Source organism: Paroedura picta, chromosome 5 (genome assembly GCF_049243985.1).
Source record: "Paroedura picta isolate Pp20150507F chromosome 5, Ppicta_v3.0, whole genome shotgun sequence".
Lineage (NCBI taxonomy): Eukaryota > Metazoa > Chordata > Lepidosauria > Squamata > Gekkonidae > Paroedura > Paroedura picta.
In genome coordinates this window covers 74,058,808-74,130,896 of record NC_135373.1, presented here as the reverse complement: position 1 = coordinate 74,130,896, position 72,089 = coordinate 74,058,808, and the positions used below count along the sequence as shown (strand labels likewise).

The window sequence follows — 72,089 nt, the reverse complement described above, 5'->3', positions numbered from 1 at the left end:
CCGCCTTCGTCTTCTCGCTCCTCGTCCTCGCCTTCTTGCTCTCGCTGCGCTCTCGCTCGAGCCTCTGCCTCCGCCTCGATTTCCAGCTGCGCCCTGGCCCTGGCCAACGCCTCAGCATCCGCTGCCGCTTGCGTGTCCGCCATGCCGTGTTCCCGCAGTGCAAGCCCACCACTCACTCTTCGCAGGCTGGTATCGTGCGCACCACCACCGAGCACCTCCTTCAGCAGGCGTTGCGTTCGGCGCTTCTCCTCCGGATCCAACCGACCCGAAAGATCCTGCAGCCAGTTAGTCACCCTGTCCAGCTTGTACTGCAAGTCCTGTGTCTCACCCACAGGCTCCAGCGCGTAGCTAGGCAGTCCCAGGTGCTCCGGCCACTTCTCATCCCCCGTAGGGCGGTCGTATCTAGACAATCGCCTGCGTTGGGTGACGTGTCGTTCCAAAAATTCCTCGGGCCCCGGGGTTGTCCCCGAGATTGCCCGCATCATGCCCGAGCTGTGCGGGCCGGCACTCGCGCCGTCGCCCTGGGAGAGGTCCCAATCCAGGCCCTCTCCCTGCTCAGAAAAAGTATGTCCCTCGCCCTGCATTTTGCAGGTGAAAGGAGTGGTCAGATTTGACTTGATGTCAGACGCACAGGAAACTCACAACAAAACTTATTCAAAAGAAAATAGTTTTATTGATTAGCACTATACGCATTGGACTGAAAGTCAAATCTGACTCGAAGCCAGATTTGCCTCAGCTTATCAATACATTTCTCCCGCCCAAAACTTGACAGTTCCCAAGGAGGGGGGTTAGTGAAGAAAGACATATGTGAAACAAAAACAGGATTCCAAACTCCCATCCTTGAGAGAGGTACAAACAACCCTGTGAGCCCACAACAAGATAAGGTTAGAATAACATCACTATTCTATTTTATTGCTTACAAACTACAAGGCCGGGGCTAGCAGGCGCCAGGTCCCATTAAACAATATAACTGACATGGAGGAACTCAGGCTAATTTATGACAGAGATTCTACAATCCTGACAGGTATAGCTCTGAGTTGCACCAAAGTGAGTCAGTCAGCTTCCTGTGCCGATTGCTTCTCCCCTTTCTTAGGACTGTACTATTAGATCCATAAGACACTTAAAACTAAGAGATCGTTCCCATCCCTCTTTATGATAAAGTTAGCTATTACTCTTCATGGTAAACAGTTCTGCCATTCTAACTCACTACTCTTTGTCCTGGCATCCACCAGTTGTATGTCTTAAACCTTGAGCTATGGATCAGCAACAAAACTTTGCATCCCTATTGAAACGGCATGGTTACAGAATAGATGTATATTCTGTTACCCTCCTTGTTATGAGGCACAGCTGGCAAACATATTAATAAGAACTCCTGCAGATCCAACCAACCAAAACAGTGTGTTGAATTTTCTACAGCTGAGACAGCTATTGTTATCATAGTTTCATTCAGTTGTGTTGTCATTCTGCAGGATAGTCTGAGCACACCTGATGCTGCTACATCGTGAAAATGAGCTGGCCTTTGTCTAGTCAGCCTCATGTAAATTGCCCTTGTTCTAACTTTCCACCAAGGCATTTCTCCAAATCACTTTTTGTCATTTAGGACCAATTCACATTAAAACTCTTAATATATGTTAAAGTAACATAAAGTATCACATTCAGTGATTCATAGGGGAGTTGGACAGTGCAATGTGGTAGCTAGGAAGCTGAGAATCGAAAACCTATAATTACAATTTCACCTCTGCCCTAAACTTAAAAGATTGCTTTAGGTAATCACATATGCAATCATGCTCAGTTTCCCATCTGATATTTGGTGACTAACTAGAACCTTCATGTTCTGTGGCAGTAAACCTGAATTACTATAGTAGAATCATAGAATTGAAAGGGACATCCAGAGTCATCTAGTCCAACTTCCTGCACAATGCAGGAACTCACAGCTACCTGCCTACATACAGTGACCCTAATTTCATGCCCAAGTGCATGCCCCAATTTCATGCCCACCGAAAATCTCCAGAATTTATCCTGGCCTGGAGAGAGTTCACCTACCATCTCACAGTGCTGATCAACAATTCCCTGGGTATGCAAGGAAGGGCCACAAGAGACAAACACTGGAACATCCCTTCCTGCCCACCGACTAACAATCTGCCTAAGTTCATAAAATCTATAGTAGTACTATAGTAGATATCTGCTTCTTATGATTTTTATCTGAAGTTCAGCCTTCTTCCAATGGATCTGTGGCAGATATCCTGAAAGTTTCAAGCAACAGAAAAGAAGAGGGAACTGGAGATGTTACAAGGAGGGTTGTTCTCTCTTTTTAAAACTCTTGTTCCTGGTTGATCTATCCTTGTGACATTCCCCTTTCCCCTCTCCTTGTCTGATGAATGCATAACTATAGCTATGGATCCATACTTGATGTATCCAGTGAAGTCCATTTTAATTCAGGGCAGCTTAAACTGAAACAAGCATTTCTTTATGGTGCTATTCAACTCCTATCACAATTACAGACTGCAGATACGACATGCCCATGAATGAGTTAAAAATCTCACATGGCTGGGTGGTAGCAGATGGTGCTTTCTTTGCATTAGCTTCTTCCTCTTTGGTCATGCCCTTATTCCCAGATAGATCATAGAATCATAGAGTTGGAAGGGGACATCCAGGCCATCTGTTCCAACCCCATGCTCAATGCAGGATCAGCCTAAAGCTTCCAGGATAACTAGCGGCTGCTTGAAGACTGACAGTGATCCTTTGTTGGATGAGTGTTCAATTCAGCAACTCAGCTAGCAGTGCCATCCAATGCCAGAAAGCAGCAGCTGAGCAGGAAGTTGCAACCAGTTGCTTCAGGCTATGGCCAAGGTCAGTAGCTTTTGTTGAATAAGGACAATGCAAAGGTTGGCTTGAGAGGTTTGGGTTGTGTATCCACATAAGAGGAGTTTGCAGAGTCTCCACTTTTTTTTTTCATCAGCTGCCTTGTACAGCCAGGCCTTCCCTTTCTGTCCCCTCAAAGACCCAAGTAGCCAGCTTGGAGAGAGAGGAGCTTATAAATTAAACTGACTTGGTAACAAAAGAATCAGAGTCCAGTAGCTCCTTTAAAACCAACAAAGATTTCGAATGCAAGCATTCTTCCTCAGACTATAAACTGACCATCATGACCTTGGGCTCCACCGCCAACTGCCCCACTTTAACAACCAATGATGCGGGCCCTGTACCCACCTCCAAGTGCTTCATGTATGAGGGAATCTGTGTGGCTCCTCAATATAAACACTATCAGTATAAACACTAATCAGAGTTGACACTGCTCAGTGAGGTCATTGAGTCAATCTTATGATTGCATTGAGCGATACGCCTGTGAGGCACATTTGTTGACTTACTGGCATCCGCTCCCCTTCTCTTTCCCACTCAACTGCATCCACCTTGCCCTGGATGAAATGCCAAAAGTACCAGTGAGTAAAGCTCCAGAATGCTCTGAATTTCCTTGAATGCTTCTGCATATCGGATTGGTTATTCTTCTGAGGTTCACAAACAGAGCATATCTGATATAAATGCCCTTCTGTATAGGCTTCTTAATTCTTAGTGTGATATTTACATGTTTATCAATATTTTATCAGCTTCAACCACCATCAATATTCCAGAACAAATAATAATAATCCCATTAGACAAAGTGATTGAATTTTTGTAGCTGATTGGGTGACTACAATCATTTTGATACTACAACACCAGGTCTCTTGTGATACATTTATTGCCTAATATGCATTTTTACAATATTCAAAGGAGTCATTATTATGTCTAAAAGTTTTCTGAGAAGCTATGCATACAGAATTCTTTCTTGTTTAGCCTCTATTGAAAAATATGCATCAAAATGAACATATTGCCTTATGACAGAGATCATGTCATTTTATGACAGTATTGTGTCATTTTATTGCTAACACATATAAAGAACATCGAAAGCAGGGTGCATAAATTAGGAGTTTTGCTTCACTTTTAATAGCATCATTTGTTTTCATTATGTTAGCAAGCTAATCTGTTTTCTCTGTTAAAATTTGCTTTGTTTCAATGCTAGTGCTGATATTGCCTTATTCTAAGAAACTACATGAAACTTCCTTGCATTGAGGAAGTTTGCCCATTGGTCCATCAAGGTCGGTATTGTCTGTACTGACTGGCATCAGATCCAGGGCTTCAGGCAAAGGTCTTTCACATCACCTACCATGCTTTAGTGTTATTAGGAGGAGGGGATTTTCTTTGTCTGAAATTCACTTTTAAAAATCATATTCTCTGATACTTCTTACTCGCTCTCTTTTACAAGAGGTATTCTCCTTGATGAGACATCAATGCAACCTTCTGTAACCTCAGCCCTTTGCACTCTTATGTTGCACACCTCTGAATGGTGTTCTAGCAGGATGGTCTAGGAAGACATGGCTTGTCTCTGTGCATCAACACAGTGAAAGTCTTTCATTTTCAAGAACCTCTATTCTTGCCTCTCCTCTCTTTGCATTTTTCTTTTATCAAAATGGATTTGATTAGAAACTGAGTCCAATTGTTTAAAAAGGTCAATTTCAGGGACAAAATGGGTAAAGATGAATTAACATACTTTCTCTTAACAACCCTTGACTGCTTCTGGCTTAGCACTTAGGCCAACATCGAATTGATGTACACCTGCCATGTTGTGATAACAGCTACAGCACCTCTTTCTGACAGTGGCATTTGTTAGTCTTCCTTTGTTTTCATTTTATGAATCAGTGTTATGAATGGGCCCTTTTAAACTCAGATGCCCATTCAAATTTTTGAACTCGTTTGCAACCCTGTTTCTATATATGCTTCAAGTATGGTTCACTGACAGCAGAAGCTGAATAAGTCTTTGATACTGATGATATCTTTTAATCGATTGTAAGATGTGACTTTTTTGGATATCTTTTAATCTGAACTCCAATGGGTAAGGGCTGGTTCTGGTTATTTCTACTGCTCCTAGGCAATAATTGCCTTGACTCCTTCAGAATGAAAAAGAACTCCTAATGATCTTTAACATGTTTTATGGATGACCTTTGAAAGCCATTCCAGGGCTGAGTTTTCTGGTAGTGCAAACATCACTCCAAAGTTTGAAAACACCACTGAATTAATGTGAATATTTGAGATAACATCAGCAACTATCTTTTTTTGGGTCCCATGTTTTAAACCCCGGTCAGAATTTAATAACCTTTAATGTTGTGTTTGGAACCAAATAAATTGGCTTTCAGATGTGTCACTTGTTTATTAAGCACCCAATCAAAATTCCTGCTTCTTTGATCAGGTTGATAAAATCATTTTATCTCAAATCACAGTTTATGGAAGCCCAGGCCAAAGATGGCTTTCCCTTGTAATTCAATTCTGCCGCTTTATTCTTTCCAGACATACTGTGGCAAGAACCTAAAAGTTCCCATTTGGAGATTAAAAGTTTTTCCTTCTTAAGAAGTTATTGTTGATTTGTCATTTTAGTCACAAATCTTCCTTATGTCTTTTATCAGTGACAACAATTCCATAATCCTCCATGATATGACAAGTAGTATTTATGACTGAGATTTCAGATCCAAATTATTCAGTTTCATATCCTTTCAAAAGTAACATTGTATTAATCTATAAAGTCTCAAAAACATATTAAGGAATGCAATTTAGCCTATGAGCTAATCTGACTTATAGCACACATTAGAGATACATTTATGATGGTTCTCCCTGTGATGTCCATACATCAAAATGTTTGACCCATGACTAAATATCATGGCCTGTCGAGCACTTACAAAGCATGCACAACCGTTCTTCCAAATGAAATGAGAGTCCTGTGGGATCTTGAATGGTTCCACAGGGCTTGTAAAACAGAGCTGTACCACCAAGCCTATGGTTGAGGCCTAAAACATCTGAATTATGCTGGCCTCCCTGTCAGAGCCCCTAATAACACAACAAGTGGGGCTAGTATTCCCACCTCCTTTCTCCTCCTTCTTTGGTAGTAGAAGAGCTAGGCAATAGAGAACCTGATTTTTTTCTTTTAAATTTTAACTATTTATTTAGGAATTTAACATTTTATCTGTATTTTATCTTAGTGTTTTCTGAACTAGGGTAGGGTATATACCTTGCTTAGAATTATACTTATAGTTCCTTAGGTAGAGGGGACAGGATCCATGTCTCCTGACAACTACCACTGAGAGTAGCTTTGATAATCAGGACAAGGTTTAGCTGCAGAGTGTGGGAAACATCATAGAGATGAAATATTAGGATAACCATGTGACCTGATCAATTCTTGCATGGCCTGATTGTAGGATGGGTTGGGGCCCACTCTCAGGTACAGAAATTGTTGCACAGTTGGTAGGTGGGACCAATCATAATTGGGGATGCATGCTCTAAACTTAATAGTTGCAAGCTGTATACTATTGATGCCACACCTATGTTTGCTATTAAGTTTCTGTGTTAGTAATTAGAGAAAATATTACCTTTTTCCTTCTTTCCCCCACACTGCTGGCTTAACTGCCCACAGCACTGCTTTTTCTGCCCATGGGCTTAGGGTGGTTAAATCCCCAGTTAAGATTCTTCTTTACATTTTTAGACTGGAGTTGCCCCATGTTTGCAGACCTGTTTTCTGTCAGTGTGGCCTCAAACTGTAGATTTAATTATGTGCAGATGGTTGCACTATTAGATAGCAAAGAGAGACAAGACAATTATACATCTTTGTTATAGCATTTTCCAACTATAACCTCATAAATCTAATCCATATTCCTCTTTGAGCTCCAATATATTCAAACATTTATTCGACATAATGTTTAGCCTACATTTAGAGCATCTTGATGGCTGTTCTAAAAAGATTTACTGTCTTTAAAGACTTTTAATTTTTCTTTGAAAACAACTCATTAGCTTTTTACTTGCTATTTGTATGTAGAATCTGAAAGACATTGTGAGAAAATCAAGGAAGAGATTTAGTTTGATCGCCTTTGTCAAATGACAAAAGATATCTTGAACTAGAGAGTAGTTTGATTTTGAAGAAAATGTATCATCTATTGAAGGCAATGTGAGTGGTGAAATTTAGCCTCTATGAGTTTCAAACTCAGCTTTCATTGTACTTCATGCCCTTGAGATCACAGTCAGCTAGCTACAAGGTTAAACATCAGGAAAAGAAGTCTTCTACAACAGTTTCTTTAGTACCAGAGAACCTCCTACCATACTGTCCAGCTCACCAATTATGGTTCTTGTCCCAAGCACTATTTCTGGTGCCCCAACTCATAGAAGTGGGGTAAATGGTGACTAGTAGAAATGGGCACCATTAAGGAGTCCTGACATGAGTCCCATGGGTCCCCAGTGAACAAGAAATAATTTTATTTCTAGGCAACACAAAACTCTAACTCCCACAGCAAGAAAATAAAAAAATCTAACATACTAAAAACTTACAATCTAAGAGCCATAGGGCCCTGCTCAAGCATTTTCCACACTGCTGTCAATTGCAGTCCCAGCATATCATATTGTAGAATTTCATTCCATCCCAATCCAAGCTAGTTTTCTTCTCAGTTTTCTGACCCACAGGCATTGGGTGATGGTAACAATCTAATCAGGATGTCTTCTTGCTAGAACCCTCTAGAAATTTACCTTATCATGCTTCTCCCCCCCCCCCCCCATCATGTGGTTCACAGGTTCTCATGATGAACCAGTTATCTCATTCCTTACTTAGCCTTGAAGATGGTCAGGGAGGTCCAATTAGTAAAAGCTGCAAGATGTAATGAGCTTGTTCTTATACCCCTGGGAGGAAACAGAGATGCTTTGCTTCATACACATACACACTCCTAAATAAGCTGAGATCTATGGCCTAACCATGATTGAAGCTAAAATCCATATGCAAGCAACCACAATTCTAACAAGTAAAGTAGATTAATATATTCATAGCAGTGTAAAGTAAAATGACAGAGCAAAATACATTCACATTCTAAAGCAGAATTCCCTAGCAAGGCTTCATTCACTCCTTGACAGTAAAGATCATAAGCCCCAATGTTCTGGCTGCCTTTAATGTGACTGACTTCAAAACTGAAATCCTGCAGGCTCAAGGCCCAGCTCAGAATCCAGGATTATTTTCCTTCATTCTATGAATGAACGAAAGAGGGTTGTGGTCTTTGTCCATGGCAGATTTGACACTACACAGATAAGGCCTCAGTTTGTTAAGAGTCTGTGTGTTCCTGGCCAGGCTGGCTGCCTATCAGGCTGCGATTGAACCTGACTTTTTGGTGCCAGTCCAGCTGGGAGCATTTGGTTCTGCTGGAGCTCTCAGTCATGAGCTCTTGCCTGGCATAGGCACTGCCAGACTCCTCTGCTCAGGTGTCCTTGGGTGAATGGTGTGTGCACCAGTTGGTGGAGAAATGCCTCAGCCATTCCTTTGCCTTCTCTCCTGCTGAGCTCCAGTGAGCAGGTACCCTTGCGTCTTCAGCAGTCTCTTTTACAACCACGTAGAGACATAAGCATACCCCCGAGGTGGCACAACAGGAGGCAGGTCTAGGCTGCACTTCTGTTGTCCAGGCTGGTTGAGCAGAGAGAGGCAGCATAGTGGTGGCAGGCAGACTACTGTGGATGGGTAAGGCAAGGGTACATGATTGGCTGGTCCAGGAGCATGGCTGAATTCCTCCCCCATGGTGCTCTGATGAGGTCTGGTACAGTAATGATGGCAAGGAGAGAGCAGCTGCCTGAGAGAGTAAGCCACTGGTGGCATCCCCCTGATCCAGGAGGAGGAATATCAGAGGTACTTCTCAGCCCCATGGTGTATGCACCTCTCCCTTGAGGACATGTTTTTCTTTGTTTGTAAATCAACCCAAATGGAGGCCCCTTAACATGATCCATTGGAGAATTTCCAGGTCTTCAGCACTCAGCTGGAGATTGACAACCTCAGATGGGTCTTGGCCCCCTTACTGCCCCTTCTAAAAAGAAATCTGGCTATGGGCTTCCTAAGCCTTGCAGATCTTCAAGGTGATTTCCTTCTGCCACTGCCTCTGAAAGAACAAAGAAGCCACTGGCATTGGTCAGGGATCTAATCTCCTGCAGGCTGCTGTGGACCTCTCTCGTTCTCCTGGCCACAGTCCCACAGCAGTGCCCCAGGCTGGCACATACCTGCCAGTGCTTCTGCCTGATGTTCTCTGGAGACTGAAGAGTTTCAGCCATCCTCAAAGGCCAAAACATCTTCCAAACACTCCTCTCGTTCTTCATCCTCCAAGCTGCTGGAGGTGTTAAGAGGTCACTCTGCCTCACATTCTTTCACCATGACTCTCAGGTGCAGTTATTTTTCCTTTCAGACTAGAGTCTTTCCCTTTCAGGCACTTAAATACTTTCTGATGCCTGCCTGTATATCTGATTCTTGATCCAGAGTAACCTCTATTTTGAAAGCACTTCTTGAGGCACCAGTAGCTCTGTTGCTGCCCTCTGGCCTGACTTATCCATCCAGACTCACCAAACTAACAAACACTCCAGTAGCTGGAGTTCTAATTAATTTTGCCTTTTTGCTTTGACCTCCTTGTTAATGGAAAACAATAATAAGGGATAAGCTGTCACTTACTAGTCTATTTCACAGTAAGGAAATAATTTTCTGCTGCTGTAATTGCTCACCAAAAGGCGATTCCCCACCGTGGCTATCAATTTTCAACAAGATTTTCTGTGTACATTTTAAAGTAATTTATGCAAAGTATGGGTATTTTTATTTCAAGATTTTTGGTATTCTATTGCAATTTACCAGTAATTTCTAAAGACCCAAAGCACTGTTTATATTTGTATTACAAATAACTTCAGTAATGTCACTTAAATTAGTAAAAAAAAAAAAAAAAAGATGTCTATCTGCCACTCTTATGAAAGTACTAATGTGCTAGATTATTCCTTTATGTACACCTGGGAATTCTGTGAGTATTTAAAGTGTGACCATGAAAACCATTGCTGTAATATTGCAACAAAAATGAGAACCTATTTTGCCTAAAGTCCTGTTGGGTTGATTAAACCCAACAGGAAAAGAGACAAGGAGAGACATAGAGAGAAAGAAGGAAAGGGAGGTCACGGTAGTTTTTCACCAAAAAATGAACACGATAAGCTGAGCTTTGACTAAGAAAAATAATTATGTGACCCCCCCCCCACCAGCACACCTTGAATAAACCTTTGTGGGTCTTAAAGGTGCCATTGGACTCCACTTTTGTTGTACTACTTCAGACCAACATGGCTATCCACTTGAAAATATCTTTATTTGTTTTTAGACTTATATACCGCCATTCCCCCGGAGGTCTCATGGCGGTTCACAGTTAAAACGATAAAATCACAATAAAACCCCATAATACCCATTTTACAAATATTCATTTTTATTTATTTAATTAATTTAGATTTTTATACCGCCCTTCCCTATGGCTCTGGGCGGTTTTCATAAAACGTTTTAGAACATTTACATTGACATTTTCAGTCGGAGGCCACCCGTCAATTCCATGAGAGAGGGAGCTGGACTAATGGAACTCAAATCTTGGGGGTCCAAGATGAAGATGAAACCTGGGACTCTGCCCTGGCCTCAACCATATGCCTGGCGGAAGAGCTCTGTCTTGCAGGCCCTGCGGAAAGCTGGTGTCTAAACTTGTTCTGAGATAACAAAAACTGTGAGTATTAATTCAAGTGGGTATCCGTGTTGGTCTGAAGCAGCACAACAAAATGAGTCCAGTGGCACCTTTAAGACCAACAAAGATTTATTCAAGCTTTCAAAAGCTCACTCCTTAAATAAATCTTTGTTGGTCTTAAAGGTGCCACTGGACTCTGATTTTGTTTTGTTGTATGTATTAATTGTTATCTGTCCTTTAAGAACAAAAGTACCGCTTTGTATATCACTTTTGTTTTTTATCTGTTGTTTCTCATATTTTTCTGTGTTTGCTTAATTTCCCAAGGTGGAAGCAGAGGAAGCAGTCATGGAGAGTCAGAGAAGTAGAAGCAGTAATTTGCAGAGCAACAGTAAAAAGCTACTGAGATGCTTCAGCAGTGTGTAGATTGCTTCTGCCAGGTTTGAAGGTTAATTAATATTCACAAATAATTGTGAATATATGCTAAATATTGTCCTTTCCTGGCCTTTATTAGAAACTATCACACATTGCAGAAAACAGCTAGTAGCGCCTGAGACCAACAACATTTGTGGCAGGGGGTAAACTGCTTCAGAAGGATTCAGGGGCTTTCCGCACTCCTTCAAAATCGCACAATGGTTGCTAATTGAAAACGCTACAGTTTTGCCATTATGCACAACGTCGTTGACAATCTGCCACACACCTGAAACCGATCCGCAAAAAGCGCTTCCTTGTAGCGCTTTCAGGGAAATCACCAAAAGTGGATTCACCCTCCAGAAAGCGCTGCACTCCTGCAACCAATCTGCAACACTAGCGGGAAAGTTCTGTGTGTTACCATTGTTGTGGTTTCTACAAAGTCCCTCCCCCTAGCTCTCTCCTCTGATCTTCCGGCGAAGCGATCGCCATTTTTTTTTCTCCGAGCGAGCAGAGATCAACGCACTGGCGAGCCTCCGTTTAGAGGCTTCCCCGGCTTCAGTCCCTCCCCAGAGCTGTTTAGTCACTAAGCACAAACAACAGAGAAGCCCGTTTGCTGATGTATTTTCCCTTTATTTTTCACACTGTTTTCGGCCGAAAGCCACGCCCGTGAGGAGGGGGGGGATTTTTTTTTTCACTCAGGGGGAGCGTGGCAACGATGAAATGGCAGCTCAAACACACCTGCCAGCTGGATGGGTCTCTCCGTTGCAACGAATCAACGCATATTCGTTGCAACGGGTGTGTGTTTTTTTTAAAACCTTTCTTAAAGGGAAAGGGGCTGTTTGGGAGCATGCTAATGGCCGCCCATTGGCTGCTTTATGGCCAGGGGCGGGACGAGCTCGGCAATAGCGCTTCCTTTCTAGCGATTTTTGCTGAGACCGGAAGCTTGTGGGAAATGATGGAAACGCAACTGGATTCCACTACAAAGTCAGGTATGCATAACGACGAATTCCACTATTTTAAATGGCGATTTTTCATTCAGCAAACAATTTGCTACAAGGATCCCGGTGCGGAAAGCCCCTCAGTATTCTCCAGGTTCCACCAACTCCTTGGTCATTTACACAGCAATGGAGCACTTGGTGGAACCTGAAGAAGGCTCAGTGACAAGGCAGAGAAATGCAAAATAAAGATGTTTACATTAAGTTTATAATTCCAATTTATGTTATTAGTTGTGGATCCACATCAGTAAACTCCTGGGGTAAATTCAATACATCAAGTAACAATAATACAACAATTCCCCTCAGCCTAATAACTTGCCTAAAATCTATGCTTCTCTAAAACCTCTGTTGACCAAAAGTGCCTCCTCAAAGTTTCCAAATAGCTCACTTCCTTGGGGAGTTTCCCCCCCCCCATTAAATAGGAGCAACTACTGAGAAAACATGGACCCTTGTCAATTCCAGTCAGGCCACCTTTAGTGCAAGATCATCAGAAGGTGGCATGATATATATTTCCCTTTCCTGAAGTAAATACTGAGGGTTTTTTTTTTTTAAAAGACTTACTATGGTAGGAAAGATTAACATTTACAAGGAAGCTGGAATAATTTATCTTCTGTACTGGTGCTTGTTTGTAAACTTAAAAGACATAATCTTGTATTAACCCACTACACACAAAAAATGAGGTAGCTGGGACACTAGCCAAACAAAACACAAGAGATGTAGTAAACAGTGTTTTGATACTTAGTTAGAAAACATGCAATCTCCTTCTATGCTATGTAGCCTAAATTAAGGTAGCTTTTATTAAACCATGTAATACACAAACAATAAAAGGAAAAAAAGGAGAGAAGGAGCAAGGATAGAAAATGGAAAGAAACCCAGGCTTAAAAAAAATCAATCCTATTATTATTATTCCATTATGGTTTTCGTATTATAGTATCATCGATTTTTTTCTCGCTTTTTTGAATTAAAGGTATTAAAAACTGATGTATAATCATAATTATTATGTATCAACATGCACTTGTGTCAGCATTTGAAAATCTTATAAACATCACAGAGTAATTTGAAAACATCAGCGGTATTTTGCTAAGGTTTCCCATTGTAAAATTCATGAACCATTTTTGCTTTGCTTATTTTTAATTTGTTGGTGTCAGAAATACAGATTTCCTTTCTAATATTCAGGGTCATATGAGCCTTATCCAAGCCAATTTTTAAAAAGTTATTCTATTCCTAAATCATTTCCAGTAGCAAATAAATTAGAACAAAATTTGAATATAATTTGAATATTCAGAATTTAATGGTAATCATTTTTAAAAGAGTTAATCATGATCATTCTACTCCCTCTCCACATTGTAGTGCTACTTGGCTACTTAGCAACCTTTATTAAATTCAGGGGTCCTATAATAAGGCAAACACACAGCTTCCCTTTGCCTTCACTTTTTCATAATTTTGATTAATACACTTCAAACACAGACTTAAGTGAAAAGATTCAACTGTAGATCAAGAAAAATGAATGTCCTTTTCCTAAATAGTATCAAGCTCTTCTACAATATTATTTGTACTTCTATATTTTTCTCCTGAGGTCTATGCTGGGTATTTTGGGGTTTGCCAGCCTACAGGTGGACCTGGAGTTTGTCCAGAGTTACAACTGACCTCCGGACTACGGAGATCAGTTCAGCTTCAGAGGTAGGACTGAATGGCATCATATCTCCTGAGCTTCCTACTTTCTAAAAATGTGCACTCTCATTTCTAGTCTCCACTCCTAATCTCCAGGAATTTCCCAATTGAGAGTTAGCAACCCTAATATATATACATTTATTTCCAGTTATTTATATTCACAGTTTCTCTTTTTAATCCTTTTGATTGACCAGAATCCTGTTATGTGTTTCTGTCCCATCTAATCTGTCAACTCAGATTTTATCAAGACTCTCAAGGATTACTTCAACTGAACATATGAGGAATTGACACATGTCTGTTTCAAGGAACAAAACCCAACACTGTGGAAGTTAACTTCAAGGAGTATCTGGGGGATTTTAGTTCATGAGCCTGTGATGGACTGCCAAGGGTTAATGCTAACAGAGCCTGAGACCTTTTAGTGACAGGCTGTTCAAATGGAAATCCATGTACAGTGTCAGTAAAGAAATGACTGTTGGGAACTGACAGTTGAAGAAGACAGTTTAGCACTGATGGAGAACTGGGAAGGAGGCAAAACAGAAGGTCACCATTTAAGCCGAAAAAGGACAGTTTCCAGTGAAAAGAAGTAATCCCTGCTCAGTAAAAAGGTAGCTCTCAAAAGAGGAGGATTTGGAGGAACTGATTGTATGTTCCTGCCTTCTAAGCATGAACTGTGAAACTCAGAAACCTATGCTTGCAAGTTTAAGCAGAAACTGAAAAGAAAGCTTCTCTCCTCAAAGTTTCTAAGTCCTTTTGGAAAAGCAAAAACACTTGTTGGTAACCTGCTATCTCAATTTAATGTGATTACAAAGTTACCTCCATTTTTATTATTGGTTCACCTGATACATCCTGCTGCTGGTAAAACCTGAACTTTCCCTCTCCAAATAAAATAAAATCTTTTATTTCTTTTTGAACTTTCAAAAGCATCTCACATGCCATTACAGGAGTAGAATATTACTAGGTGATTTTGTTTCTTCCCTCAAGCCTTTGGCTGGGCCAACATCAATCAAAGCTTACAATAATGTCACTAATAAGAGGAAAATGTAGGGACTTCCTAGCAAGCATGCAAGAAGAAACAAAGGGGAAATCCTGTATGCAAGGGAGAGAAGAGGGCAAGATTGCCATAGGGGTACATCCTATAAAATGCATATGTCTTCTGTGCCAGCAAACAGCATTCCCCACTTTACTCAAAGATGACCTATATAGGTCTTCCCTCTTCATACACTGTAGTCAACCCTGTGGTGCTGAAAGATTGTTCCTGGTCCAAAATCACTAAACACTACATGACACTGGCACATGGATTGCTAAACATTATCCCCTACCTCTCCATACATTCAAGGTGGCTAAGAACTCATCGAGTGAAATATACATTTTAAATATCCTAAACCATTTTGCAGTGGTTTCTGTTTTGAGGTCAATGTTTTGCAGTGGTTTCAGTCCTACTTAGAAGGTAAGGTTTCAGAAAATGGTGCTGTGGGGATTGCTGCTCAGCCTATGGGTTGCCATAAAGTTCCATTTTGTCCCTCATGCTTTTTGAATAAACATGAAAAGCATTCCATACGATGACCTCTCTGGGTAAGGTCATCCAGAGATTTGGGCTTGGTTGTCACCTATATATAGTTGACAATCTACTTTACATCACATTCCCTAAAAACTCCAGGGATTGCTATAGAAAGCTTGAACAGATTCCCAGAGACAGTTTGAGGATAGATGAGGCCAGTAAACCTAAATGTTATACCCAGAAGATTGAAGTGCAACCAATGGTTAGAAAGAACTATTTGGTATTTAAGAAGTCTTCTATTCTGTTTGGGTTATAATATTCCCAAAGGAGTATGTTTACTGTCTGGAGGTACTGCTAGGCCTGGGCCACCTGTTGGGAAGCAATCTGTAGCTTCCTTGAGCAAAAATAAAACATTGCTACTATGATAGACATAAACACAGAAAGCCAGAGCTGGAAGGAACCTCAGGGATCATTTAGTCCAACCCCTGCACAATGCAGGAGATTCACAACCAATTGCTCCCCACACACACTCCTCCTGACACCTGTTCCATTCCCAGATGAAGGCAAAAAACTTCCAAGCCAATTTGGCCTTGCAGAAAATTCCATTCTGCCACCATAGTAGTAATTGGATTTACCCTGCTTCATTCCTTCTTGCCCCTCTCTCATGATCTATATAAATTAACAGAATCAGCATTGCTGTCAGATAAACATCTATCTTCCGCATAAAAATTACCAATGAATTAGATCCCATTACCTCCAGAGAAAGTCTATTCCACTAAGGAACTACTCTGTCAGGAATTACTTCTTAATGTTTAGCTGAAAGCTTTCTAAATTTAATTTCAATCCATTGCTTTTGGACTGACCTTCTCTAAATGATAGCCCTTCAACTGCTTGAAGATGGCTATCATAGCATCTCTCAGTTGTCTCCTCTCCAGGCTAAATTTATCCAGCTCTTTCAACCTTTACTTATAGAACTTAGACACATTCTAGCTTGTCAACATCCTTCTTAAGATGCAGTGCTCAAAACTGAACACAGTGAGGTCTAACCGGAGCAAAGTGATACCATCATTGTGATGGTAGGGTTGTGTGCTTCAGCTCAGTTTGGATGCCTCAGCGATCACTGAAGCCCGAAGCACCATGTAGGAGGCTAGCACTGTGGTGTGGAGAGGAGGGGTGGTGACACCCTCTGCATTATGGAAAATCTGATGAAAATTCACTAAATTTGCTTTAGGATGCTTAGGGCTGATCCTGCATTGAGCAGGGGGTTGGACTAGATGGCCTGTATGGCCCCTTCCAACTCTATGATTCTATGATTCTAAATACATCATGGTTTTTCTGATCTCTGCACAGGAGAGTGAATTTATTCTGCAAAACTGATTTTGATCCGCATGGTGAACTGCCTCTTCTGTGCTTTAAGTGTCTTTTAAGCGTTGTTTCTGAATGAAGCTTTTCACTGATTCATTTCCCTCCTGCCTGCATCAGATGCACTATTAGTCATGCAGAGAAACTTCTTGGTTATGCAGATTAGTGACTGCATTAGATAATAAAGCATGTCACTGGTAAAACTACAGGGGGCAGGGCTATGAATTGTTCCATGCAGAAAGCACTGTAGCATATTTTTTTCAACAGACTATTCAATGCAGAAAAACGATTGTGGTATAATACAGCAGTCTAAACTGGTTGTTTTTTAAACTGTGTTATTTGGCTCCATGCAAAATACCTCCTGCATGCGGCCACTGGCTGGCACACCACTGCCCCTCCTGTTCGTGCAACAGCACTGGCTGCCTCAGGCATTGATGATTGCTGAGGTAGCTGAATCGAACTGAAACACATAATCCTATGTGATGGGGATCCAATGGGCCATTTCGCATGACTTAAATGTAGCAGAAGTTTTACCTTTGGTAAACACTACTAATTCATCGTTCCGCATGATGTCGTACACAATCTGCAACACTCCTGCAACACTCCCGCAAAAATTGCTTCGTTGTAGCACTTTTCGGGAAATCAGGAAAAGTGGATTCCCCCTAAAAAAACACTACACTTCTGAGCACAAGCTGCAACACATCAGCAAAAGACATGTGCATTCTCAATGTAGCAGTAGAAAGAATGTCCCTCCCCCACTCTCACCCCCGAACTTCTGGAGAAGCGATTGCCATTTTTTTTCCTTTGACCAGGGAAAGCAACGAATGAGTGAGGCCTCTCCGGCTAAAGTCCATCCACAGAAGTGCTTAAGAGTAAAACAAAGCTCCCTACTGCAAGTGTCTTTAAAGTTCCCAAGCACAATACAGCCCCCTGCTCGACACTGCCCGTAATTTCGGCCACAAATCGCACCCATGGGGGGGGGGATTTTTTTTTTACTTGAAGAGCATGTAAACAATTAAGCACCAGCAGAAAAGGTCTTTATGAGAGAATGAATGAACACATATTCGTTGTTATGAATGAACGCATATTTTTTGCTACTGGTGTTTTCGGCTTTTTAAAGAACAGTTCTTAAAGGGAAAGGGGCTTTTGGGGAGTATGAACACTACAGTTCATTGGCTGTTCTGTTTGATTGATGGCCAGGGGCAAGAAGAAGCGTGGAAAAATATTGCTTCTTTTGTTGCGACTCCAGCGAGACCGGAAACATTTGGGGAATGAATACAACGCTACTGGGACTTCAATATTCCACTAGAATTAAAGGTATGATGAAATTCCACTATTAAATATAGCATTTCTGCATACTGCAAACATTCAGCAAAATTGATCCTGGTGCAGAAAGCCCCTATATGTCTGTTGATGCAGCCCACTGGTTGAGCTGGGCTTGCAAACCCACATGCTTGAACTGTGATTCTGGATTTCACATCAGTCCTGTTGAGATGACATTGCCATAATGGCACTGGATTCTTCCGGGCATTCTTTGATTGACCTCCCACTTCAGGGCACTCTGTACACTGCACTAGTTCTGCCGGGCTTGCAAAAATGTCCTGCAACACTACCATCCGTTTCTACTGCAGAGATTCTCTGGTTTAACCTTAGTCCTGTTGTTTTTGCACTGCCACAATGGCACTTGTTCTGCTAGGTTTGCAAAAATTCTCACCCCATTCAATTTTACCACATTCAAATTCTCACCACATTCAATTTCTCCCAATCTCTGGGACTTTGATTCTATTCTGGTGGGCTTCTATTGGCCTTATTTTTGTACTGATCGTTTCCCTTCGCTGGAAAAAATGAAGAATGTGACCTCTTCTTTGGGGATTGTAACTTGGACCTCATGAATCCAATCCTCACCAAAATTGGAAAGCAAGTAGAAAAGATCCAGTAGGAGATCTACTGTGAGTTTGGTGCCTCTATCTTGCACAGGAGTCATGCTATACACTCCTGGACCTTCTGAACCTGCATCTGTCATTTTTCCCAACAGCTCTTTCCTGGGATCCCTTCTTTGGTGGGCTGTAACTTGAATCACATAAATCCAGTCTTCATTAAACTTTGTGTGCAGGTTCAGCAAAGTCAACCAGAGATCCTTTGCAAGTTTGGCATTTCTAGTATGCCAGCAAGGGCATTGTAATGCGTCACAAACTGAACTATTTATTTTACCCCTAAAAGTTCATGATGATTTCTCATTTGCAAATAGGGCATGCTGCAAACCATGAACCAAATTGCATTTTCCTACCTTGTGCCCATACCTAGTTACCTGGATTCTCCTTTCCCCTCTTCTTGAAAATGGAGACAACATTTTCCAGCATTCATTTTTCTGGCACCTCACCTGTTCTCCAAGAATACTAAAAATAATGGACTGAGGCTCCAAAATTGCACCCGCAAGTTCCTTTAGTCCTTAGTCCATGGATACAATTAATCTAGCCCTAACAACTTAAATTTCATTTTAAAAACTGCATGTTTATGTACCACATCGATGCCTATCCTAGGCTGGAACTCCCTTCCGTCACCATGCATTTTCTTTTTGACAAATTGAGCATCCATTTCCTTGTAAGTGAAGACATGGCATGGAAATATCTACATCCGATTATTGCAGTGCACTGTGTGTGGGGCTGCTCTTGAAGAGTACAATTGGTATTGAATGCTGAAGTGAAAATGTTTTCTGAAGATGACTTGGAGGCCATATCACTCCAGCCTTGTTCCATTTGAAATGGCTTTCAATAAGCTTTTGGACCCATTTTAAGGAGCTGTTATAGATTTTAAAGTCCTATATGGCCTGGGACCTTCATACTTTAAGGATTGCCTACTGTCATATGACCCTACATGATCATTTGCAATCATCTTCATAGATTCAACTGAGGCCAGGTAAGTGAGAACCTGACAAAACGGCCCTCCAGAATTCTAAAATTCTCTCCCCAGGAAGATTAATCTATCTCCCTAGATAATTGTATTCTACCAGGGGGTTACACTTTTCTCTTTCACCTGGTAGACTCTTTTTGACCATGCTTCATGTTTGTTTTTAATTGCTCTTTTTTACTTATATGTACTGTTTAAAAAAGCTGTTTTTATTCTCTTTTATATGGGTGGAAAAGCAGCATGCAAATATTTTTCAATAAATAAATAACCAAACAAAGTATTAGAGCAATATTGCACTAATTTTTCAGAACTCATTAACTATAGTACAGCAGTATAAGACTTGAAGCAACAACAAAGAACAAGATAGACCTCAGACTACAAATGCCCTCTGAACAAGAATTCTCTCTGAAATAATATCGGGAAAATGTACCTGTCTTATGATACAAAAAGGTGTACAAAAAAAAATTTCACCCATTAATGTCCTGATTTTAAAAGGAGCAATATATGTGCCTACAGCAGATGAAGCTCAAAGTAAGCATTACAAAGAACTGTCTCTCTTAGTTGTACATAAACTGCGATACTTTTGATTTCAGGTTATGTTGATGCCCCCAAACTATATATATTCTTACTCTTACAGAGCCAAGCAAAGATCCTGGCATAAAATGTATTTTTAAAGGCATTTCCCCCTCTGAGCCTTCCGCTCTAAAGTTGTAGTTGTGAATACAAATCAGGTGCTGTTAACCATTGGCTAGTTCCTTATCCTAGCATGAGATCACAACTCTAACTAAATTCCCAAAAGTTTTATGCATAGGTAGGAGGGGATGCAGGAGAAGGCTGAGATGAGTAAATGGTAGGCTTTCTCCAGTCTTGCAGACATACAGATCATTTCTGAAATACTAAAGCAAAAAGAAAAAATGTGATACATTGCTTTAAGCAAGACATCTTTATTTTACTGGAATAGAGGAAAGTAGGACAGAAAACCATGAGTTAAAGAAAGGAATTGTGGGATTTTATACTAGAAAATCCTGTTAAACCTGTGATCAGAGGAAATCGACTCCTGAATTCTAAGTGAAAGAGGGAGGCCAATGGTTGTAGTTGATCAGTGGTAAGAAATAGGGCTGAGTATTTGGATATATGTGGTCAAAAATATATTGCAGATATACTCTAGATATATCTGGGATTTTCCAGGATGCCAGGAAATGGGTCCTAAAGAATCCCAGAAATATTTGAAAGTAACTGGGCCTAGGGAGTAACTGGGCAGTGTTCCAAGGTTCCCAGCCCTGTTTTTTTTCCTCCTTGAATTGTGTCCTTTGTCTTTGCCAACACCTCTTTTTAGGGTTTGATTTCAGCTTGCCAGACTGATTTCACCTAGATTCTGTGCTTTGAGATTAGTTGTATGCATCTTGCAACATTACTGATATTTTCCAGCTCTTGGAACTTTCACTTCAACTTTTAACCAACAAGAAGCTGTTGGCAGTGGATTTTTTTTTAACTGAATCACCCAACTCCAGTGCTGCTGCTCCCCACATTCTCATGTGTTAGAAGCTGAAAGGAAAGTTTAGGGAGGGGGCCTGAGGTGGAGAGTATGGAGGAAGGGATAAGAAGGAGTCTTCTCACCTCCCTTCATGCTTCCATAGCCATCACCTCAGCCACCATCTCTGAACCTTCCGGTCTTCTTTTAGCTGTTGAGATGGAGGGAACAGATGGGGGGGGGGGAGAGAGTCCTTCTCATTGTGTTACTTCAGTGTCAGCACCCCGGTCTTGGCAGTTAGAAGCTAATAGGAAAGTTTAGGCAGCATCTGAAAACACAATCCGCAACCTTCTGTTGTGGATTCCCAGTTGTATATTCTAATTCTCAACCCAGGTCAAACAGAGGATACTTAAAATTACAGAACATGGACAACGCACATCTTTTAATAATCCAGAAAAACACTCTACATTTGCCATGAGCAGCCACTGCTTGGCCATTAAAAGGTAAGTTATGATCCCATGCTAGGTTGGCTCATGCACCAAATGGCCACACAGCATGGATGGGGTAAGTTTGTGCTGCCATCCTAGCTTCATTGGATGCCTCCCCCAGTCTTCCATTCATGTATGGGTAATAACATTGGCCAGGCATAAACTGAAGTTTTCAGGGGCCACACCTTGGGCTTGCCTCCGTTCCATGCCCGCAGACTGCCCTTCTACAGGGCTCTGTGCCATGGCCCCCACAGCAGCAGATTCCTCTGCTCTGCATCTAGCTCCCCTGATTTCGTAATGTGGGCAGAGTGCGGTTAATGCCGGCACCTGTGCTGTTGCTAGCTCCAGGAGCCATCTGCCACCTTGGCCCATTGTTGTCTGGGGCCCAACTAATGATCTCCCTGGCGTTGCCTTCTCCCATGCTTTAGGCCCACCACCTCCCTTCGCACTCTACTTGGGCACCATTATCTAGCCTTACCTCCTTAAATCTTTTAAAATATATATTATTTTAATCTGGCTGCTACCCTCAGAGGCTTGTTTAAATAATCAGGCAACAACCACTAGGCAAATTAGTACCACATAACTTGCATGACTAACCCAGGCCTGAATGCTAGCCACTGTTCAATAGTACCCATCCCATGACAATTTCAGACTAGGAGCTCAAATCCTTTCTGTCTTGGAAACACACTGAGTACCCTTAGTACAGTTATACATGCTCAGTCTAAGTTACCTCACAGACAGGAGCAGATTGGCCATTAAAACCATCACAACTTCTCCCCATTGACCAATGGCCTCCCCACAATCTGGGCAAGCAGCTCTGCGATAAATGGTCTGAGTCTGCCCCATTCTACCCCTGCATAAAACAGAAGAGATTGTGCCCAGTCTGCATGCAACCAGGAGATAAGATGGGGCCTACTTTGCTGGAGCACTGTGTGAGGTGAGACCGAGGTAGCAGTACTTGGCTCAATCCATGCAAGACTACATAGCTGGCAATCGTGCCCGGCTCTGCTATGGGCCCCTTCCCAGATTATGTCATGTGACTTAATTCCTTTTGTCTTTGGGTCACCTGGTTCCACTGTGCTTCTTTATGCACACTTGCATCAGGTTTGTGTTAATAGACTAACTACTACTAAGCAGCTAGACTCTGCCCATAGTCCCAATCATATCCTTATTTTTAATTATGAAAATACAGTTACCTGTGGGTACTATTATGTACCAGAAATTTTCAGTGCATTTCAAACCATTGCACCTTTCAAAATGTATTAAAGTTAGTGAGCTTAGAAAGGTGTAACATGATTTAGGATTGCATTGTAAAGTATTATTGACCACTTTTTAATGTATTTTCAATGAGTACACATTTTAATTAATTTTATTAAAAATAGCATATACATTAAACAAAGAAATTGTCAACATTATAAATCTTCACCAAGAAATCCTATTGGTGATTACAGCTCTTTCTAAAATGCTAGGAGAGGAAAATAATGACAAAAACAATTATCGCTCAGTTCTCAGATCAGTCCAAATATCACAGATACGGCACTTGCCAGTGACAGCTTTTGCCTTCTGTGAGTATAATTAGTTGAAGCAGTTGAGTAGAATGAAAAAAATATAATATGGGTACTGCACAACTGAGAAGTTTGTTTACTTCATTTATATCCCACTTTTCCTTTCCCAGCAGGAACCAAAGCAGCTTGCACCACTCTTTTTCTACTCCATTTTAGCCTCACAACAGCCCTGTGAAACAGTTTGGGCTGAATGTTTGTGACTGGCCCAAAGTCACCCAGTCAACTTCCATGGCAGTGTAGGGATTAAGATCTGGTTCTTCTAGAGCAGGGGTAGTCAAACTGTGGCCCTCCAGATGTCCATGGACTACAATTCCCAGGAGCCCCCTGGCAGGGGGCTCCTGGGAATTGTAGTCCATGGACATCTGAAGGGCCGCAGTTTGACTACCCCTGTTCTAGAGCAGTGGTTCTCAACCTTCCTAATGCTGCGATCCCCTAATGCTGCGACCAAGGCCACCGCCACATTGCTGCCTCCACCGCCGCACCACAGTGGCAGCGGCAGAAGTGGTGGCGGTGGTCCCAATGATCCCAGGGGGGTCCTGGCATTAGGAAGGAAAGGAAAGGGGAAAAGGAAGGAGGAAGGGGGAAGGAAGGAAGGAAGGAAGGAAGGAAGGAAGGAAGGAAGGAAGGAAGGAAGGAAGGAAGGAAGGAAGGAAGGAAGGAAGGAAGGAAGGAAGGAAAGGAGCCATAGGCAACACTGTTCCCCCCTTCCGCCCAATGGTACCCCTCCTATCTGCCAGCGCAGCCACCTGAGTGGGAGTCCTGAAGGCAGCATGGATGAGGCCTGGGCATTCCCCCTGACTGCAGCCACCTGAGTGGGAGGCTTAAAGGTGGTGCAGGCAAGGCCTGTTGTTCCTCTTCCTGCCTGTGTGCACAGCCACATATCAATGCTTCCACTAACCAAATGCATTTCAGCATTGCTGCCTTTATCAGTGTTCAGGAATACAATAAAAACAGCATACATAAAATCCAAAAAAATAAATAAAATAAAAACAGCTTTATACAGCTAGCTCCTTTACATAAAATGGAACGTCAATTCTGTAGACAAGAAGGCCAAATAAAAATATTTGAGTGCTCTAATATTTCAAAAGTAGCCCCTGGTCAAGGTAAGCACTTTCAGTGTCCAGTAAGTGTCATGTAGGAGCCAACCTTCATCCAAAGTATGCTGCAGTGTTTAAAGAGCACTGGGCATAAAGTGTATATAAAACTGTTAGCTGAAATCATCAGGACTGAGGATGAGGTAGTCACCAATATGTCAGATACACTCAGTGCCTCTGTGTAGTGGTTAGGAGTGCAGACTTCTAATCTGGCATGCCAGGTTGGATTCTGCACTCCCCCACATACAGCCAGCTGGGTGACCTTGGGCTTGCCACAGCACTGATAAAACTGGTCTGACCGAGCAATAATATCAGGGCTCTCTCAGCCTCACCCACCTCACAAGGTGTCTGTTGTGGGGAGAGGAAAGGGAAGGCGACTAAGCCACTTTGAGACTCCGGGTAGAGAAAAGTGGCATATAAGAACCAACTCTTCTGTCTCACCCACTGGAGGCAGTTGTGAAGATCCTGGGTCAGTGTATTGAGTTTATGGTCAAGGGGCTTCCTCTGTTTGCATCAAGTGAAAGAGAAAGCCTGTGTTGTTCTCCAACAGAACAGCTTAGTCCACAAATAAACTATGAAATGTCAAAGGAAAGAAGCAGTGAATGTGTGGTTTCAACCATACTCACACTTAACAATAAACCTTATGAAAGAACCCATATGGAAAAAGCCTCACATCAGGATGCAAAATCTGTATTAATTCTGCAAGCTGTGATGCACTTAGTTCCTTCTGTAAATACCACTTATTAAACGTTCATGAACATTTTTGTTGCTTCCTCTGTGGGTGATGTGGGTCACATTAAAACAGAAACACCAGGAGGGCAAACTATGAATGAATACAAAGATTTTAAGGAAAGTAGAGAGTTGTATCAATACCGGATCCATGTACATTAAATCTAAATCATTTTTGGAGGTGCAGAGTGGCCCATTATAAGAAGATTGCATCTTGGAACCAAAGAAAACAATGAATAGGAAAACAATTAGAAAATGAAGAAGAATCTGTCTAGAAATAAGTATGTGTGAGTTTAGTGGTGGAAAAAAAAACTGAACATGTCTTTTGTCAAGAGTGGTCACAGTAAAGATGGTGCTTAGGGTGTTCCAGTTCAGATTGCATTCACCTGACAGACTTCACTTCAGAGCCAGGGACTAAGATACCAACAGCTGTTTACACTTCTTGCTACTACTTTAATGACAACATTGTAGCATCTTCATCAAAAGGCCTGAAATCTGACAAGGGATTCTTCCATCTGCCCCTGAACTCAGGATATAATAACAAGCTATGTTCAGCTTTATTCTGTTTCAGGTTATGACATTTTACATGGTGGCAGTTTGCAAGAAAGTTGGCGGGGGGAACCACTGTCAATTTTGCATATCTAATGTGGCTTCCAGTTTGGAAAACCTTCTGCATTCTGAAAGTATATAATTTCTTTAACTTAGTTTACCTCCACAACTATCCCATGTTAAAGTCTATCACATGTTAAAGTCGAAATCCCTTAGACTTAATCTTTCATATCACAATTGGTCAAGGAAATATTGTATGAGTCATGACTATCCTTGCTTCAGACTACTGCTGAATAATGACTAGAGCTACAGGAAAACTGGATGAAGCTTGGGATATGTAAACTAGTAGGAAAGGTGGGGGAAGCATCTAAGAATTCTTACGTAATTAAATGATGCTCATGGACAATTCAGCATATATTGCAGTAACTTGAAGGTTAAATAAACCCTATATAATAGCTAGTCCTCCCCCCCCTCCACATACCTTCTGATAAATCCCTTCTCTCTAATAAGATATGTCAGGGGGTAATTCTCCCCAAACTGCACAAATCTGCCATCAACAGATATCTCTTCCTATTTTTTATTTTAATAACAAGCTGCAAACTTACTGATAATGACTGTTAGGAAATAGGATTACTCAAGTGAACTAAATCCTACTCGTTCTTTATATGCTATAGGATTTTATAAATTCGTGTCTCAAACCCAGAGAGAGAAAATGTGGAGTTATGTACCAGGTTCATGTGTCTCAAATAATCATAACTCACTATGTTTCATGTGGATCATGGAACAAAACAGCATGAGTGACAGTAACCTAGTGTATTTTTGCAACAAATACACCCAGTTTGCTGAGGATGCAGGTGACATCTTATTCTCCTCAATACATGTGCAAAATCATGATACTGTCAAAACTCAGAATTATAGCAGGTGTGAATCAAAATGGCAGCACTTTCCTTTTCAACAACCTTCCCAAGCATAATCTGTTGAGCAGTTGAAGAAGAAACAGAGGTAGCTGAAGGGCCTAAGAATAAGTACAAAAATCCAAGGCAGATGTGCCTTATTTAATTATTTTATTTAAAATAAATGTGCACATGCCTTTCTCTTGTGAATCTCAAGACCCAAAGTGTATAAAAGCAAACATTAAAAGAAAAGATATTTAAAAAATTCTAATTCATCTTAAAACACTTTATGGACACACCAACAGGGTATTCTCCCTTTACCCCAAAAGCTCTCTTGAATAGTCCTGTTTTACTGCCTCACTGGAAATCCAGGAAAGTGTAATCCCTCTGTCCCTTTCCTATAGGCTGCTTGTGAACATACCTTGGATAAGGGAGATATTGACAGTAAGCCTTGCAGGGAAAAATGAAGTTGCCACATGGGACTGTACAAGGAGAGTTGATCCTTCAAACTGTGGGGACCAGATCATGAAGATCTTTAAGGGTGAGCACCAACATCTTGAATTGCACCTGGAAGCTAATAGGCAACCTCTGAATAGGAGTGACACATTCTTGCTGTCTCGCCCCAGTTAACAAACAGTTGCTTCATCTTTCATGGTGCTGGATCAACCTATAATAAGCAAATCTTTTTGTGTGGATTTGCCCATTGTAAGAGGGCTGCTGTGTTTTCAATCTGAGAACAAAAGAATAAGATAAAGGGTGGGAGGGACAGAGAATTAGTAAGAATCTGCCTGGAAACAAGTAGCACATTACATCTCTCGTTTTTCTTGTTCCTCCCAACCAAATTTGTAATTTATTCTGTTTATGGTCTTTGCTTATTTTGTGCAGCAAAATGACAGATTTGGAGCTGATAATAAAATGGCCTCCTCTCCTGCCTTCTATTTTAATGGTATTTCCTGTGTATTTCATCGAGCTCAGCTAGTCTGCACATGAACAATTAATCAGCAACTCTATTTCAGTATTATGGGCTTCTCTTTCAATATCAGCAACACAGAAGATACTGTGAGCAATGAAACAGTAACATATAACATCACTCACCTTGTCCCTTCCTATTGCTTCCTTCATAATTTGCAGTGGTGCTGAAACATCAAAAGAAACAACTGGAACTTTATGAAACCACGCTGAAGAAAACAGTTTTCAGATTCAGGAATGTGGAGAAGAATCTGCAAACCAATGATCTGTAAACACAAATTGCATTTCTGAGTTGAGACTTACATGTTCTGACCCAATGACACAGGCACAAGAGCCCTTTTATACATTGTTTCTCTGTTACTTTCAATAGTTCTCTGTGTTATTTGAATGATTGCAATTGCATTTTCCACAAATATGAACACACATACACAGAAAGTGTCCCTGATCAGGGCAAATGACTTTTTCAGCCAACTTTATGGGGCAAAGGCTTGTAGGGTACTGTACAGATTCTCTTGTTCATTCTCAAAAGCAGAGTTATGCCTTTGAAATATCCAAATGCTAATGAATTGCAGAAACAACTAAAATGCTAATCAGAGTGAAAATCTATAATTTCCTAAATGAAGGGCAAAGTGAAAAACAATCTTGGACTGCTATCCGGCTTTCATTATCGCCTTGATTTGCAAAGGGTCATTTGATAGAGAGAAAAAAGCACACAGATTGACTTGTCCCAGAGAATGATGACATTTACCCAAAGTAAATCATAAACAAAAGAATACAAATTATTGTAGTGGCATATTCTCTGATTGTGCATCAGATCAAAAATTGTAAGAATATAAAAATGAATGTTGGTATTTGGCATGTAAATAGAATTCTTCACCTGAGCCAGTCTGAGCTGGTATAACTGTTGTGACATAGGTAAATCAGGAAAATGACATTAAAGTTCAATTTGCATAACAATGTGAATAATTGTTTTTTTTTTTTCAAATGAGAACCATGCAGCCAAAACTATTTTTCAAGGGCCTAAAATTTCTTACATTGCACTCATAAACTCATGGATCTCAATGGACTTAGAAGGATCTCAATGGACTTAGAAGGATGCAAACTCTTTTTTTCTCCATCCTCTTGTTACTGAAAAATGCAGTATGATACTAAGCAACCTAATGATCTTTCAATTATGTCATCTGGGTACTGAATTTACATTTTATGTTAGCTGAGCTTTTGACAACACAAATAGCTATAACAACCAAATCTCCATTCAGTTAAATCAGAGTCCAGTAGCACCTTTAAGACGAACAAAGATTTATTCAGAGTGTGAGCTTTCAAGTGCAAGCATTCTTAGTCAGACTATGATCTTACATGACCCACTGGATCATAGTCTGACAAAGAGTGAATGCACTCGAAAGCTCACACCTTGAATAAATCTTTGTTGGTCTTAAAGATGCTGCTGGACTCTGATTTTATTGTGCTTCTTCAGACCAACACAGCTACCCATTTGAATCTATTCAGTTAATTTGCCATAATTAAAAAAAAAACCAAAATAATATAAAAGACCCGCCAGAATCTGGCAGATCCATACCAGCAGGGGGAACTTGTGTACCATCCTACAGGCCTCAAATTGAGAGGGAACATTTCTATTAGCCTTGTTCTTTAGCTCTTTCCTCACCCTGCTCTTCTGATCCTCAGGAGTCCATTTGTCCCCACTGTTTCTCTCTGCCTTATGACCGACTTGGCCCTTTGAAGGCTCCAACTCCCATGGGACTTAAGCAATTCCTGCAGAATGCTGTTGCCACCACCTTGCATCCAAACTGCCACCCCAAACACATCTATACTGTGATTCATCTCTATGTTTCCCCACCCCTGGCTCAAGGCTGGATCTCACCTGCTCCTCAAGCAGTGGGCTGTTAAAAGGCCAGTCCATATCAAGCAGTGGATCAGCAGGTTTTGCCTTAAAGGTGCCCCAGATACTGTTGCTTTGGTACATGGAGACTGCAAATAGGTCCTCAAAGTTAGGGATCCAGGATTATACATTATAGCTATAAAGTATAAACTTATTTCATGCCATTGTGCCCTTTCTGGGAAGAAAAAAGATGTGTATCTTTTGGCAACTATACCTAATACAAAAAACCCATGTTAACAGGTTAATGTTTGAATGCACCATAAGATACAGGTTCTTCAGTGGAATATGTGGGGGCAGGAAGCCATTGAGGGGGCTTTACATCTATTAACCCAGCAGGATGCAAATATGGCCATGCTGAAAGTGGCATGGGGCTGCTGTGAGTAGGACAAGATTCCCTCCCCCACCAAGACCCAATAAAAGCCAGAAGTAGCTGGAAAGAGGGAAGGTGCTGAAAGAAATTATTGGCTCTCTCTCCAACTGGCAGCAAAGTTGCCATTGGTGGGGAGGCAATATGGAGGGAGGTGATGAGACTGAGTCAGAAGGCAGCCCAACAGGGTGCCTGCAGAGAGAAACTATCCATGAAACAGGCTCTGGAACTCAAGCTTGTCTTGTAGTTGCAGTGAGGATACAGAGGTAGGCTCCAGACCTAGGGAGGAGGCCAGAGAAGCCTCTTGGAAGTATAAGAACTTGAACAGCATGAAAATATTGTTATAAAAGGATACTTACCTGGGTGTGAATGATGACCATGGGTGGTGAGAGGAGCAGTCATGTCACACTGCCAGAGATTCCACCACACCTTACATACAGGTTGATCCTCACAGAATGATTGAATATGTTATTGCCTATTTTTATTAGTGATTAACAAGTCTACCTCCCATACCTTGCTTTCTGTGCTCCCCATCTTCAAAGCTGAGGTAACTGACAATTAGGGACAGGTCATTACCAGTGGTGGTAACCTTAAATCTTACCTGGACCCTATCATAGTGATGTTTAGGCACCAGGCCGAAACATTTCTGTTTAGCCAGGATTCTAACTAAGAGGTTTTAGCTCTCATTTTGTCTGCTTCTAATCCAAAGTCTATTTTATGGCTATAATGATTAATATTGTTTTATGTCTTGGCTTTTTTGATGGCTTGTTTTGTTCTTGTATTAATCATTTACAGTGTGGTTATGGCTTTTATGGAATTGATTTTATTTTTTAAGCTATCTGGAACAGGATTCTGGGAAGTCAGCAAATAAATTCCCTAAATAAATAAACCCATAGAGGTTATTTGAGAGTTTATTTAATTACTAGCAAGAAAGCCCATTGCAACCAGGAATGCAATGGGCGCTAGGACCCAGGGGACACCAGGAGGTGCTTTTTTTTCCTGCTGCGTGGAGCTGTGAAAGGCTCCTACAGGGTTTTTTTTTTTTCTGCTGCTTGGAGCTGGGAAAGGCTCCTACAGGGTTTTGTTTTCTGCTGCTTGGATCTGCGAAAGGCTCCTACAGGGTTTTTTTTTCTGCTGCTTGGAGCTGTGAAAGGCTCCTGCAGGGTTTTTTTTTTCTGCTAGCTCTCGTGGGCGTGCCGGCTTGGAGCTCCTACAGGGGGTTTTTTCCCTGCTGCTTGGAACTGGGAAAGGCTCCTACAGGGTTTTTTTTTCCTGCTGCTTGGAGCTGGGAAAGGCTCCTTCAGGGTTTTGTTTTCTGCTGCTTGGATCTGCGAAAGGCTCCTACAGGGTTTTTTTTCCTGCTGCTTGGAGCTGTGAAAGGCTCCTGCAGGGTTTTTTTTTTCTGCTAGCTCTCGTGGGCGTGCCGGCTTGGAGCTCCTACAGGGGTTTTTTTTCCTGCTGCTTGGAGCTGGGAAAGGCTCCTTCAGGGTTTTGTTTTCTGCTGCTTGGATCTGCGAAAGGCTCCTACAGGGTTTTTTTTTTCTGCTGCTTGGATCTGCGAAAGGCTCCTACAGGGTTTTTTTTTCTGCTGCTTGGAGCTGTGAAAGGCTCCTGCAGGGTTTTTTTTTTCTGCTAGCTCTCGTGGGCGTGCCGGCTTGGAGCTCCTACAGGGGGTTTTTTTCCTGCTGCTTGGAACTGGGAAAGGCTCCTACAGGGTTTTTTTTTCCTGCTGCTTGGAGCTGGGAAAGGCTCCTACAGGGTTTTGTTTTCTGCTGCTTGGATCTGCGAAAGGCTCCTACAGGGTTTTTTTTTCTGCTGCTTGGAGCTGTGAAAGGCTCCTGCAGGGTTTTTTTTTTCTGCTAGCTCTCGTGGGCGTGCCGGCTTGGAGCTCCTACAGGGGTTTTTTTTTCTGCTGCTTGGAGCTGGGAAAGGCTCCTTCAGGGTTTTGTTTTCTGCTGCGTGGAGCTGCGAAAGGCTCCTACAGGGTTAATTTTTTTCTGCTGCCTCTCGTCGGCGCGGCGGCTTGGAGCTCCTACAGGGGTTTTTTTTTCTGCTGCCTCTCGTCGCGCTAGCGGCGAAAGGCTCCTCCGGGGGTGTTTCTTTTTTTTCTGCAGCTTCTCGGCGGCTGGAGTCTTGTGTTGTGTTTGCGGCGGGGGCTTCCTTGGGGCCGGCCTGACGCGGTGAGAGACGCTTCGCGCCTCTCACCACGTCAGGCCGGGAGCAACTGCGAGCCGCGCTGAGCGCGGCTCGCAGTTGCTGGGGCTGGGAATCGGAGGGACCAATCGGCAGGCGCTTCGCGCCTGCCGTTTGGTCCCTCCGGTTGTCTGTCATGAGGAAGGGTCCAATCCGGACCCTTCCTCATCCCGGACACATCCCGCCCCAGAACCCCTTACTGTTTTATTTAGTCCGTGGCGCCCGCGGCGCCACGGGCGGTGTACAGATAAGACTAATTCATAAAAAGGAAGGGAAAAGACACTTGTGATTTGTCAACATTTCATGCAATCCAAAAAGAAACTGTAAAAAGAATGAATACACTAAATTCTCAGATGTATAGATATTTTTTCTGTATGGCTTGGTTGTTCTGTATGATTTTTGGACATTCAAATACAGAATGTGCCTTGCTTCAATTACTTGTTTTCAATAAAATAACCTATAAGATTACTAGGATTTAGTGGTTTTGTGCTTGTGCAGTTGCTGATATTCATACATGTTCAGAACTCACTGGATTGAAGAACAGTTTCCAGGTAGCATTGTCAAGCATTTGTGATTCACTTCAGATCACAAGTGGACACAATTGGCTCTAGGTGTCAAGCAGGCAAAAAGCAAACTCAGCTGATTATAGAACCAAACCATGAAGTTTCCCCTTTCCCACACAAGGAGTCAGACAACCCAGAAAATGGCCCCTATTGTGAGCCTCTCAGAGGGTGATTCCACGCCAATGGCACCACTCCAGAGTGCCATTGGTACATTGCAGTTGAGAAGTATGCTCCACCACTTCTTGTGTCCCCACAGGGTACACATTTCAGTGGCAGACCCAGTCCACCACTAACATTTGTCCCCATGGGAGACACAGCCACAATGGAAAGGTTCCACCACATAGGTGGGGCGAGGGGGGATTTTGCAGGAAGGTGGAATTGTGTGAGAATGCAATCCCACCTTCCTGCAAAAAAAAAAAAAAAAAGCCCCATTCAGCCCCGCAGCACTGTGGAGCTGAGTGGAGCGGTTTTTGCCCTCTCTGGTCCTCCATAGGATGGGGAGGAGCCAGGCCTTCTGTCCATACAGGCTTCTACCAGGCTAGGCTCGATTGGCCCCTGGAGTGTTTAAGGGAATGCAGAAAATATCCACATTTCCTTAAAGCAGGGCAACAGCAGCCTAATGCATGCCAGGCTCTGGAGGAGGCCAACCTGGAGGAAATATCATGTGGAAGTGGAGATTAGCCCTGCTTCCATATGAGCATCCTCCCAGTCTTTTCCATCCATGTGGAATTGGCCAGAGTGGAAAGGAGAGGACCAAAGCTTCCACCTACTTTTATTGTTTGTATACAGAAACTGTCTTATGGTGAGACCATGAGTCCATTGTACTGATCATTATCTATTCTGTCTGGCTGCAGTTCTACAAGGTCTCTGACCAATAAAGTTATTTTCAAACTCCTTTAACTGGCGATGGCAAAGACTGAACTTGCAAAAAATGTGATCTCTATCACTGAGACACAGCCATTGCAAAATCTTTGAATGGTAATAATTATAGGGCAATTCTTACAACCATCCATCAGTGAAATCTCTAAAAGGAGGCATGGTAGGAAAGAGAGAATGATAATCATTGTGCCTAAGAGGAATGAAAAACCTTTATGCTAACTAATTCAAAATGCTTGCTGAACAAGTTAAGCCTGTCAAGAATTCTAAGAAGTATATGCTATTGAGAACTAGACTGAATACCCATTGATAAATTTGATGACTTTTGTCCTCTAAGGATGAAAGAACACATTCTGTTGCAATGAAAGCCAATAGCAAGACTTCTGCCATATTCAAAAGTGAGGACTGCTGTGTACGTTTTGCAGGTAAAAATCAGGCATTCTTTTTTTATGCAGGAGACCATAATAAATAATCATAATGCTTCTTCCAGCATTAACATCAATGAACCTTTGGGAGAATTATAGAGCCTTTCCCCAAAGTAAGATTATAAAATATAGATGCTTCCTTGCTTTGGAAGAGAATGAGAATTTCTCAGTGTTTTTCACTCCTCTTGAATTAATGGGTTCAAAATGAATAACACACCAAGAAGAAGTAAACACCTGCAAGATAAATGGAAGCCCAGTGCTGCTTAATTGATTATACTGACTGCAAAATGACAAAAGAGGCCATGGATAGTCATTAAAATTTACAAAACAATAGCAGAGGCCATAAAGAGGTCAGAAGAATAATGCACCCTTATTACTAGACTCCTTTTTAGATCTTTCACTATATTCATTTACTGTTCAGTTTTTAAAAGAACAGGACTTTCATGAACCTGTCAACAGTGATTTATGAAGTTCATTTTCTCTTCATATGTTTATAGATCAAACATGGAAAGAGAGGCTCAACATTATTGAACACATTTAATATTAAAAGGAGGGGTATTTCAACTCTGCATTGTGCTGGCTTAAACAATTTGGGAGGGCAAAAATAATTACACTCAAGCAATTGCTTTGATCATGGATAAGTGCTTCTAAAATCAATACACCCATTTAGTACAGTGCAGTAGTTCCTAAAGAAGCATCCCTTTGTGCTATGATAGCGCAAAGTTATTAGTGCCGGAAGTACATTGCAAAATTAAAGGCTAAGCACATTGGGGGAAGGGCATGATAGCAGCTGTTTTCTGAGAATGACAATATAGAATTGCTTTGTACCATGACTGCAAGAAGCTTTCACATCTCAACTCAAAATTCCTTTGAGTAATTAATTCCTTTCTTAGTTAATTAATTATAATTACAATGTTTTTTTTCCCCACCAAGAATCAGAAGGTGTCCCAATTGCACCACACCACCAGCCCCTGTGGTAGTTTAGGCCTAATTATAGCCTGAAGATCTTCCAGAACTAGATCTGATCTCCAGACTACAGAAACCAGTTTCATGGCTTTGAAGGGTAGATGCTATGGCATTATGCCTCACTGCCTCCATTGGGCTCCCCCCCCCCCACAATACCTTCAGGAATTTTCCAACCTTGGAATTAGCAACCCCATTTCTTGACAAGCATTCTGGAAAGTTTAGTGAAAGTTTAATTCACATAATAGCATGAGTGCATGAATCAACAGTGTTCTGTATATGAACATTATCATATTGCCTTGTTTTTCATCTGCCCTCCATCCATCCTACAATGTCAGCCACGTTGGACACTTGCCTAAACAGTTTACTACTATACCTCCATGCACACCCAGGAGCATTTTAGGGTTTTAGCTCTGGTTCGAAGAGAACAACACCACAAAAAGTTTACAAGGAACCATCAGGATAACTGATTGACCCAAATAGAAAAGATACTTTCAAAATGAATGGCTTTTTGGTTCTATGATATGATCATGGAATACACAGCAATCAATTAGAGTCCCCTCCCCCCCAAGAGATAGCAGTTAACATTAACTTCTATGCAACTAGAAAAGCCTCTTGTGGTGCAGGGTGGTAAGGGAGCCAACATGCGGTCTGAAGCTGCCTAAGAATAGGCTGCCTAAGGAGGTGGTGAACTCCCCCTCACTGGCAGTCTTCAAGCAAAGGCTGGATACACACTTTTCCAACTCTATGATTCTATGATTCTATGATTCTAACTCTGACCATGAGGCTGGGAGCTTGATCCCAGCAGCCTGCTCAAGGTTGACTCAGCCTTCCATCCTTCCGAGTTCGGTAAAATGAGTACCCAGCTTGCTGGGGGGTAAAACAGAAATGACTGGGGAAGGCACTGGCAAACCACCCCGTATTGAGTCTGCCAAGAAAATGTTAGACCCCAAGGGTCAGACATGACTTGGTGCTTGCACAGAGGGGATGTCTTTACCTTTATGCAACTAGAAGAGTTGGTTTTTATACTCTGCTTTTCAATAACCAAAGGGATCTCAAAGCTTTTCTCTCCCTACAACAGACACCCTGTGAGGTAGGTGTGGCTGAAACATTCCATGGGATCAAACATGTAGGGGCTCCTGCTCAGTCCAATTGGGGGTCAAATAAATTAGGAAAACTGTGTGTCTGAAACTGTCCATAGAGTTTTCTCTGTAGAGCAGATGGGGTCTGCAGCAAAGAAATTAAAAGACGCTTGCTCCTGGGGAGGAAAGCTATGGCAAATCTAGACAGCATCCTAAAAAGCAGAGACATCACTCTGCCAACAAAAGTGTGCTTAGTCAAGGCTATGGTATTCCCAGTTGCAATGTATGGCTGCGAAGGTTGGACCATAAGGAAGGCCGAGCATCAAAGAATTGAGGCTTTTGAACTCTGGTGCTGGAGAAGACTCTTGCAAGTCCCTTGGACTGCAAGGCGCATAAACCGGTCAGTCCTAGAGGAGATCAGCCCTGACTGCTCCTTAGAAGGCCAGATCCTGAAGATGAAACTGAAATACTTTGGCCACCTGTCGTGGTTCGGTCCTTGGTGGCTGGGGAACCGGACCGAACCCCGCCATCAGAGGCGCCCGCGATCACGGAGGTAGGGCATGGTGATCATAGGCAAGCCGGCAGCTGGGCGCCCCACCCGATCGTTGAGGTGGCAATGGCCGCTAAAGAACCTCAATGTCCCCCTCCACCTTTTGACAAGGGCCCGGAGATGGCCCTTTGTTCCAGGAAAATGGGCCATCAGGAACCCCGGAAAACCTCGCATATGTGCATGAGTCATGATTGTATCAGCATGTTCCCTCCGCAAGTACTGGGTGGGGCAATACAGCCTAAGGAGGTGGGTTTTGTATAAAAGGGAGCTTCCACCTGGAGTTCGGTGGAAGCTCTTACTCCATACCAGCGGACTCCACGTTGCTGAAATAAAGCTTGTTCCTGTTGTATCGTTCACCAGGCCTGGCGTGACGTTTTCTTCAAAGGGGCACCCTGGTTTTTCAGTTAGCAAGCGGGTCCCCGACATCGTAAGAGCTTCCCACCGAACTCCAGGGTCGGCATCGCATCCGAGCGCTTATCGGGACGGATCCAGAGATGGCGTTTTCAAGCAACGGGGCGGTCTCGACCCCCACGAACCCCGGGAACATGAGTTTAATGTCCCCGGGAGATTTCCTCCGAAAATCGGGGGGCCAGGAGCAGCTGTCCGGGACCCCGAGACCCTCGGCAGTGGCGGCCAAGGGAAGGCGCCGGGCCATGGGGTTCCCAAGCACGGCGGGGAGCGCGCCGAGGTCTGGGGGGTTGGCCCCAACCTGGGACACCCAGCTGAGGCAGGCGCTTCGCCCGGTAGGACCTGAGGAATCCCTAGAGGACCTGCGGCGGGCCATGGCGGACTTGGCCAGGCGCTTGCAGGCAGCTGAAGCCCGTGAGCAAGCTCGGGCCGGGCCCGGAGGGACTGGTAATACAACGGCGGAGGGGATCGCGTCGAGTGAGGACGTCTCCAGCGACGAGGACGAGCCCGGCACTGGTGAGCGGGCCCCGGACCCCGACCCGGAGCAGTTTTCAGTCCCGAGTAGGCGAGACGGCCAGCGGAGAGGCGAGACAGCAGAGGATCTCGGGGGAGCGGGTGAGCCGACGGGGCGGCGAGAGCCGGACCAACGCAGGAGCGACGTGCAAGGCAGGGAGCGGCACGGCGTCGTTGGGCAAGTTGGTAGCCGGTGGAGCGGAGCAGGACGAGACGGCGGACGCCGAGAATCCCGGATCCGGAGGGGGTCGGACTACTCTCCAAAACGTTCCCCCCCAGAGCTTAAGGCGCGTTTCGACGGGACGCCGGACGACCTCCCGCAGTTCCTCCTCCACGCGCTGACGCATGCCCGGAGGTATGGAGACCGGTATGAGGACAAGGCAAAGAGTCGGATCAAGGGACTTCGACAGGGTACTAGGGGGGTTATGGACTATATAGACATTTTCCGGAGGGAAGCAGGCAAGGTGTTCTCCTGGAACGAGGAGACCCAAATCGAGTACTTCCGGGAGGGCCTTAACCCGAAGCTTAGGGAATGGGCCGTGATCAAGGGGACGGAAGAAGATCTGTCTACACTGGAGGGGTGGTGTTTTGTGGTCGCCAAGCTGGAAGCCAGCCTGGGTTGGGCCGCCGCACCCCCCCGGGAGGCCAAAGGCGGGTCAGCCGAGGCGCCGAGACCGGGCCCCGACAACTCTCGCCCCAAACGACCCCCGAACCCCGAGCGGGAAAGGAGACGCCGGGAAGGTCTGTGCCTGAAATGCGGGGGGTCAGGACATTTCGCAGCAGCGTGCCATCGGCAAGGGGGGGAGGACCGCGGGCTCTCCCAGGGGGGAGGTGCGACACGCCCCCAGCAGGCACGCCGGGCGGAGGACCTCCGCAACGAACCGGGAAGCGCCCAGGCGACGGGAAACGGCCAGGACCTGCTGTAGACGGCGCCGGGCAGCAGGTCCCGCGGTGCGAGGGAAAACCCCTACAGCATGAGGCGCGACCTCCGAACGTGGTAATTTTAGAGCTCCGGAACCCGGAGAACGGACTAAGTTGGGTGGGGGAGGCTCTTTTGGACTCTGGATGCGACCACAGCATGGTCCACCCCCAGATAGCCCGGGCTTTGGGGCTACCGAAGCGCATTCGGAAGGTTCCCCTGGTTTTCGTCCAGATGGACGGCAGCCCGATTCAGGGGGGACCTTTCGGGGAGGAGGTGGGTCCTATCGCCATCCACATAGGGGACCACCAAGAGCTGCGGTGGCTGATCCAGGTCCCCGTAGCGGGATATCGGGCGGTGTTGGGCCTGGATTGGCTGAAGGAACACAACCCCGTGGTGGACTGGCGGGCGGGGACCCTGAAGTTCGACTTGACGGTGGGTGCACGGCATCGGGTCCCCCACGAGAATTCCAGCCACAAGAGGACGGCGGCGCGTCCCAGGGGAGCGGCGGCGGCGCAGCAGGAGATACCAGAGCCCGAGGTCCCGCCAGAGTACCGAGACCTCGCAGCCGTTTTCAGCGAGCGGGAAGCGGACGAGCTACCCCCACACCGCCGCACGGACTGCGCTATCAACATCCCAGAGGGGGCGGTACTACCCAAAGGGCGCATCTACAAGATGAGTGAGGGTGAGCTCAAGGACCTCCGGGAGTTTTTGGGTAAAAATCTGGCCCGAGGTTTCATCCGGCCCGCTTCCAGTCCCATGGGAGCTCCAGTCTTGTTCGTCCGGAAAAAGGATGGGTCCCGACGGCTGTGCCAGGACTACCGGGGCCTCAACGCCATCGCAGCGGGGAACGCTTACCCCCTCCCGCTGATCCCGGACTCTGTTCACTAAGCTGGACCTAAGGGAGGCGTACTACCGGGTACGCATCCGGGAGGGGGATGAGTGGAAAACAGCGTTTAACTGTCAATTGGGACAATTCGAATTTAAAGTGATGCCGTTCGGTTTAAGCGGGGCACCTGGGGTTTTCATGAGTCTAATTAATGAGGTGTTGCAGGACCTTCTGTTTCAGGGGGTGGTTGTTTATTTGGATGACGTCCTGATCTACAGCCAAGATCCCCAAGAGCACGTGACCCTGGTGAGGGAGGTGTTAAAGCGCCTGCTGGCAAACCACCTATACGTGAAGCTGGCTAAGTGCGAATTCCACCGTCCCTCCCTGGACTATTTGGGCTACCGCATCTCAGCCCAGGGCATAGCTATGGACCCCGAGAAGGTGCAGGCGGTGCTGGCCTGGGAAAGGCCCCGCACCCGGAAACAGCTACAAAGCTTCCTGGGGTTTGCTAACTTTTTTAGAGGCTTCATCCCCAGATACTCCTCCGTAGTGGCTCCCCTCACGGACTTGCTAGGTACCAAGGGGAGAGGTCCTCGCGCCACGCGGCCCAGCGCAGCGCTCGGCTGGAATGAGAAATCGGAGGCAGCGTTCCTGGCCCTCAAGCAAGCTTTCGCGTCTGAGCCCACGCTACTGCACGTCGACCCAACCCAGCCGATGGTGGTACAAGTCGACGCCAGCGACGCAGCAGCCGGGGCGGTTCTCCTGCAGCGAGACAAGGCGGGACAGCTGAGGCCGGCGGCCTACCTCTCACGAAAATTCGCCGAAACGGAGCGGAACTGGTCTACCTGGGAGAAGGAGGCGTTTGCGATTAAGTTCGCCCTCACCGAATGGCGGCATTGGCTGGAGGAAACAGAGGAGCCGTTCGAGGTCTGGACAGATCACAAGAATCTGGAGGCGCTCCGGCAACCGCGATCCCTGAACGCCAAACAGATGAGGTGGGCGGAGTTCTTTTCGCGGTACAATTTCAAGCTTGGTCACATCCCCGGCAAAGAGAATTTCCTCGCGGACGCCCTCTCCCGTCTGCCGCATTATGGGGAGGGGTACGCTCCCTGCACCAGGTCCGTGTTTGGTGAGGAGCAGCTGGGACGGGGGGTCGTCACTAGGCGTCGGGCCAGGGAGGAATGGGAGCCCGACCCGGCGACCGCCCCGCTCCGAGACCGCCTAGTGGCAGCCTACGGGACAGACGAGGAGCTGGCTGAGCTCCGGGACTCTTTGATTTTGGACTCCGGTCTCTGGCGGAGGGGGGAGGCTGTCTACGTCCCGGAAGGGCTACGACGGGAAGCCCTCAGCCTCTGCCACGATGCTAAGACCGCCGGGCACTTCGGTTTCGTAAAATCCTGGAAGTTGGCCCGGCGGCGGTTTTGGTGGCCCAGTCTGCGGCGGGACACAAAAGCTTACGTCAGTGGTTGTCCTGTCTGCCTGACCTGCAAGCCGGGGGTTGGCAAGCCGAAAGGTCTGCTGCACCCGCTCGAGGTCCCGACCCGGCCGTGGTCAGTGATCTCCATGGACTTTATAACAGACTTGCCTCCCAGCAAGGGGAAAACGGTGATCTGGGTGGTGGTAGATCTATTTTCCAAACAGGCCCATTTCATTCCTTGCGCCAGTGTCCCCAGTGCCTCACAGTTGGCTCGGATGTTCCTGGATCACGTGTTCCGACTGCACGGGCTGCCGGACAAGGTGATTTCCGATCGGGGCTCACAATTCGTGTCCCGGTTTTGGCAAGCTTTCCTGCGCCTGTTAGACATCGAGCAAGGGCTGAGCTCCGCTTACCACCCCCAGACGGACGGGCAGACCGAGCGGGTTAATCAAGTACTGGAGCAGTACTTGCGGTGTTTCGGTTCCTATCATCAAGACACCTGGGTGCCCCTGCTCCCCCTGGCCGAGTTCGCGTACAACAACGCAGACCACAGCAGCACGGAGATGTCGCCTTTTGCCGTCGTCTACGGGACAGACCTGAGACACTTCCCGGAGCTTGGAGAGGTCCCCGCCCGGGAATCGGCCGACCTTCGCGAGTGGGGGAAGCGTGCCGGGAGCTGCTGGAAGTCGCTGCAGGAGCAGCTCCACAAAGTCAAGGCAGCGCAGAAAGAGGACGCCGACCGGAAGAGACGACCAGCTGAAGAGATCCGACCGGGGGATCGAGTTTACCTTTCCACCCGGAACCTACGGTTGAATTTGCCCAGCAAGAAGCTAGGCCCTCGGTTTTTGGGGCCTTTCGAGGTCTTGGCCCCGATCAACGAAGTTTCGGTCAAGCTCAAGCTCCCCAAGAACCTCCGGCACATCCATCCCGTCTTTCACGTGAGCCTTCTAAAAAAAAACTCCGGACGGTGACGTTTGGCACCCCGTGTTTTCCCCGCCAGCGCCCGAGGTCCTGCCGGGGGGGGAGCACCACGAGGTGGCGGATATCCTGGACTCTAGACTCCACAGGGGGAAGTTGCAGTACCTCGTGGAATGGAAGGACTTCGCTTTGGGGGACCGGGAATGGGTCTGGGCAGCGGACGTCCTTGCGCCCCGACTCACTGAACGTTTCCACAAGCGGTATCCTGGCCGTCCCGGGGGGTTGGAGAATGGACCTTTGGGGGGGCAGAATGTCGTGGTTCGGTCCTTGGTGGCTGGGGAACCGGACCGAACCCCGCCATCAGAGGCGCCCGCGATCACGGAGGTAGGGCATGGTGATCATAGGCAAGCCGGCAGCTGGGCGCCCCACCCGATCGTTGAGGTGGCAATGGCCGCTAAAGAACCTCAATGTCCCCCTCCACCTTTTGACAAGGGCCCGGAGATGGCCCTTTGTTCCAGGAAAATGGGCCATCAGGAACCCCGGAAAACCTCGCATATGTGCATGAGTCATGATTGTATCAGCATGTTCCCTCCGCAAGTACTGGGTGGGGCAATACAGCCTAAGGAGGTGGGTTTTGTATAAAAGGGAGCTTCCACCTGGAGTTCGGTGGAAGCTCTTACTCCATACCAGCGGACTCCACGTTGCTGAAATAAAGCTTGTTCCTGTTGTATCGTTCACCAGGCCTGGCGTGACGTTTTCTTCAAAGGGGCACCCTGGTTTTTCAGTTAGCAAGCGGGTCCCCGACACCACCTCATAAGAAGGAAGGACTCCCTGGAGAAGAGCCTAATGCTGGGAGCGATTGAGGGCAAAAGAAGAAGGGGACGACAGAGAATGAGGTGGCTGGATGGAGTCACTGAAGCAGTAGGTGCAAACTTAAATGGACTCCGGGGAATGGTAGAGGACAGGAAGGCCTGGAGGATCATTGTCCATGGGGTTGCAATGGGTTGGACACGGCTTCACACCTAACAACAACAACAGCAACAAGTGTCTGAAAATTTCATCCAAACTGGATGATAAATGAAGATGTTACAACTGGAAAGGTGTTTCTCTTTGATGCTAAATGCACAATAGCACCATAATGAAAAGAAATGCAAACAAACTGAAACAAAAGAAGAGAAATACCCTCATGTCTCCACTGGTGCCTTTAATCTTTTCTAAATTACTCTGGGGTGTATCCCACTACTCTGAGCAAAGTTTGGACCCTTCCTCCAACTTAATTAGCTTTTCCTCCAACTGATAAGTCAGATAAATTAGAGGAAAGTTCCTTAGAGGATGGATGGATCTCTCCATGATATCATTTGTGCAATGTTTCTGCTATAGACCTACTTGAAGGCCTGCTTGTGACTTTTATCTTATTTCAAGATTAATAGTTTAACTTAAAATCATATTTAGTGTAATATTGTGTCCTAAATTTTGCAAACAGGGGAAAGAACATCAAAAAGTAAACGCTAATATTAGCACAGGAATAGAAAACCAAAAAAAAAAAACTACATATAGTTGCTGTTTTTCTCTACTTGAATTAAGTAGCAGTGTGTGTGTGTGTGTGTGGGTGTGTGTGTGTGTGTGTGTGTGGGCGGGGGGGGGGAGGCAAGAAGGAAAAGGGAAGCTTGTGATTAATTCGAAAAGACCTAAACCTCCATGAGGAATATTCATTTGTCTCACAAAATCATTTCTAATTCATGCCAAACAGAATATTATAAATGCAGGATTTAAAAAACAACAGCAAAAGTTTTAAAATACAATATACTTTGAATATCATTTGAATGCAAATGAAATATAATTTAAACTATGCACAAGGTTTGTGGGATGCAGCCAAAAACTTTTAAAAACACATTGTAACAGATCTTGTCATTATTTTGGAAAGTGAGGTACAGTCTTTCACAAGACTCATTTACCACATGAGACTGCATTTTGCAAGCTCACTTAAAGGGCACACAACCATTTCAGGTCAACTGCTGCATTTAGGCATATAATCAGATCTTTCCCAGATTTCCAAAGAGCTATGGTTGTGTGACAAGTCCTTGGACACCTGGTGAAATCCACGGCTGCGATTGAGCCAGGGGTGCCCTTGTATCAGGCCAGACCCATTCAAATAAAGTACAGGGCTTCATATCTCAAGCCGAGATGTGCTCATCCAAAGGAGAGAGGCTTATATGAGTTGTGGAAAAAACACTGGAGAGCAAGTGAGTACTTGGGTGCCATTTGAGTCTGAGCAGATTTGGGGGGGGGGATTCCCTGGAGCTGGCCAAGAGGAGATATTTTCTTTTTTTTTCTTTTGACTGCTCTTGAAACTGTGATGCTCTGAATAAGCTTAATTATTTAGCACTTACATAATAGTGGAGGGTGGCAGGGATAGTGCAGGTTGATCAGTTGCAGGCAAGGACCAGAGTTCAAAAGCCTAAAGATGAAGAGTTCAAAAGATGAAGCTTAGCACCCCTTAATGTGCAGGCTAGAATAAACAACCTCCAGAGAATGCTAGTTACCCAAAGACTAGCCATTTTGAATTATTTAATAACTCCGAGTATGACTGAAGTATCCTGTCTTATCATGTAAATAAGTCATTGGGGAGGGAAGAGGTAGGAAAGAGGGTGGTGGAAAAATGGTTAGAGAAAGTGAGACTGAAGGAGTGGATTTTTAACCAGGCTTCTTATCAACAGCATGTTGAAAGATAAAGTGAAGCAGAGTATAGCATGGGAGGTCAACATTGACTGATGATCAGCTGTCTCTGTGGTTTCAAATACAAGCATCCATATGGCCCATTATGCACGGGGGGAATAGCGCACATTCGGGGTGGAATGGCGGCGACTAAAATCACCGATAATGCACGGTGCTAGCTGCAACCGGCCGCAGCTTCGGTGCATGCCACTGAAAAAGGCGCGTTAGCGAAATCCGGAAGAAACCCGGAAGAAAGCACAACCAGAAGCAGCGCCGGGGTCGCCGCGTGCATAATCAGTTACTCTGGGTTTTGCCGCCGTTTTGTCCCGTCCCGTGCATAAGCAGTTTGCTTCACTTCTTCCCCCACTGCGTTTTCCATGTGACCCAAAATCGCCATTTATGCAGCCGTGCATAATGATCCTCTGTCAGTTCCTCATTGTCTGAACCCAGGAGCAGGCTGGGAAATGAAGCTGGCCACAGAGCATGCCAAGCAGAGTAGCCCCTGCAGAGTTACAAGCCAGCATTAGTTCACCCACTTAGAACCATGACTAGCCATTTTTGAGGCTGAGGCAAGAATCTAAAATGGTGCCACCTGTATTTTACTAGTACAGGATTGTACTTCTAGAAAGCTGGGTGACATAGTGAACCATTATGAACCAAGAAGAAAGGTAGAACATAAATAGTTTAATAAATTTAATAAACAAATTAGTGCTTATTTGTTAATACAATATTACATTTACTTTCTGTTTAGTGTGTCCCTCCTGTGATACAACTCCTAACATCATATGGAGCTGGAAGCGTCCTCCCAAATGGATGCCTGAAGCAGAGGTAGGGATTTGCATTGCATCCTGAAAAGGTTGGCATTTCACTGAGAGCTGGTGTTCAAATTTTAATCTGCAAAAACATCTATTCCCTATGCAGACAACCCATCCACATGGTCACTCACTGAGAAAGCATGAATGTGCTGGCCTTCCTGCACACACACACACTATCAATGATGGGTCTACTCCACACTAGGACTGTGTCCCTTGAGGGGGGGAAAGGTATTTTTCAGATCCAGAAAAGGTATTCTTCAGATCCAGGGAAATGAAAAACTATTGGTTTTCCAAATTCCACAGTTTGGTATTTGGATTGAGGTTTTTCTGGAGGGGGGTCCAATGTTATTTTGTGTCATTGATCTCTATGGGGATTATGGGGAGGAAGCTGGAAGGTCATTTTGTAACCTAATGGCATTCAAATGATCAGGGTGTTGTTGGTGCCTCTCAGCTAAATGATCACCATGTTTCAAGTGAATTGTACCAAGAGGTCTAATTCTATGGGCTCCTGAACAAGGTGCTTCCAGATAGCCTCAGTTGTTTTCCTGGTGGAAGGATCTCAAGCTTTCTCCAGGCAAACAGTAACTGATCACTCAAGAGCAAGGAATGCAGCCACTGGCCAAAAATCTCCCAATGCAAAGAACCAATGCAAAATCAGGGAGTGTCAGCAGAACCACAGGTCAATGAGGCAAGCTTAACACAACAAATGTAAAATCAGAGACTCCAAACCAGAGAATTCTCCAAGCCAATCCTCATAGGAATTCCGTTGTAAGCCCAACAAATGTAAAATCAGAGAATCTGGCCAAGGACTAACTGAGAGCCATTCCACACCGGGATCCATGTAGCAAATTGTTTGCTGAACGAAAAATCACCATTTTAAATAATGGAATTCGGCGTAACGCATACCTGCCTTTGTAGTGGAATCCAGTTGCGTTTCTATCGTTTCCCACAGGGTTCTGGTCTCTGCAAAAATTGCTAGCCAGGAAGCGCTATTGCTAAGCTGTGTCCCGCCCCTGGCCGTCAAGCAGCCAATGGGTGGCCGTTATCATGCTCCCAAACAACCCCTTTCCCTTTAAGGAAGGTTTTTAAAAAACACACACACACCCATTGCAATGAATATGCATTGATTCGTTGCAACGGAGAGACCCATCCAGCTAGCAGGTGGTGTTTGAGCTGCCGTTTCATCATTGCCACGCTCCCCCCGAGTGAAAAAAAAATCCCCCCCCCTCACGGGCGCGATTTTCAGCCGCAACAATGGTAACGCACAGAACTTTCCCGCTAGTGTTGCAGATTGGTTGCAGGAGTGTAGCGCTTTCCGGAGGGTGAATCCACTTTTTGGGATTTCCCTGAAAGCGCTACAATGAAGCGCTTTTTGCGGATCGGTTTCAGGAGTGTTGCAGATTGTCAACGACGTTGTGCATAATGGCAAAACTGTAGCGATTTCAATTAGTAACCATTGTGCTATTTTGGTCGAATGCGGAATGGCCCTGAAAATTTTAAGACAACACCAAAACAGAGAATCCAGCAGTAACCCAACTTGAGCAAAGAATGCCATGTTGCTAGTTCAACAGGACCAATTTCAATCAAATCCAAAACTATATAGCAAGCCAATACCAAGGCATCAGAAAACACTGTGAATTAAAAGTAAATAAATAAAATAATCCTGGAAGCTTTAAAACTCTGACTCCCACTATTTCCAGTTACTCTTGAATATTTTGGCAATTTTTCAGGACTCAGTTCCTGATATTCAAAATCCAGGAGAGCATCCAGAGTATACCAGTAAGGTATTTTTAGCTGTATATTCATATCACAGATGTTTAATATGCATATCTAATCTGAGCTGGAAGAATGTCCATAGTAAGTGTCTGGGTGGATGCCCCTGACCATGATCAGGGATGCTGCTTTCGGGAAATTGTTGATCTTGGGAAGAAGGTATGGATGTAGGCACTTTCTCCATGCATTTGTCCCATGCAGACCACTCCTGTTTACAGAATGGGATGAAGCTAGTATTATTTGGGCCCACTCTAGTATCCCATTTGGTGTGGGAACATGCAAACACGTTTTTCTATATTCTGAAGAGCAGCCAACTGAAGCAGGAACATTTTATTCCCTTCAAATAGGTGGAATTTTCAGCAAGAGCACTCTGCAATCCCCAGATGTTAGCACTGCAAATGAGGCAGGTCTACTCCCCAAACCCTCTAATACTTGAGCAGCCAGGGCGGATAGTTTGACTATGGTCAATTAATGAGACACAATTAAAAACTTGCAATACACAATGTCTCCTTAGAGTTTGGTGCATAGCCATGTTTGCCTGCTGTACAGTATCAGATCAGGAGCACATCCCACCAGGATTATCTCCTGCCCAAGCCTTGTCAAAACTTCTCCACAGACCTTGTATACACAGTGGAGCTGAGTCCAAAAGCCTTCCTCCATTTCTAAGTGCAAAAGCAGTTAGTTATGGGTTTCTGTGTCTCTTTAATCCAGTATAAGCAGAGTTACAGACATTTGCTCTAAAATCACTTTCTCACCATTCATATTCCTCATTGCTTATTTCCCAAATATTGAACATGTTTTTTTTAAGTTTCCACTTATTTCAAGGGCTTTTGTTTAACTTGTTTATTAACAGCTAATGACCTTGAAGGTTATCTTGGCAAACCTCTTTGAGCCTCTGCTGCTCAGACAGTAATTAGTTTCTCACCCTGGTGGTCTCATTTCCTTTACTATATTGCTAATCAGCCTGAGATCTTATATTATTAAAATACCTATCATGGATACAGTAAATGTGGTTTCAAATTAGAATGCAGCTCATAATGTCATGGGGCATGAGCCCCCTGCTGTTCCAGGAACAAAGTGAAAATTCCCTGTCCATACCTCTGAAACCCTCCTCAGCAGAGTCAGGCTTGGTGTCCTGAAGAGGATATAACTCATGTGGAAATCATAAACAAACATAAGCATACATTGTAGGTTTTTTGTTGCAGACTGTTAATTTGATGCCAATAATAATGAAGAATTCTCACTTATGAATTAATTTGGTTTGAATTAATGCACTGCATGAAGGAACACCAGTTTCTAGTTCAAAGGCATTAAGGGGAAATAAATTAGTATTGTGGTAATCGGATTGTAATTGTAAAAAGAAAGTTGTAGACAGCTATCAATGGGTGCCAGAACTCTGAATTATGCTAGGAATCTTTGGCTTAGACTATATTTACATCAAGAAAAATAAACAGATTTTAATTGTGGGCTGCAAGCTTCCAGTCACATTTGGCAAGAATAAGCAACCTCCTAATTTACAATTCAGTCAAGCTTCCAACATAGAGATATTTATTACAGCCATGCCAAAGATCTGACAGAATTGCTTTGGGAAAAGAGATTTTGTTTGTTTGCATTTTAAAACATCCAGTAATTCAGTTGTAAGGGTCTTTTTATACACCCTCTAAGCTTGCTTGATATTTATGTACTAAGATAAATAAAAGTTACAAGAACAACTGGGCCACAATCATCAGGCATGTGGATAAAAATCAGCCAGACCTTTTCTACTCTTTTTTTCTTCTTTCAAGGAACCTGGAAAGTGCCCTAATGTCCAGTTGATCCTTTTTAATTCATCTGGCCCATGCCGTATGTCACTGTGAAAAGGTTTCAGTTCACACAGAAAAGCAAAGACAAGGAATATTTTTTTTTCTCATGAAGTTCAGACATTTCTGATAAGGAAGCTGTGAGTTTAGAATTAAATCAATTTGAATGATATGCTGGTGGCTACTATGATTTTTTAAAATGTGGCCTATTCAAACAAGTGGTATCATTTTGGAGCCATCAGAATCCTATCACCTTTTTTAAAGGAAGAAGTTGTCATGAGATTTTTTTTAATGCAAGCCAGACAGCACATTGTTAGAAGCAATGTAGATCACTCCAAATCCTGTGCCCATAAAGAATCTTAATTGCCTTGTCTGCAGGATATTGAAGTATATATTAAATTTAATGAGTATGGATTCTGTTTCTGCTTGGATTATGGTTACCCAGTCCCATTGCCATAAAATCTATGGTTAAAGAGGGGTAAAATCACAGAAATTGCTGATGTTTCTTCATTATACTTATGCAGAAGCACAGTTGTGGGCGATTTTAGCTTTGAGGGCTGGCAGATGGCCCTGCAGATCTTGGATGGCAATGACACATTTTGATCAGCCTGGCCAGAAGTAAAGAAATGCCACTGACATGTGAGTGGTGTTACCTGAATTGTGTTTACACGTGTCCTAGATCACGTGTTTCGAGTTGTGTGGAAATTAGCCAAATTATGCAAGAGGTGGGGTAACTAGCATTAGAGGATCCTTGCCTGTGTATACATCAATTATACCCATAGGAACTCAAGGCAGACATGTTGGTAAATGGTAAAATAATAAGTATAACCTTTATTGCAAAGAAAATAACAAAATCGCAAAAATAGCTAACACACCTACAAATAGTCATAGAGAGAGGAAAAAGAAGGGTGAAAGAGAAGGCTTGGTATAATTACCTGTCCAAAGAATGGAGAGTCAGAGGAAAGCAACATGAGCCAGCATTGGAGGTTCCAATGGGTCCCGAGTTGGAAAGTACTCAGGGTGGCTGTCTGAAGCTATAGTTTATATGGGTTTGGGGGGAGAGGGCTATGTGACTAGACTCAGGGGAGCACATGATGGAGCACATAGGATGTTGGACAATGCCCTCGCCAGGTCTGGAGATGGCCGAAGATGGGCTTAAACAATGGTGTTAATGTGTCTAAAGAAGAGAGCCATCATGTCTCGATGGGTCTAGCAGCTAGGATTTGGGGAAGAGATTTCACCTTGCAGAAGTGCCAAATGTAAATATGTTGCAAGACATAGGAGCCCTTGGGCAAACTGGATGGATCCAGTCCACTCGATCAGCAATACAATGGAGTGGGGGGGGGGGGGTAGATGGAGATCAAAGTTTGAGCCAGTAGGCTCCTGGATCAGGCAGGGGCTGTACCTAAGACAGAGAGCAAGATTTCTAAAATGGGGTCTGGCCTGGCTTGCCAGATTTTAGTTGTGTCATGGCTTTGGCTTAATCCTAGACTATTGAGGGTGCCATTGGTTGTAGAAGACAGTGTGCCCATCTGTGAGGCAGAGGGTCCTGCCATACTTAACAGTGGGGTCCATCACTAACATACAGACAGTTAAAAGAGGGCAGTGAGTCAGCCAAAAGGGGCCAAAGCAATGGATGAGAGGCCAAGGGAAGGCCACTAGAAGATGGAAGCAGCCAAAAGGTTTCCAAAAAAGGCAGGGAACAGAATCAAGCCCACTGGTTGGCCCAGGGGATACGCAAAGTACTGAGGCAGAGTGGGGCCCAAATTCTTAACTTTCCTGTTTGGAGGAGCATTGGAACTCTTGGAAGGATTTGAGGGACCATGCAGTCCTTGTTCCCCTTTAATGTTGATAACATTTGGTTCAAAAACAGCCCCTCCCCCCTAAAAATTCCTCTTAGAGAATAATGGAAAAGCTGCTGATCTCCTTCCTTGCACTGACATATAAGCCTGCAGTGACATGTATCTATTTTGGGATCTGTAAAATTGAACCCTTAGTCCAATTTACTTGAAATATGGAGGGTTGCTTAACTTTGAGGGAGGAGTATGTTCTTTGCAGATTTGTTGCCATTATTATATTTATTGCAAGCTACTCCAGATCATATAGTAGATTTCCCATTGAAAGTAATGGAAAGTCCCAAAGCTCCAGAACCCAAAACCACACAAATTTTAATCCTGAGCTGGTAACATCCTCTATCAACATAAACAATTATGGCGAAAATTCCCTCCCTCAACCCTGGATGTGAAAGTATAATAATTTTTTCTTGGTGCACACTGGACTTTTCCCAGCTCAGACATGATGGGAAATATATGGCTGCTCTGAAAGGCTATCCCTCACCTTTACCAGGGAGGCTACTTGTTTTTCCCTTCCCTCCATTTCATACTAGCTTCTGGGAATCTCCTGGCCTTAGTACTAGACCAGTTCTCTAGCATGTTACGATTGCACCCATAGCCACTGAGGACCCAATTTAAATAAAAAAATGGATAATGTGTAACATTACAGAACCAATTTTTCTGTCCCACCAAAGTCACATTTGAATCAGGCTGTACTAAACATAATTAGGAAGAAGATAAATGACTGTAGTTTTGTGTAGTAGTCATGTATCTCCCATAGCATTTATTTCTCATTTAAATTTCCAACCCAGAATTCATCCCAAAATGTTTAATTTCTGTTCCGTTGAGCAAAGTGTAACCAAAATTCTGGGGCAAAAGATGTTTCAGATCCAGATGTGATTGCTGCATTCATGATCTGAAGGTATGTAATGCAGTTGATTGCTGAAATTAAACAGGCCTGAGACTAAAATCTGGATGAGAAAAATCTTAAAAACATATTGATAGTCCAGAGCTCCTAGAATAAAAGTGTATATAAGTAACAAGTTAATCAAATATTTGCTGAATCCTCCTCAACTATAGGCATTCTCCAATCATCAGACCATGGATGTTATCCCATACCCTTTCTATTACTTCAGGTCCTTCTGATCCTTGAAAAGATCATTCCTGCAGTTAAAGGACCATGTGGAGAGACATCCATTTGGGCTAATGGAATGGACTGAGGACATGGGGATTACATCAGCTGCTTTCATCATTGCAGTGCACATCCAGAATAGGAATGAGGAGCAATATCAGTATTTGTTGTTCTTGATGCCAACCTAGAATTGTCAAACTTCATGTAGGACTTGGAGATCTCCCAGAACTATAATTTGTTTCTAGACTATAGAGAACAATCTCCCCAGAAAAAATGGCTGGTTTGGAGGCCACTGAGGTCACTTCCTTCTCCAAACTCTATCTTTCCAATGCTCCAATTCCATATCTCTAGGAATTTCCCTGTCTAACCTAGAGTTAACAACCTATTCCATTACCTCTAACCCACAATGCTATGGCCCTGGGAATTATATTTCAAGTGGTCCAAAGGGGCTATAAGAACAGGAAGGAATGTGGCAAAATACTGCATTCTGTGCATGGAGTGGAAAGATACTGTCTGGTGTTTCTTTAAAATTAAAAAATGGAACAATTAAATGACAAACATTTACCTGTAAAAGTCTGCCTAATAACTACAATAACTTTATTCTTTTTATGCAGCCCTTCCCAGTAGGGACTGGACAGATAACGACAAATTTAAAACAGTCCTACATCTGATTATTAAAACATTGAAAACAACATCCTCTGATAACTTAAACCCTTACTGAGGGGTTAGTCAGAGTTTAGAGGGCTTTTTACCAGGCAGATAGGTTCTCATGCAGGGAGGCCAGTATCTGTTGATGTTGTTTCCTGACCTCAACCTGGAAGGTCCTGACCTCACTAGGCAGAGGGTTCCACCAGTTGAGGCCAATTTTATCTCTTTGGAGCTGGGGACCTTGAGCAAGTTTTGATTGCTCAACCTTGAGTTACATTAATTAAAGTTACATAAATTGAAGAAAAGTAACAGATTTATCACTTATGAGTTTGATTTGAGTGTGACTTGATTTCAAACCCATAGTGCCTTACTTAAGATCTGAATATATGATACAGTGTTCTTTTTCTTGGAATCTGTGCTTTATACTTTAAAGTCTAATTTTAACGTTTTTGTCTTGAGAGGCTTTCAGAAACAAATGAATCTGAACAACATATATACATAATTCTTTGGAAAGAGACAGATTTTTCTAAATATAATGATGAAACGTTTCTACACTATTTATTTTGACAGTTTTTTGACATATTTCCATGAGAAGGTTTGTACAAATTATGAAGCAGTAGCAGTATATAATTTCTGGGGTAATGATTAAAAAACTAGAATAGGGCTTTTGTAATATAGAATCTAGATTTAACTTCTCTAAAGTAGAATACATCTGATAGTATACCTAATGAATGGCATATTAGGGGGATAGCCAGAGAATAAACTTTTCACCTCCAATCCGCAAGTCAGATATTTTCTTGATGAAAAAAACTGGGGAGGGGGGGTTCACTTTGAAACATTAAAATAATAAGATATCATTGATTCTTGTTTTTAAAAAATCTGTTGTGTTCCAAAGTTTTAAAAAGTTTTATTACATTGCTTTAAAAGGTAAATGTATCCCCTGTGCAAGCACCGGGTCCTGTCTGACCCCTGGGATGATGCCCTCTAGCGTTTTCATGGCAGACTCAATATGGGGTGGTTTGCCAGTGCCTTCCCCAGTCATTACCGTTTGCATTTTACCGACCTCGGAAGGATGGAAGGCTGCTGGGATTGAACTCCCAGCCTCATGGGCAGAGCATTCAGACAACATTTCTGCTGCCTTACCACTCTGCGCCACAAGAGGCTCTTATTACATTGCTAGGATATCATTAAATTTTTATGCTAAGCGTACTGTAGCTTACAATATCCTAACAAAATCAACACAAGCAAAGCTTTAAATGCAAGTTGGCCAGACTGCAGAGACTAGGAATGTGTGAAAATGGTACAGGCTTCTCCCTTTCCTCTGGCAATAAGTAGCTCCACTTACTATGCAGATAAGAAACAGAGACTGAACCCTTCTCTTCTCAGTGAAAGCAAAGCATGAAAACTCATGCATACACACTTAGGAGAGGTGAATGAGGTCAGTTTCTATAAAGGATTCAATAATCTCTCTGAGAAAGAACACTATCAGAAATCTGTTGGATAAATACAATATAAACATCCAATAGCCTTAAGAGACACAGTATCATGAGGTCTCCAAGTCACATGTAAACCTGTTGTTTTTTTAAACAAAAATGACATGGAGAGGCCACAAAATTATGTAGCTTCAGTTTGTAGCTTGTTAGTTTTTCAGGTGCTACTAGACTCTTTTCTCTGCATGTTGATTATGAAATCCTTGCTTTGAACTTGGTTTTCCATTATGAGACTCAGACCTGTAAACTTTTGTCAGCTTCTCTATCTTGATGCCAGATTTGCCCCATTAAATGCATAATGCAATCATTAATTGCATATCAATGGGGAAAATAGAATAAAACTGACTTTAAAGAAGTAGTTAATTTGGGAACCATCAGCAGGGAAAATTCAAAGACAACAAATGAAGATAAACACAACAAACAAAAATGTATATCCCTAAACAAACCAGAAGCACCCTAAACAAAACTGTGTTCAGTTTTGGGCACCCCATTTGAAAAGGGATGTAGACAACCTGCAGCATGTCCAGAGGAGGGCAACAAAGAGGGTGAAGGGTTTGGAGACCATGAAGAAAGGTTGGGGGATCTTGATCTGTTTAGCTTGGAGAGGAGATGACTGAGAGGGGATTTGATAACCATCAAGTATTTAAAAGGCTGCCATATAGAGGATGGAGCAGAGTTGTTCTCTCTTGCCCCAGAGGGACTGACCAGAACCAATGGGATGAAATTAATTCAAAAGAAGTTTCTGACAATTAAAACGGTTTCTCAGTGGAACAGTCTTCCTCGGGAGGTGGTGGGTTCTCCATCTTTGGAAATCTTTAAACAGAGGCTGGATACCCATCTGACTAAGATGGTGATTCTGTGAAAGCTTAAGGGGGTGGCAGGTTACGGCGTATGAGCGATAGGGATGTGAGTGTCCTGCATAGTGCAGGGGGTTGGACTAGATGACCCAAGAGGTACCTTCCAACTCTATGATTCTAGATGGGAGATGGAAACTAATCCCTGTTTCCCGGCACTTTACCTCACAGTACTTTTCTGAAGCATATTGTCTCTGCCAGTCTCCAGTAAAGGAAATCAGGTTGGTGATAATTATGAAAGGAACAGGAAATTGTATGATGGAATAAGATTTAACTTCCTCACCTTCCCAGTCATTTCCTGTTCCTTTCATTTTATGACTGGGACATTTTGTAGTGTAGTGGTTCAGGATGGCAGCTTCTAATCTAGAGAGCCAGGTTTAATTCCCTGCTCCGCTAAACCAAAAAAGGAACAAAACCCAACCTTAACAGGTAGGAACTCAAAAGTTGAGCTGAACAATAAAAATAATGTAAAACTTGTTAATTATTTATTATAGTGCACAATTAAAAACAGAATAAAATCTTCTTAAAAACTATACTGAACTAACAGCACGTAGAACCAAGGACCAAACAAGTTTCGACCCTTCCGGGTCTTCCTCAGTGGTCAAAATTATGATAATACACTCTATATAGAAATATACCTCTATAGAACTCTCTATAATGTATAGCTGAATGGTTGAGTGGGATCTGTAATGTGTAAATTTTATCCTTTTTGGAGACCAATTCCTATGTTATGTCCCTAAAGTCAACACTCTTCGCTATCATTAAGTTCTGTACTCAGAGTATAATCTCATGTGTGTCAGAAAAAGCTGAGCAACTTGTCCAAGGATGGCCAAGGCTAGCCTGAATTCATTTGATCTCAGACGCTAAGCAGGGTTTCCCCTGGTAAGTACTTAGATGGGGGACCACCAAAGAATTCTATGGTTGCTATGCAGAGGAAGGCACTACTGTAAGTCTTACTGTGAAAACCCTACTGGGTCACCATAAGTCAGCTGTGACTTGATGGCACTTTAGACACACACACAGACACACACACTATGTTGGTATTAAACTGGAGAAGGTAAAAAACCAGAATCTCCTTTGAAGGTCTTTGACTTTGTTATACAGTTAAAACCATTTTCTTTTAAGAAACTGTTCTGGGATGTAGGAAAATGAAACAGGCCCCCAATATTATATTGAAAATGTCCATAACAGTTTGCAAAATCTCAGACTGCCATAAATATGAAGAAACTAAAAACTAGATTTTGCCGATTAGAAATATGCCAAGAAATTTAGATGACCCAGTTGAGAGATGCCCGGAAGCAACACAAAGGACCCCAGATGTGCCAATGACACTCCAAAATCCCTAGGAGAAAAAGAATCCATAGCTGTGCACATATTTTTTTCCCCTTCAACACACTGAGCTGCTAAAACCTCTAGAGTTTATGAAGAGACTCCCCTGGGTTTTCTCTGAAATCAACAGAAATAAAAGTAAAAGGTAAAGGTAAAGGTATCCCCTGTGCAAGCACCGAGTCATGTCTGACCCTTGGGGTGACGCCCTCTAGCGTTTTCTTGGCAGACTCAATACGGGGTGGTTTGCCAGTGCCTTCCCTAGTCATGACCGTTTACCCCCCAGCAAGCTGGGTACTCATTTTACCGACCTCGGAAGGATGGAAGGCTGAGTCAACCTTGAGCCGGCTGCTGGGATTGAACTCCCAGCCTTATGGGCAAAGCTGTCAGATGGCTGCCTTACCACTCTGCGCCACAAGAGGCTCAAATAAATAAAAGTAGATCATAGCATTTTCATGAGCCAGCTTATTGTCAAGCACAATAAGAAACGTGTCTCTATTTGTGACAATTCTCATCTTTGTCACCTACTATTTTACACAAGATTAACAGTGCAATCCTATGAAAAGTTACTCCCATATAAGTGAATCATTTTCCATGGGTTTAAGCTGGAGTAACTCCGCATATACACCAACTCATTCCGCATGAAGTCACAAAACTCGCACTGCCTCCTTCTTGTAAAACGTGTGGTTGCAGGTTTCTCAAGGGATACCCCTCCTGCCTTTCCCCTCTGCCTCATTGTTGCCTTTTTGCCTCCTGATAAGGCAGAAAGGGAAAACAAGTCGAGCTTCTCCCCTCACTCCTCAGGTTGTCAATCACAACAAGCCACCAATCAAAGCACAGCAGTTATCTCCAGGACTCAAACTTCTGTCCCCACCGAGCTCCAAAATTACTTTTTTAAAAAAGTGTACTTCTGTGTTGTTGTGGAGAAACACCACTATGATAAAGCATTCCCTCCCCCTTTTTGGAATTCATAGAATCATAGAATAATAGAGTTGGAAGGGACTTCATGGGTCATCTCGTCCAACCCCCTGCACTATGCAGAACACTCACATCCCTATCACTCATCTACTGTAACCTGTCACCCCTTTGCCTTCACAGAATCAGCCTCTCTGTCAGATGGCTATCTAGCCTCTATTTTAAAATTTCCAAAGATGGAGAACCCACCACCTGCCGAGGAAGCCTGTTCCACTGAGAAACCGCTCTAACTGTCAGGAACTTCTTCCAGATGTTTAAATGGAATTTCTTTTGAATTAATTTCATCCCATTCATTCTGGTCAAAATCTCATTTGCCTTTTTAGCCACTGAGTCACACTGCAGACTCATGTTCAATGTATGATCTACTAAGATTCCTAGATCCTTTTCGCACATGCTACTGCCAAGACAAGTCTCCCCCATCCTGTATTGGTGTATTTGGTTTTTCCTACCTAAATGCAGAACTTAACATTTGTCCCTATTGAACTTCATTTTATTCAGTTTAGCCCACTTCTCGAGCCTATCAAGATCATCCTGTTGCTGTTTTCAGTTGTGTTTGCTACCCATCCCAGTTTAGTATCATCTGTAAATTTAATAAGTATCCCCTCTAATCCCTCATCCAAATCATTTATAAATATGTTGAACAACACAGGCCCCAGGACAGATCCTTGGGGTACTCCACTTGTCACTATTTTCCAAGAAGATGCTGAACTATTAACAAGTACCCTCTGGGTACGATTTGTCAACGACTTATTGATCCACCTGACAGAATTAGGATCCATACCGCATTTTACCAACTTGTGAACAAGAATATAATGTGGAACCTAATCAAAAGCTTTACTGAAATCCAGATAAACTATGTCCACGGCATTCTCCTGATCCAGCAAGGTAGTCACTTTCATGGTGTTTCAGACTATATGTTTGGGTAGAATTGTGAGAGGCTGGACATAGTAACTGGACATAGTAACATAGTAACAAATACAAGTGGTTGTGTTTAAATGGTAGGCTTAAAAACAAAGAACACAGGCACCTAGCTAATCAGGAGATGGCTGCTTCATTACGCACACACCCCTTTTCCTGTTCACTGACCTCTACCAGAAAACAAAAATGGGACTGTGTTTTGCCTGCCTGATCCTAAAAAGACTGCAGACACTTTAGGGAAAATTTTATTTTAGCTTATGCAAAGTAGTTTCGCAGTCCCATGGCAACACAGACTGTGCCATTTAAAAAAAGAATTCTCAGAGAAGGAAATAGAAGGGAGGGTAGTTGTGAGGGTGAGAAAAACACTGCAGGGACTGTCATGCATTTCTCCCTCCACACAGGCCTGCCCCCTGGTTGTTCCCTGATGTGAAACAAGATAACAAGTGGCAAATCCAATTTTGGTGATTTCCATTATTGACTGATTATGCATGGGTTGAAATGGTGGGGGACAGGGCTTCGGGGGAAATCCCCAATTATGCATGACAGTGCTGCCATCTGAGCCCTGGCTCGACCCAGGCCCTCAGAAGACCCGCATTAAGAAAATGCAGATTCTTCCGCGGGCCAGGATCTGCCACAAGTGCAAGTGAGGGCTAGGTAGGGCTAGCCCTCTGCATAATAATCCCCCGAACTACGGCATCCCTGCAGGAATATCTCTCATCCCTGCCAGCTCTGCAGCTCCACAGAGCTGTCAGGGGTGTCCCCCACCCCCACCATGGTGCAGTGGGGGCCTCATGCCCCCAATCCCCCCCACCACAGCTGTGGAGCACTCCTGGTGTTTCCGGCCACATGTTGTCTGCACGGGCTCTTTGCATCGGGGCAACTACTGTGTGCTGGGGGAGCCCCTCCCTATGCATACCTGGGAAATGGCGGGGCTTTTTGCCTCACTGCAATGGAATGGCAGCAGCCTGGCATAGCTGCCTCCGTGCATAACAGGTGATCATGAGGCAAATCTGGCCAAAACCTGAACATTCTTGGGATGCAGACAATATCATGTTGAGGAAGCTCTAAAACCTACCAGCAACCTGAGTCTGTCCAGGGGCAGATTCCTTTTGTAGAATCAGTCACCATTTTTATCCTTCTTAAAAGTGTTCTGTTTGAAGAACGATGCATTCTATGTTAGCTGCTTTTATTTCTGAATTCTAAACTGAGTGTTCAAGTCATTTTGTTTTGCTAATGCAAAAAACATGCCACATTTCCTATGAGTTACTGATGGCCTCTTATGTTTTTTTAAAAAAAGAAACAAGAATCGAAATAACAAATAAATTATCCTGTGCAAATGGGGGGGGGGCTGAATAGCTAGCTTGCCTAGTTTTATGATGAAGACTGAAAAAAAGGTTATTAGCCAAATCAAATGTTCAGCCTTAGCTTCCAGTGATAAACTGTTAATGAGTTCAGTTCTGTCAGCTTTGGATTGCAGGCACAATCTGTAGAGATGCACTGTGGCATTTCTTGGCGCATTGCATATTGTTTCAATTAGTAAAGAATTCTGTAAAGTGCTTTTGGTACCTATAATACATAACATGTTTTGTAAAAATGAAAAAAATAAAAAATACAGTGATTGAATTTCTGAACTTGGGGTATTACTTTAGAAAGCACCCAAATCCCTACTCAGATTCTATATGTGGCAAAGAGTGGAGATTTTATTAAGTGGGAAGTGTTTCTATGTTTCCCACATAGTTGGACAGTTATCTGTAGGAACAATTCGAGCCTCTTGACAGTGAAAGGAAGAAAGTTTCCCTGAGCTGTAAAGTTTCAAACTTCTAGTCGTCTTTTTAAGAGCACTTTTAACAATACTAGGAATAATATTGAATTTGTCATGCTGCCGATTAGAACAGGCTTTGTCAACTTTTGTACCATTAACTCCTGCAGTGTTTGTCAGGCTTTGAGAAATGGTGGGATTGTGCAGAATATGTTTGGGAGGCATAGCTGTGTACCCCCTCCAGGCCCATCTTTGGCCATTTTGCAAGGGAAGGGTGGTAATATAACCTGATAAATGTTTTAACAAATTTTAAAAAATATATTAAAAATAATTAACTCCTACCCATTTGGGAAACCCTTCTAGGGCCATCAAGAAACACTGGACTAAAAAAATCCTGCTTTTCCCTTGCTTCTGAGGACTGCCTATACCAAGTGGCCAGGCACTGACATAAGCATGATGCTGCTAATTTTCACCCTAAAGAAATTTTCCAGGAGGAAAGAAAAAGACTGAATCATGGGGCTGCAAAGGCTTCAACCATGTCAATATCCTCAGCAATCATGGGACCTTATCCATGATACACTCCCCTTTAAAGGAACAGTGCTCTGCTTCACAGTGACAGGAAAGCTAATAGTGTTAGCAAGGGCCCCAGCAATTTCTCACAAGTGGAAACCCCAAACAGGTCAATGGTTTTGTTGTAGGGGCGATGGCACCAACAATGGAGAAGTTTTGTTCTATTGAGCCAGTTTGGTGTAGTGGGCTAGCCAGCATAGTCTAGTGCAGGGGTAGTCAAACTGCAGCCCTTCAAATGTCCATGAACTACAGTTCCCATGGACCCCTGCCAGCGTTCGGTGGCAGGGGCTCATGGGAATTGTAGTCCATGGACATCTGGAGGGCCACAGTTTGACAACCCCTGGGCTAGTGATTAAGACCAGCAGCCTGTAATCTGGACAACTGGGTTTGATTCCCCACTCATTCACATAAAGCCAGCTGGATAACCTTGGGCCAATCACAGTTCTCTCAGAACTCTCTCAATCAACTACCTTACAGGGTGTCTGTTGTGGGGAGAGGAAGGACAGGTAATATAAACCTGCTTTGACACTCCTTCAGGTAGTCAAAGGTGGAGTACAAAAAACAGCACTACTTCTTCTGGGACTGGAGTGACCATAATTCCACTTTAGGCACTTTCATTCAAGTCCCAGAACAATCTGTCTGTGCCCAGAGACCATTATTCTAAATCAATTCCATATTCACTGTAACTTTTGTGTTCTGTAACATTTTTCAACTAGGGGCAAAGCCAAGAATACAACAGGCGCTAGAGCTTGGCAGTGGGAAGAGGAAGGGGAGGAGTTGTCCAGTCTGTAAGGGCATGGGGTTGTCATGTGTGTTGTGTGGGAGGTTGTGGTGGCATGGTGGCAAATGAGGCCATGGGTGTGGAGATATGGGTGTCAAGATCCTGTGGTGTGGAATGTTCATTGATTGTGGGAGAGGTCTGACCTTTGGGAATTGTGGCACAGTGGTTACAGATGAGCTTTCCAGAGCCATGTCCTCAGATATGTGAAGGGAAAATCAGACTGGAGACTCTTCTTAGGGGAAGATTACATGGCAACCAATTCCCCCCAGTTCTGCGTCATTTCCCTTCTTGTGTGAATTAGGCCACATTCACCGAAATGCCCCTCTGCCCTAATACACATAGGGTAGTCACAGTACACAGGTGTCCACCCAGTTCCTTCTGTCTCCCATGTTTTCACTGTTGGTAAAATGTTATGTGCCCATATGCTTCTTTCATGGTTGCTCCTTAGAAGAATGGATTTTTGTACCCTATTGCTTACTACCCAAAGGAGTCTCAAAGCGGTTTACAAACACCTTTTCCATTTGTCTCTCCACAATAGTCAACCTGTGAGGTATGTAGGGTTGTGAGAGATCTGAGAGAACTGGGAATGGGCCGCAGTGACCCAACAGGCCTCAGGTGTCTCAAAGCATTTTCCAATCGTCTTTCCCTTCTCTCCCCATAGCAGACTCCCCATGAGGGAGGTGGGGTAGCGAGCCTCACAGGGAAGCTGGCAACCCTAAGAGGAAGACTGTCTGTACACAGCAGTCTTGACCTTAGTAAGGTTTTTAATACTGTTTTTTTTATTTGCCAGGCCAAGGTTATTTGCCAGTTACTATTTCAGTTACGATGTGTCTCCAGATATTTACTTGTTCTCTATTTAGTTTCAGGCTGTAAATATTTATTTAGATCTTCCTGCACTTTCCAGACTCACAGGACTGATGCTGGTCTGCCTGTCTGCGCCCCAGAATACAAACAGTTGCTGATAAGGGCTGGCCATAACCCATAGGCCAGGAGGGACACTCCTGCACCACTCCCTACCAACTGCAGGCAAAAATGGCTCCTTTGAAGGCTGGACTCTGAGGCATTGTACGATTTTGAAGTCCCACCTCCAAACCTCCAGGAATATTTCCAACCCAGGGGTAGCCAACCTACAGGCGTGGCCTGGAGAGCTCCTGGAATTACAGCTCATCTGCAGAGTATAAAGATCAGCTCCCCAGGCAGAAAGAGCTACTTTGGACAGGGTTGTGGTAGAGAAGAAACATTTAAGGCCTCCCACATAGGTTGTTGTTGAATTGAAATACTTGAGGCCTACTGCACAGGGTTGTTTGTGCAGATGAAACAGGAGACAAAAGAGCCAGCTTCCTCTGCAGAATAACACTGTGCAGTGGCCTCAAATCTGCAGAGAGTTGCAAAGAAGAAAGACACATGGCTTGGCTGTGTCTAACCCCCGGCCAGAGCAGTATTTTAAGTGAGAAGGGGCTTTTCTGTGGCCTCCCTGTCAGGCAACTATTTGGCTTAAGGGGAAAGTCCCCCCCTCAAAAGGAAGGCCCTGAGGCTCCCCTTATTTGCTCTTGGAAACACCACCCTCCCCTCAGTCAGGGCCTGTCAGAGGCTCCTTTGCAGCAGGCCTGAAGGGGGGAGGGGGAGCACTCTGCAGCCTCCTGCCAGCTCTGTCAGGGTTCTGAGGCAATTTACAGTTGGACATGACAGTTAGGACACCCTTGGGGCGAAAAGGGCTGGTGCAGCCTCTGTTCTCATCCCCCTTGGCAGCCCTACTGACCTCCTTTCCCTCTGGTGCTCAGGAGCAGACTGGCAGCCAGACTGGGCTGGGTGAATGGAATTTTGGTCTGTCCTGGTGAGGGGCCAATAGGAAGGCGCTTTGCGCGCCTCCCCATTAGCTGCTTGGCCCTGGATGGACACTCGGAGGGCCCAATCAGGAGCTGCTTCGCGGCTCCTGATTGGGCCCTCTGAGTTTTTATCCTGGACAGGGCCCGCCCTAACTCCTCCCCAGGTGGCCTTACTCTTTTATTTAATAGGACCCAGTCCTATTTAAAGATGAAGGACATGTGAGTCAATTGGCAATCCTGGTTCCCATTATATCCCGTGTACATTCCATCATCTCCCACTGTTCCTAATGGCTATTCCTTGTCAGTCATTTTAGTACATCCTTTTCAATGCACACCCGACTCTCTTCAATGTCCTTTATGACAATCAGAATCTCCTCCACATGCCTGGAAGCTGCCAGACACTGCCAGATTCTCTATGAGAAAGCTGTGAAGAGATAGTACTACATGGCTTCCATTCCATTTCCTAGCTCACATCTAGCACAATTGTTGAGGGTAATTTGGTCTCTTATTGCTCTAGAGGAAGAGCATCAACAGAATACTTAATTGGCTATAAGGTGTGAGATTTTGCAAGCTTCTTCATGGCCCAGGGATGTGTCATGGGGACAGGGCAAAATAGTCACCCTTAAAAAGCACCCCCAGGATTCTCAGTCCTACATCAATCACAGACTGAGGGATGGGGAGAAAAGGTGGCCATACTGGTCTAGGAGGATTCCTTCTTCAGGGCACTTTCTGTGCCAATGATCCCAGGAATTGAGTGTATTGGCCTGGGGATGGGAAATGGTCAAGAGCTTGGTTGTCTGGCTGGTGTACCATCCCCCAAATTCACCAGGAGATGCCCTGTCAAGCCTGCTAGAAGTTGTGGCCAAGTGGACTCTGCAGTAACCCAGACTTATTGTTCTGGGAGACTTCAATATCCACATGGAGAGACTGTCCTCTGGTTTGGGTCCAGACCTGGTGACATCCACAGCCACACTGGGGCTCTCTCAATTTGTTGCCATTAAGCAGGCCACACCCTAGAATTGATCTTTGATGCAGGGATAGAGATGTCTGACTACAGAGGAAGAGAGGGGGGAAGGAGGATGGCAATGAGGAAAGGGGTATGCCCAACTGACTCAAAATGGCAGGTGCAGGGGGGAAAAACCCAAATATATACATTTCCTGATTGGTCACCCTCAAATTAGATTCTGCCTTGACAGATGAAATTGCTGTAACAGGGAAATTTCAAAATGCATGGTAATTCAGAGAGCGATTTGAGACTGCTCCTGGAAACAGATGGAAAAGATGGGCCTTTAAAAACGCACATCTAAATATCACTAGTGTAGAAATCGTCTAGGTTAGATTACTGTAACTTGGTGTAGTGGTTAGGAGTGTGGACTTCTAATCTGGATTTCTAATCCTGATTTCCCACTCCTCCAAATGCAGCCAGCTGGGTGACCCTGGGCTTGCCACTGCACTGATAAAGCTGTTCTAACCGAGTAGTGATATAAGGGCTCTCTCAGCCTCACCTACATCACAGGGTGTCTGTTGTGGGCAGAGGAAAGGAGAAGGTGATTGTAAGCCACTTTGAGATGCCTTTGGGTAAAGAAAAATGGCATATAAGAACCAACTCTTCTTCTCTTCTTCTTAAAAATGGAGGGCCCATGTTTTCACCTGTCCTTCAGTAGCTGCACGGTTGTCAGTGGAATTCCAGACCAAGTTTAAGGTTGAGATTCTAAAGTTCAAGGTGTTACACATTCTAGGGCCTGCTTAACTGAGGGACTGCCTTTCCCAGTATGCCCCAGAAGAATATCAAGATCCTCTAATACCAACATGTATTGGCCTGAAAGAACCAGAGTCAGGGCTTTTTCAGCCTTAGCTTCAATCTGATGGAATCAGTTGCCAGCAGAGACTCAGATGCTGCTGGACCCCACCAGGCTTATGGTTGAGGCCAGAACAACTAAACAAAATCTTATGGGCTTCCCTCCTTCCCTCTTCAGATCAGTCCACCACTGAACAAATGGTTGAGAAGTAGGATAATTAGACCACTTTGGGATCTTTATTGCTTTTACAGTTTTTATTTATTTTAACCAGAATTCTAATATGTTTAAACCACCCCAAGCTGTATGCAGCTAGAGGCAGTCTAAAAATTCAATGCATAAACTGGGAGAAAGCATCCCTCCCTCCTGGAAAGTCTCCGGTGGTTCCTGTTCAATTTCCACACATGGATGAGAAGGTGGAGAAAGATGGGCTTTGCTGGCTGCAGACATCATACCCAGGGCTCTAGCTGGGGCTTTGATTTCCCTGCTATAGCACCCAGGTCCTAAGGCAGTGGCAGGCATTCTTCACCAGCACCCTCCCGACCCCCTGTGAAGTCAAGTCTTCCCACTGCATTGGTCCCCCCTCAATCAATGTTTCCAGGAACTCCACAATCCCCTGGACCCCAGGGATACCCTTCCAAAACAGAACACTCCCAACTCTTTTTTTTTTTAAATATATTTTCCACATAGTAAAGTTACAGAAAAAGAAAGTGATCACAGATAATCAAAATATTTGTCCCAGTGTTTTTGAAAGTCTTTGGGTTAAGTGACCAGTCAATGGTGTCCCACTTTACCAATTTTAAAATCTGGTCACCTTATCTTTGGGTGGTCTGTGATTAACCAGGTATGTTAATGTAGCCATAATAATTAGTTCTCTGGGTTTTATACTCCTTCAGTGGAGCTTGCTGTTGCTTTCAGCCAGAAGTGATGATTAGTCTTGTCACAGTTATTGCATAAAAAAATTATTATGTGCCATGCTTTGATATGACTGTAGGTAGATTGCTCAACAACATATTTTTGGGATCTAATTAAAATTTTCCAGAAGTACAGGCAGGATTTCGAAGAGGCAAAGGAACTAGAGATCAAATTGCCAACATACGTTGGATCATGGAGAAAGCTAGGGAGTTCCAGAAGAACATCTACTTCTGCTTCATTGACTATGCTAAAGCCTTTGATTGTGTGGAGCACAACAAATTGTGGCAAGTTCTTAAAGAGATGGGAATACCAGAGCATCTTATTTGTCTATTGAGAAACTTATATGCAGGTCAAGAAGCAACAGTGAGAACCGAACATGGAATCACTGATTGGTTCAAAATTGAGAAAGGAGTTCGGCAAGGCTGTATACTGTCGCCTTGCCTATTTAACTTGTATGCGGAGCACATCATGAGAAAGGCGTGATTAGAGGAGTCACAAATTAGGATCAAGATTGCAGGGAGAAATATCAACAACCTCAGATATGCAGATGATACCACTCTAATGGCAGAAAGTGAAGAGGAACTAAAGAGCCTGTTGATGCGGGTGAAGGAGGAGAGTGCAAAAGTTGGCTTGAAACTCAACATCAAGAAAACAAAGATCATGGCATCCGGCCCTCTCAATTCCTGGCAAATAGATGGGGAAGAAATTGAGATAGTGACAGATTTTATTTTCCTGGGCTCCAAGATCACTGCAGATGGGGACTGCAGCAAAGAAATTAAAAGATGCTTGCTCCTGGGTATTCCCAGTTGCAATGTATGGCTGCGAAAGTTGGACCATAAGGAAGGCCGAGCGTCAAATAATTGAGGCTTTTGAACTCTGGTGCTGGAGAAGACTCTTGCGAGTCCCTTGGACTGCAAGGCGAACAAACCCGTCAGTCCTAGAGGAGATCAGCCCTGCCTGCTCCTTAGAAGGCCAGATCCTGAAGATGAAACTCAAATACTTTGGCCACCTCATGAGAAGGAAGGGGACTCCCTGGAGAAGAGCCTAATGCTGGGAGCGATTGAGGGCAAAAGAAGAAGGGGAAGAAGAGAATGAGGTGGCTGGATGGACTCACTGAAGCAGTAGGTGGAAAATTAAATGGACTCCGGGAAATGGTAGAGGACAGGAAGGCCTGGAGGATCATTGTCCATGGGGTCGCGATGGGTCTTACACAACTTCGCACCTAACAACAACAATGAAAAATTATATTTAAACATTGTCTACAATTTATCACGTACTTTTATCCAAATTTTTGATCAGTTTACAATTCCACCAAATATGAAAAATATCTAATATCATCTTGACATTTCCAGCATTTACCGTCAGTTTGACTAGACATTCTACTAATAATTTTATGGGTTAGATATTATCTATAAAACATCTTATACCAGTTTTCACATAGTGCCTGACATTTTGTCCATTTCACATTCTTAGACCATAAATGTTCCCATTTCTGTATTGTAATGGTCATGCCAAATTTTTGCATTCAAGAACCCTCCCAACTTCTTAGAGCAGGCACACATTTATTTACTTTATTGATTTCCTTCATTTATATCCCCTCTGTGCCCAACAGGGACCCAAATGACTTACATCATTATCTACCTCTTATTTTATCTTCCTAGTAATCCCAGATGAAGAGTAGGTGACTGGCTCAAGGTTACCCTGGTAGCTTCCTTGGCAAAATGGGGGTTTGAACCTGGGGCTCCTTGATCCTTGTCCTATACTTCAAACACACTGTGCCAGTTCATTCACTCAGACACACAGAAACCCTGGGCCATCTCCTCTTCACACAGCAGCCAGGAAGGTGAGTAGGGGGACCCAGGTGTGAGATCAGCTGGAGATACTGCTGGGGCCCTGCTTTGTTTGGCAAATGAACATGATAGGGGGCAGTGGCACCTGCACAACCAACTACAGCCACCCACACTTGGCCAACCTTAGGTCAGAGCACTCCCTCTTGGAAGTGTCATTGGACAGCCCTAAGTGGGAGTCACAGATAGGATGGGGAGGGAGTAGAGTAGGAAGAGTCCATTTCTACACCAGTTTAGTAATCTGGCTACTTCCTACCATGTAATCCCAGATTGCCTACTTTATGGACTGATAGGGACCAACATCATTAGCCCACTGAATGGCAGGTTTTGTGGGGCTGTGACAGTAGGAAGAGCAGCAGGAAGGCATTGGGGTGTTGTGCCATTTTATCTCTGAGAAACACTGGCATAACAGCTACCCTCAGCGTTTTTGACCCCTGCATGATTGCATTTCATGTCTGAATTATTTTTGGTTTCTTCATATCATTCTGTCCTCTTACAATGCATACATTTTTTTAAGCATCCACATATGTAAAGAAAAAAAGGGGGGAAAACACTCTCTCTCTTTTACACACACACACACACAGAGAGAGAGACACCTTGAAATGTAAAAAATCCTACTTGATATAGATTTTTCTGATTGGGCAGATATTTCAAGAAAATATGTGTCAACTTTCTCATCAGTGCTTCCTGTTTAACAACCCAGAGAATCAAACACAAAGAAAGCCTTTTTAAAAAAGAAGAGGAAATGTGAGTACTGTTTGGAATTGTGGAGCCAGAAAAATAATGTTTGAGCGTGGGCTTTTTGTCTCCTTAATACAAATAAATTCATTTAGATTAAATAGTCTTCTAAGGTTAATTGTGTGTAATGAAACTGGATTGTGGTTTGTTACATTGCATATGTGCATTTCTAATTATTTATGACCTTAGCCCTGCACAATGGTCTTATATTGACCCTATTTATTTGCTGGTTCTAACCATTCCTGGGGTAGAGTCATAAGAAGCCATCTAATATGCATACTTCCATATTCAGGCTTTGTAGATTTCACTGTGCATGTGCCATACAGATATTTGAACTTTACTTAGCATTTTAAAATGCATATCCAGTCACTCACTCTACTCCAGAGGAATATGTTTTACCTCCATATTGATTTTTAGACAGAAGTATAAGTCAACAAACTAATCTCTTGGATCACTTCACTTCCTTATTCAGATACAGCCCTTATTTAGTTCAATTGCATTTATTACTCAAACTCTTTGTCTCCTGAGGGCTTGGAACACCAAACAAACTAATAAATAACTGAAAGTATTTCCATATTTTACAGACAATTGTTTTGTAGACTGATTTCTTAATAAAGTTTAAAGTGCTTGGCTCTGATTAATTGTAACTGTACAAGGGACAATTACTGTTGTGTTGAATAGCACTTACCATTTCAGTCCTAATAAATATTGCAGGAACAGGAACTCAATGGATAAGGATTCATCCTCAGAAAAAGAGAGCCAAAACGCTTGTCCAATTGCAGAGAAGTTGTGAATGCTGCCTGTGCTCTTACGGAAGCCTGCCAAGTTAGAAACATACCATTACATTGCTAATCAGTCAACTCCAACTGTCTGCAAAAGAAATGGTAGATGGCATAAGCCATTTCTACACATATTGTGGGTGCTATTGTGTGACATAAAACCTTTCCAAGGCAGTCATAAGGTACTTGAATGACTATGGGATCCATGTAGTCCTGTGTATGAAAGAAGAGTTCTGCTTTGTGTTAAAAGGAAGAATTAATGGATTAGGGCAGGCTTTCTCAACCAGAGTTTCCTAAAACCCCAGGGTTTCTTGATAGCCCTGAAAGGGTTTCCTGAATGGGTGGGAGTTAATTATTTTTATATTAATTTGTTAAATTTGATAAATATTTATCAAGTGGTATGCTCCACCGCTCCCCAAATGGCCAATGATGGGCTTGGAAGGGGTGAGAAGGGGAGGTGCTGTGTGTGTGTGTGTGGGGGGGCATGAACACAGCTATGCTTCCTAACCATATTATGCACCATCACATCACTTCTAGGGTTTCTCAAAGCCTGAAGAATGTTTCAGGGATTTCTCAATGGCAAAAAAGTTGAGAAAGGCTGTATTAGGGAGATGAATTCTGTGCATGTCTCAATAACTGAAACTGGGTTTTAGAAGAAGAAGAAGAAGAAGAAGAAGAAGAAGAAGAAGAAGAAGAAGAAGAAGAAGAAGAAGAAGAAGAAGAAGAAGAAGAAGAAGAAGAAGAAGAAGAAGAAGAAGAAGAAGAAGAAGAAGAAGAGTTGGTTCTTATATGCCGCTCTTCCCTACCCGAAGGAGGCTCAAAGCAGCTTACAGTCGCCTTCCCTTTCCTCTCCCCACAACAGACACCCTGTGAGGTGGGTGAGGCTGAGAGAGCTCTGATATCGCTGCTCGGTCAGAACAGTTTTATCAGTGCCATGGCTAGCCCAAGGCCACCCAGCTGGTTGCATGTGGGGGAACGCAGAATCGAACCCGGCATGCCAGATTAGAAGTCCACACTCCTAACCACTACACCAAACTGGCTCTCTATCATTTTATCATTCTAAGGCTACTAAATAGCTGCACTGGGGGGGGGGGGGGGATGATGTTTGCCTTTTATGCCCATATCTCAAACTCCAGGTTAAAAACAGCACACTTACCATCAAAAGTGCAATTGAAGCTCTGCTATTACATTCTCAGAATCTCATTACATGATACACATGGTTTCTGACAATTCTTGTCTCTTTGTGGCCCTGTAACATAGGTTGAGATAACACTTATGCCATCTTCAAATAAGCAGAGATGCTACATTTTTAACATGAAACAAAGACATATAAAAATACAGAGATCACCTACTAGGATTGTTTTCTAGGTAGGGCCTGGAGAGCCCACAGTTCATCTTCAGGTTATGTAGAGCAGATCCCCTGGAGAAAATGGCTGCTCTGGAGGGTCCTCATACTCTATGGTATGAGGACTCTCCTCAAACCCTGCCTCCCTCAAACTTTACCTCACAACCTCCAGTTCTTTCTCAACCTGCACTTGGCAACCTATCACCTACAGATTTTTTAAAAAATTAAGTGCTGTTCTTTTTATGTTTTGAATCCCTGAATTAAGACCTCTGGCAATCATAGCAAGAAGTTTCCTCAATGTCTCTAATTTCCATATAAGCCACTGAAAATTAAAGGGCAGTTAAAACAATGGTACTGTCAACTAGATAACTTTCTGTTAAATGAAACAAACATCCACTGGCATCTTAAAAACTAGCATGTATTTCAACAGAAGTCTTTCATGCGCCACTGGACTCTAATTTTATTTTGCTGTAACAGACTGACACAGCTACTTCATGGCAATTATCATTCAACTGCAGACAAACATGAGTTGGTTACTTTTGATCACTCATTCCATTCTGAAAAACAGAAAGCCAGGTGCAGGCCCAGGAGCAATCACATGGCAGGAGCAATCACATGACAAGGCAGACTTCAGGGATATGAAATGTGCAACGAAATCCATATTCAGGGATAACAACTCCCCAAGGATAGCTACACCTTGTATACACTGCATACAAACATCCACAGTTTCAATCAGAAGGTTGTAGATCTGGTGGAATCAGCATGATGGCATCTTTCTTGTAGTGCATTATAAAGCTCTGGATTATCCCCAGTACTTTCTACTGTAAAGCCTTTGGAAAGATAGCCTGCAGTTTTGGAGTAGGATATCACTATGTACATCTCTGTGTCTAAACTAGCACAGGTAGACATCTCTATACTTGGTCCATGCCTGAGTGCATTCCTACAGGGCTCCAGTATAATGAAATTATACCCAGTCCACTTCATGTATGCATTGCTTGACACATGCTTAGGTGGAGCTGAAGGGGAGAGAGGAATTCTTTCTTTCTTCCTTTTTTTCTGAAGGAACTGTAGCCTGACCACGTGAGAAGGAGCTGAGGCAGAGAGGCAGGTCACCTCGCCGCTTTTTCCTATACCCTGCTGCACTGCTCAGTTCAGAGCCATGCTGCAGAGCCAAGAAAAAGCAGCCCTGCTGTTTTTTCCTTCATCCCTCTATGCTGCTCGCACCAGCAAAGCCCGAGCCATCAACTGCCCTCTTCCCTGCTGCTTTCTCCTTGGCCCCACTGTGCTGCTCTGTTTGGAGCCATGCTGCGGAGCCAAGGAAAAGGGAGTGGGGAAGGCATAAGAACACCACTTGGCTAACTTTAAATTATTATACATTGTGTCAGTGCTGCTTTGCTATGCGGATCTTGATATTACTTTGTAAAAACAATTATTTTTCTATTTGGGGGGAGCTTGGGGAGCCACTAGGACATGAGACTATGGCACTGAAAAGTGATTGGTGGCTGACCCTGCATCACAGTGATTGACAAGCCAAAATGGGGGATGGGGGTGGGTTGTCCTGACTTCCTCTCAAGCACTTGACTTGTCAAGAAGCAAAACCCAGGAAAACACTGGGGTATAAAGCAAGAGGGGACTCCTGTCAGGAAGACAGAATCTGTGTGGTAAGTGGGTGTGGATCTATAACCAGGAGGCAGCATGTCTTAGCTGCCTCCGTGCAGAAATGGTCCTGGTCCATTGGAAATAAATAGCCCCTTTATTTCCAGTGGCTGGTAGACCTAGCTTCAGTCCACCCCACTATCTGCTGTTAGTTGGCATCAGCTATTAAGTGGCATCAAAGGGAGGGAGGATTAGGAGAAAATTGTGGGAAAGGGTTTCAAATTTGGGGGACAACCCCTCATTCTCAAATCATAAGAAATACTGGAAACTTCAGACTAATAAAAGGCATTCCTTCCCTGAAGTCTGGCTCTGAAATTAACATTAACCTTTTTTGAGGTGCAGTCCTCTGATCGTTGGCAGGCTGGCATGACAACTAGGCATGGGTATTGAGAAAAGCCGTTAGAGAAGTATATGCTTAAAACATATGATCAGACTTAAGTAATTTTAATTTGTTTTGTGTATAATATGGTCTCACTCATGTGGAGAAATATGAGTTCAAAGTGCCTTCAACAAATAAATAATTTAAATTAAACTTCTTTCTAACCTCCCAACACTTAGAGGAGCTGTGACTCAGGAGTAAGGCATCGGCTTGATATCCAGAAGGGTCCAAATTCAATCCCTCGTATTTCCAGCTAAAAGGACTGGAGAGAAGGTGACTCTGGGTGACAGGTGAGACTCTGGAGAACTGCTGCCAGTATGAGTGTACAATACTG

General features: G+C 43.8%; 1 long non-coding RNA gene across 1 annotated transcript; it reads right to left on the bottom strand.

Moving 5' to 3' along the window:
- Positions 1 to 26,405: 26,405 nt before the first annotated feature.
- LOC143839082 (uncharacterized) lies at positions 26,406 to 62,269 on the bottom strand. The gene is made up of 4 exons (XR_013231593.1): positions 62,234 to 62,269; positions 43,478 to 43,545; positions 27,294 to 27,433; positions 26,406 to 26,928 (listed from the first exon to the last, which is right to left on the bottom strand). It is a non-coding gene; the product is annotated as an uncharacterized LOC143839082 (long non-coding RNA).
- Positions 62,270 to 72,089: the final 9,820 nt, after the last annotated feature.